The following is a 67,691-nucleotide window of genomic DNA, read 5'->3' on the forward strand; positions in this document are numbered from 1 at the left end:
CTTAACAAGTAAGCAAGCAGCACTAATGTAGTCCCCGGCCCTGTTTATCCATCAAGTAATCATATTTATATATTGATTGTGATTAAAAATTGTTGGTGTACCGTTTTCTCGTGCTTGGAGTATATCAATCTCGTTCACATAATGAAAATAAAAAATTTCGAATGATTCATTTTTTGTCTTTGCTAGTTTTGTGAACTCTTTGACTAAAACATAAAATTTCCACTCTCCTCATTTAATTAGCAGTTTTCACATCTTCCAATCTTCCATTATATGAAATCGACTTATAAACATCTTTATAAGCAATTTGTTTAATCTCCATTAAACTACAATAACCAAATTCAATTTCTTGAACTTGACTATTTCAATGAGAACACAAAATTCAATACTTGTGTGACGAACAAAACAACATTTGTTCATATTCAAGTTTACCCTAATTAGCTTATTATTTTCATCAACCCTAGATCAAAAACGTCAGAACTCAAGTCTGATTGCACCCATCGGATCATGGTAAGAGAGTCTAGTAGCATCTCCTGATGATCCCTTAGAAATCACTGATAATGCTTGCAAGAACCTTAAGTTGTGGTCAACGTACAGTACAATCTCTTCAACTCATATATCCCGATCAAATATGCAACTATTGGTATATCGAGAGTTGCAAATGAATTCTACAACGATGCGATTGTATCTTTGAGTCATAATAGTTATATGATATGTATAACTGAGGAAATATCTTTCCAAAATACACATGTCTTACTTTGACCAAAAATTTCTTGAGACCACATGAGATATCTTCACTCGTAGGTGAGCGGTGAATCACCTGATAACTTTTAATGAAGTCGATAAACGAATCAAAGTACATGCCACATTGTCCCGGGTCAAATGGCTAATGATGTAAAATCATAATCGCATACTATTCAACTCGATAAGTGATAACCACTTGTAAAGTCCGAGGAAGGATTGTTCAGTACATCATCAAATGATCATTTATCTATATGAATGGACATCTCTATGCTCTTATCAATAAAACATGATGTTTACATCACATATGCTAGTTTCAAACTCGAGCGACATTTATCCTTATTTTAGAGGGCTGAATCAACTAAGAACCAGTTTAGAATATACAGTACACTTCCTAATAAGTTTCATGATCTTACTTTGAGAGACAGATTTCATGATATATATGGTATATTTAAGGACTTTATCTATACAGCTTGCACGAATATACCGATAAAGTAAATGTCATAATTGAATAAAATCGTAAAATATTATTAAAATAAAGTGTTATTATATAAAAGTGAATAAAACTCTAACAATAATTTGGCTAGCTGGACACATTATCTAACAAAAATATCATGCAAGCAAGAGAGGCAAGAAGCTTGAAATTTAGAGGATATAGCCTAGCATCTGCACTTGGAAATTGCGTGGGAAGCGCACATTCCTCACCATTGAAGAACAACTTGGAAGGAAATCCATCACCATCTACAATCTCGATGCCACGTATTTGGGTCTTCGTAAATGTCAGTACTGATTGCTGCTTACCAGGTATCCTCGGATCCTTCAGAGGATCTGACCCATTTGTCTCCCCGATCAGATAGTTTGAGCCGGGCAGGCCTGTCAGGAAAATGGTGTTGTTCAAATCTTCAAGCAATGTTCCATTAAAAGAATATGCCTTTTGAAAACCAGGGCCCGATTCCTTCAACTGAACCGCCACAAACCAGTCCTCGAAATTCATTTCCATCCAATTGAATAATGTGATTCGGACCGACCATCCCTTCCTATAGTTGGTGGAAACATGCCAGTTTATGCTAACTCCGCAGTTGTCAGGGCAAGGCAATGGCCTAGGAACACGATTATGCTTGAGTGTTGCCCATCCTACTGCTTTTTCTGTTCTGTTTGCGAAAGGAACGAGAAGTGATTCCGGAGGAAGAAGCAGCGCTTGGGCATTTGAATGACATTTTACTGTATCTTCACAACCGCAGGCGCATGTGTTGCACGGAATTACAGAATCATTGTAATAAGCTGAGTAAGAAACGCAACACCGTGCCTGTCTGGTTTTGGGCCGGGTTATGTTACATACAATTTGCCAGCTTGCAATTGCAGCTGTTGTGGCCTGGAGCCCGCCTGGATCAGGGAACTCGGTGGCATCAACTCTTATTGCCTGCCCACACTTGTACTGTGGATTAAGCACGCCCTGGATTTTCCATTTTTCGGGAGGATACAGAGCCGTTAGGTTTGAATGAGGCGGAAGTTTATACACCTGAAGCTGGAAAACTGACACTGACTTGGTTTGATTCATTATTGTCGGCAACAAGCTACCATTTCTACAGCAATTTGGTAAATTGCCAACATCTTTGTCATTTTCCCTGTCTTGGGGAAGATCACCGATGATGGGCTTCTTCTCACAACACATAACTTTAGAAAAATCTAAATCTTGATAATACTGTCCTGCAGCACCATAGATGCAATCCAGATTGTCCTTCTTACGGGTATATGCCCCTCTCATCGAGTATATGAACTCCCCTCTCATCCACTCCCATGTTAAGTTCCAGTGATCTAGCCGCCCCAAAGGATTTTGGTTGTCGATTGTCACCTGAGCAAGATAATTATTACCGTAGGCTTGCAATACATCATAAGACATCGAGAGATCGCCTTTTTGACGTGGTAAGTACTTGGTTGCTGTGTTCTTGATCTTGAACTTTGGATCCCTCACACAGCAAACTAGCATAGTTGTTGCTGTTAAGTTACAGAAACAGGTTTAGTAGACAATAAACAAGCAAAAAATGCAAATATCTGAAAGGGATCGATGCAGTTTTTACAACGAGATTTCGGTGCAGGACATTTGTAACCATCATTTACAAGCTTGATAGTACGTGGCATTGGATATCCCGGTGGCCTAATCCCAAATTGAGTTCCAGTTAATTCAATCTGAGTCTGAATTTGGCTCAAATCTCCTGCTGTTTCGATTGAATTTTTCAAATCTGTCTGCGGATAACCAGCAAGTGTAGTTCCATTCCCCACAGAAGCAGGGAATCCATCTCCATCTTCAAGAATTGCGTTGCTAGCAGACACTAAAATCTCTCGATTCTGAAACCCAATGAATATTTTCCAGCCTTTGAGATCGTCCATGCCCGCATTCAGTATCGTTGCCATGGACTTGAAGGCCCAAGGTTGCGCACTCGCATTCTTTATGTAAGGATACTCCCTTGTTCGAGAAACGAAAGTGTACGTGAGAAAGATCCCGTTGCAGTTACTTTGTTCTGGAGGCGGTTTATTGTCATCATCGTAATCTTGAGCTCTGACGGCATATACTAGAAAGAAATTCAAGAAACTGTAAAAGAGTAGCAATCTCAAGATCATTTTAAAGATTATTTTTTCTCGTTCGAAGTCAGTCTGACTATAGTAGTTTGTTTGTCTGAGTTTGCTGCTTCAGAACATCTAAGCTTAATTTACTTGGATGAAAATGGAATATTTGATCTTTGTCGGAAAAAGAATGTAAATTATGTTTCATCTTATTTGTCAAAAAGGTAGAGAAAACAAAACTGAGATTTGGGGAGAGAGTTTTGGATTCAGTGAAGGAGACTTGGTCAGGTGAAATCTCCACCACTACTTAAACGAAATATTTGACGGGGTAGTTAAGTACCAACTACAAGGCCTGTCTTTCTGTTGGAGAAAAAATTACTGTAGTGCCCATGAAAAATTCAAAGATCTCATAATTCTCTATTATATTTCGGTTGCTTGAATTTTCATAGAATCTTAAATTCAAAGAACGTGATTTTTGAGGACGAGGAATCAAAAGTAAAAGAACATAAATAAAAGGGTAAAACAAACAGTTACTTCTAGTATTCCTCGCATCGTTCAAATACAGTAAGTCACACCAGCTACCTTCAAATCTTTACACCGAAAGAAAAGAAAACGAAAGGAAGAAAGAAATATTCAGCCTCTCAAATCACTCAAATATGAACATTAGATACAACTCATTTGCATTTTATCTCCACACCCTCTGAAGTCTGATCCCTTGCAGCAGCTGCATAGGATGTTCCAAGCATAAAAATATGACTTCCGAGAACTTTAAGGATCATTTGAATTCATACTTCTACTACGCCACTTCAATGTTAACCTGTTGTGAGCCTTCGACAAATTTGGATTTCGATTTTGCTACTCGGGAAGACCTTGATGACAAAGAAGAATTAGACTTAGGGGAGGAAGTTGACTTAGATTTCTTCCTTTTCTGCTTTTTCTTTACACTAGAAACATTCATGTCGGATCCTGATTGTTGCTGCATTGATTCTCCATAATCTATTCATGAAAAGGAGACATTATGAATAAGAAGCTACTAAGATCCTTCGTCACCTCAAAACATCTATTAAAGCAACAAGATGAGAACATGATAAGATAAAAATATGCCGGTGCACAGTTTTATTCATTCATAAAGTAGCAATATATTTCGATCCAATGACTAATCTATCCATTGTAAAGTTACCAAATAATTCTTGAGACAATAAGGAAAGTTAAATACATAGTTGGGTTATAGCCGATGGTTGCCAAAGTAACAATGCATTGATTCGATAATATGTTTAAATCTACATGACCTTTGGGCTACATTACAGATTCCCAGTGTTCTAGGAAACCAGTTCACGGTGCAGCTGCAAGTCTACGAGTACACATCAACCAAATTTATTGAAGTTCCTTTCGTTAGATGCATGCAATCCATTAACTCAAATGTTGAGACATATGAGCCAAAATTTTCCCTGACACGTGTCCAGGAATCTAATTGACATAAGCTCTCTTACAAATCATTAGAAAAATACAACACACATTATATTTTCTGAAAGATACATAGCATATGATATTACAATCATTAGACGAACCATCATTTCTTGAATTCCTTTATCAGCCACTGTCTGTAGGTCGTTCTAAGCATTCAGTTGGAGGTACTACAGGCTTATGCATTTATGATCAGCTATGGTGCCAACAAGAAAATAAGAACTGAGACTAAAATTCGGAGGAAAAAATAAAATTGGATTGAGATGCAGAACCAACCATGGGACGACCAAGGAGAAAGCGCGGAACCAGAATTACCAACAGACGTTGCTGTGAAATCAGCTGTTGTCCTAAATTCATTCATCTACATAAACACAAAACAAGAACGAATTCAGTATGTGGTTAAAGAGCTTTGAAGGAAATTAGGTTACCAAAATAAATTTAAAACTTGTACAAAATAAACATACCCAACTGGGGGCACTTCCGGAAGGGCCATCCCAACCAATGTGTGCCACATGCTTAACATCCGTTGGATTCCCAATCTCTATTTCACGCTCCTTTACAACTACAAGAATCAAGAATTTTGAATTTAACCCCAAAAATCAACACAAAACATGAAGGAAATCATACATACAGAAAATCTGCAGAAATATTAGAAAAGGGCAATTACCAAAGATTTGAGACAGCGTATATTTGAATCCTTTATAGATCCCTTTCATTTTCGTTCCCATTGCGGAAACTGTACGGGTCTAATCCAACTCCAGCTACCCTTTTCTAGGATATAGGAAGTACAATGTGGAAGAAAGCACCAGCAAATCGTAAAAAAAGTGTCGCTTTGCCTATCACAAGAGCGAAGGCATTATCATAGGATTAATATCACTCATTTAACAAATCTGTCATAAATTCTAAATCTAAAATGGCAAAAAGAAAAGAATTTCGGCATCAAAGAAGGTGCGTGTGTGACATAACTTTCTAAAATTGAAAGTCCATCTCACAAGAAAAGTATCTGAACAACCATTAGCCATGTAATTATACAATAAACAAAAGTAAAGATAACAAATGCGCATGAAACTGAACAAATTATAAACTTCTTGGCATCCGCATTAGCAAAAAAAGAGAAACGTGCATGAAATTATTCAAATTTATATCCTTTTGACATATGCATTTGCAGTAGAAGCAGCAATACCTTTTCTAAGCGTACAAAGCGAGGAAACAAGAAAAGGAAAAATAAAAGTATATACATACGTACCTTTTCGGTGAAGAACCTATATTACACAGAGAGAATGGAGATTCACAAGAGAAGCTTCATCTCCAGTCCCCCCGCCTCAAACCCCCACATAACTTCAAACGTCGTTGGCTTCCACGTGTTACAATAAGCAAAAATGCAGACCAAATCGGATATAGGGTTCTTCAGTAACGCGATGAAGAATAATGAATCCAACCATGAACATCAAAAAGAAAATGTGGGCACGAAATTGAAAAAAAAAAAAAGAAAGAAACAAGAAGAAGCTTCGGATGGTTGAATATTTTGAGTAATTAAAGTGGTACGGCCATTTTCAATTCAACGGCGCGGGGGGCATTTGGGGGTGACTTCGGGAATGTGTTTAAGAGGAGGGAGAAGAAACGGAAGAAGATTGAATAATTGGGTGCGAGAAGAAAAAAGATGGACAGCCAAGAAAATCTCCGAGACGAAGGTGTAGCAGATTTGGAGGACATGAGTAGATTAAAATATATTCACAAAAATTGAGTAACTCTGAAAATATATGCGCCTATAACATTCTCTTATCCACAGGATTTGTGAAGATAATGATAAACAATTGAGGTNTATATTTGTTCATCTAATGTTATATATAATGTAAAATGTATTCTGCATTGTGCCAGAATCTTTGTGCATGAGTTGTATCGATGCAAAAGTAGGCAATTTTGTTTAGAACAATGCAAGTGGAGATTTTACTTTAAAATCATGAGGTATGGCAGCATCAATCTTAATTTTATATTATTTAGAATGTATAATTGCCAGTTGTGCGATTTCTTTCCATTATTCCAAATTTGTTGTAAGTCGCAACCACGTTTTGATGAGTGATATTTTGTGAGCTTCTATCGAATTTCTCAGTCGTGGAAATTTAATATTTTTGGTTTTTTCTTACGACACTCTAATTACTCGTAGATTGGTCTATTGTATGGCCATATATTGAGAGGAGGGAGGTAACTGTTGATAAATAATGTAATATATATTTTTTGAAAAAAGAATTATAGCTTTAACGAAAACATATACTTTGTAATTTATGAGTACATTGGGTGCTATTTTTTACACTTATGTTATGTGTAATATTTATTTAATATATCTGTCTTGAATAATTTATTCTGTGATAATAGTATGCAAGTGCTAATTAAATTTGAAAACAGGAATATACAAATTTAAGGACGTGGATAAATTAAATTACAATGTCAAGGACGTGGACACAATCAAAATTTTATTTATTTCTGGAGACAACAACAGATCATATGAAATCATAACGTTTTTTGGCAAACATCTGCGAATCCATGGCATTGTCTTTCTTGGGTATGTTACTTTAGCATTACATTATTTCAGTAGTATATGGTTATTTTAAACTTCATAGTTTTTGGGAAATAGAAAAGTTGAATTTAGGATGGTAAAACAAAAAATATAGACATGTTTGGTTACCGACTCATACTTGCAGAGTTACTTGGCTAAATTCATCTTCAAGTCGTTTGCTCTGCAAGAGAATATTTCCAAATTTTTTTTATTTCAATATTAATATTTATATTTCTTAATAATTATTTATAGTTTGTTAATACGATTATAATTAAATCTTATAATTTATATATTAAAATTTAAATTAATTATTTCATATAATAAAATAATTATTTCATATATAGATAAATTTTTTATTCTCAATAGAAATATACTTTAAATAAAAACATAAATCATTGTAAGGAAAAAAACACGAACATTTTATAGTAAAAGAATAATATAACAAAACACAAAATTAAATATTTGAATTACTAATTGTTCCCATAAATGAACAACTAAAACATTAGAAATTTAATTTAGTTGTTAATTAATTTCGACTCAAAGTATTAAAATTTGTATAATTAATATTTAAAGTTTTTCAAGTAAATTAATTTAATATTTATTTAAAATTACAAAAAATAAAGAAAATTATAAAATTTATTATTTAATTAAACTATAAAATAATAAAATTAAACCAAACCATTTAAAAAATTAAAGAAAAAAATATATGTGACGCAGATACGGTGATGCACCACATGTTGAGCAACTCTTGGAGATGGTCTAAACCTTAAAGAATGCTCCTCTCCAAGCAGGTGCTAATTGCGTGCCGACATTGACCAAACGGCAGCTGATCAAGCTTCAGCAGATATATCAGAAACCCTCGTATCTTCTCCCCCTCAAAAGCGAGTATGGAAGTTGACTGATACAGTGAAACAAGCTCACTTTTGTTAAGATAGAAACAAGCTCACTTTTGTTAAGATAGAACAGGTAGTGATCAGCAAACGCTCTTCCCACCATCTCAACCTCTTCTTCCATATCTCCAATAGTATTATCAGAACGTAATTGATCGGTGATCTTGCTTTCAGAAATAATATCAGTAAACTAATGGGACAGGGTATCTTACACTGCTGCATGGTTTCGGGAACTAGTGAAAAGTGAATGGGAATTAATACATATTGACCGACATTATAAAGCAGGGTGAAATCTCAGCGACGCCATGTATGCCTTGGTGATGGACATAAGGCACGCTTTATAGATTTTCGCTTTGTTATTTTAAGAAATCATCTATCCATACCAGTCCATGCCAACTAATACATCCATTTCGTTGAAAGCCTAGTAAAGGAACAGGAAGGGAAGCAGAAAACAGCCCCTCAAGGCAAGTTATGTAATTCAAGTAGACTACTCAAGGTACGAGGCAACGTTGACAGTGAAACCAAAGAAAGCTAATTGAAAGACAAATCAATCACTACTATTGCAAACAAAGATATACCTACAGGCTACACCTCAATGTAGCACACCGCCGCACAAATAGACTATAAACAAATTGGCATAAAAGGTTGCCATAGATAACAATTACAAATATGCAATATATAGAGAACAGATAATTTACCACAACCTGAATGACATATAGAAACTCCATAACCAATCATGAACAGAACTTTGAGATGTGTCTTATGAGCCAGAAGGACTCCGAAGTCAGAACAATGTAGAATTAGTCGTACAAATTAGTATGGCTAACAATACTGATAGAACTAAAAATACCGCCTTAAGCTGTGTAAACATGACTGACCCTAAGCAAAAACAGTAGAAAATTACTTTTCATGTTGATGTTACTTGGGAAGATCGTGATTTGAAACATTTGAAAACTTACATTCGTTCAGTCAGAACATTCTTTGAGGACCTACGGTATCGGGGTGAACAATATTTTACAGAATCCAGGTCTTTTTATCAAAAATAGTCAATCATTGATTTCATGATACTCTATTGAATTGAACTAAGAAGTCAATCAAGTAAATTGAAACCAATTACGTATATAGTGTATATGAGTGAGTGAGTGAGTGTGAGTGTAGAATCTAAGAGTGGTGGTGTTAGACAACAACAATAGAAGCATAGTCCAGCTACACTACTACAGTATTAGATCCCATGCAAATTCATTTTAAAATAACAATATCCATAAATGAATAAACCGTATTATTATTAAGAATAAAACCTTACATACCATTTATATTGTTCCTATTTTCCTTCTGTACCTTTTCCTTTCTCATTTTTTAGCCCAAACAAAAGTCAACTTCATTTCATGAAGTTAATAGCAAACATCTCATCATCGTGTCTCTTACTATCGAAAATCATAGAAACTCATAACTTCCCATAGAATTCCTAATCCATTTGCCAAATTAATAACAATGTCGTTCACCGATCACCACAGCAGTCCATTTCTTGCTAATTTTGCTTTCCACATTTGACATCATATTACAGCAAGTAAAAACAGATTTCTTACCGAACACAAGTTCAAAGGACATTTCTTACCTGCTCATAAATGAACACAATAACAAACAAAAATTATGGCAGAACCACAGAAACACGAAGGCATTTAGAAATTGCAACTGGACAATAAAAAAGCATTCGGCATAACTAAATACAAAGTGTGGGACACGCACTAAAACACAACACCTCTTTATCAAATATGTTGGAATTTCTGTTAAGCATGTCTCAAGAAAAAGAGATATATCAATTGTCTAAATGATGAGAGAACTATCCGCTTAAGTAAAAAGCTCTTTAATGAGCTACATCTTTAAAGTCCCACGAATTCATAATAATGCAAAACTCTTACCTAAAGGCAGAAACACCCAGTATTCCCAGACCTTTTTATTGCACTCACCGCCAGCTAGAAGGCCAATAACCGTGAATACCATACCCCGTCTTCCAATTGTCCAAGAAAACCACCTTCTTCACCGCCCAGAAAGATGTAAACAACACCAAAATCATCAACACTCTCTGCACAGTTCTATTCCTCAGCCTAACCATGGCGTGAGTGACGAAAGCCAGCAAGAGACCCACGATTGTATATAAGAATCCAACAGCAAAGCCCTCGGCCCCTAGCTGCATCCCTGAGCCCTGGTAGAAGAAAACTAATTTCCCCGGATCCTGCCTGTCCATCATGAACATTGGCATCTTCCTTATTATGTTAAACATCGCTCCTGAAACGCTGAAAAAGTACACAAAAATGGCTCCAGCCATCCATATATTCTTATCATGCAAGAAAGTATTCCCGGAAATCAATTTCTTAAAGAAAAATGGAATCCAAACCAATACAACAGCGACTGCGAACAAGATTTGTTTTTTGGAAACTACAGGCGGCCGATTAATGGGACCAACTGAGAGCTTAGTCCTGGATTCAATGAACTCAGCCATGGATTCAGCCAATCTGGAAAAATCGGAGGCGTCCATTTGGATCGTATCTGCTTTTAAGTCAGTGGACGACGGAGGGACTAGACGGATGTGAGGAAGAGAGTTGATCCCGAATAGACCGAAAGAAGCCTGAGATTCTGAGAATTCGATTTCGAAGAAAAAGAGGGATTTCTGGTTAGGGTTATTGGATTGGAAAGTGGAGGAGACAAGGGAGAATTCGTTTTTAAGAGTTGGAAGAGAGAGCTCAGGCTTGGAGTGGAGATGTTTTGCGTCGAAGAAGATGATAAAGTGGAAGGGGCGAGGGGTGGGTAAGGCGAGGATGCGGCGGAGGAGTGGGTCGGTTAGGTGGATGACGCCGGTTGAGGACTGCGACTGGAGCGAAGACAGATCAGAAATAACGGAGTCTGATGGGGAGAGGGCATGGCATGTGAGAAGGCGGAGGAGGAGGAAGAAGGCGGCGGTGCAAGGGGTTAAAAAGATCGCCATTGGTGGCGAAACTAGTGTACTTTTTTCTCCGATTCACGTAGTTGGAGCAATAGAAACGAAGACTTTTGGGGGAAGGTCATGTTTGGATCTTGGTCAAATTAGATGCTGACTCGAATTTCTCCGCGACTGTCTTGTCCAATCACATTGTGACACTTCATTTTTGTGCAATTTTGAGTCTTTATTTTTCTTGGTTGCTTCTTCAATTCTTCTCTTTCGGTAGCGGTGCAAAAAATATATTGTACGTCGCTATTTTTAACATGCCCTTTCAATCCAGTGACGGAACCAAATTTTTTAATATTTTAAATTGATCTATCCGAACTAATATCAAATTAATTCAAAATTTACATATAATTTTTTAAAAAAAAAAATTGGACCACCCGAGCTTTGTCATATAAGGTGGCTCCACCACTACTTCAATCCTTCCGACTTATCATGCAACAAAATTGCCGAATCAAGTCGTCTGTCACAGCAATAGTGTTTCACAAAAGAGCCACAAGTGTTCGAATCAATCAAACACCCTTGATCCAAAATCAAATTCCAGAGCTCCTCTGCCTCCTGTTCAATCTTGTGTTTTGTTTACATTTCGTTTATACCATGCTTTGAAAATTTTAAAAAATAAAATAAAAAGGCATTTCGTGGATGGGCAGATGGCTAGAACAAAGGCATTTGTTTGTTTCATGCGTTGAACTTCTGATAAGGTTCCTTTATGAACTTTACGGTAGGCTTTTTATGTTTCTCCAATACGACACTATTAAATTTTGAAGGCGAGGAAAGACTTGGTATGTTATCAAGTCCTTGATGTTCTGGAGCAGATGCTCATTATGACATATGAAGAAACGATAGTCGAGAGATCGTTAATCATGGAAAAATAACGACCATAGATGTAGGTAATGGTCAGAAATTGGAAGGCATGTGCTGTAATAAAACTTATCTTTTATTATAAAATAGATGATGGAAAAATAACGTCGTTTGTCATCGTGGGATTTGTTGGGTTGGCAGATGGACACCATATGGACAAACGAAGTGCATTATCTGTAAGCAGCAAGTACATCAGGATGGCAAATATTGTCACACATGCGCATACAGTAAAGGTACTTTTCCTATTTGTACATTTGAAAAAAGCATTGGTATGTTGTGACTACATGGTTTTTTTTATATCTAGGGGTATGTGCAATGTGTGGGAAGCAAGCTATCGATACCAAGTGTTACAAGCAAAGCAATGTGTAGTGCATTGAATGAGCAGCATCGATTGTATGCACACCCTATGAACTACCCTTTTGCATGTACTTTTGACTCGTCTTTTTTTCTTTTTCTTTTTATCTAGACACGCAAACAAAATTTTCTTACGTTTTCCACACGAGCAAACACAAAAATATCTTTTACAAGAAGGTGAAAATACTAGGAAGGGGGACGCAATGGACGAGGGAGATGGACAGGTCTGCTATGGCAGGGGAATCTATACTATAGCACACCATATGTGTTTTTGTCCTATTGAATTGAGTGCTACCGTTTTTGCTTGGTATTTCTAGATCAATACAGCAACCACAATGGTTCAAAAAGAAAACAAACCTAACAAGGAAGAAGGGAGAAAAAAACAAAAACAAATACCCCAATGGGTCAAAAAGGGAAAAAATTGAGACCAATTTGTCATCAATATTGTTGTTGCATAGTATGGCTGGTAACCATGTCCACCGTAAAACAACTTGAATCGCTCAATTGCAACACTGATATTTGTGAGAATTTCCTACTAATGTTCTATAATTATTTGTTGTTCAGTTGACATGCAGACGATGAAAAAGTATTAGGGCCTCTCTTTTCTGGTATAGAAGTATGATTTTTCAAAATTTTTATAAAAAATCTCCACACCAACGAGTGTGAATAATACCATAAAGATGCAAGCAAGCGGCTTCTCTGATACTCGATTCTATAGACAATTCTTCTATCTTCTGCGCTTTGATTCTTTTCGCATCTCTGATAGGTAGCTTTGGAAGTTGGTTTTTTCCCACAGTCGTCTATGAACAAGATTTTCTCTGGTTGATTCATCTGAAATGCCCAAAAGCCAGGATCAGATGAAAAGTTCGGTTTGGCATTGAAATCTATGAGAAATTTACTCTAAAACAACTATAAAGTAGCGCACACACAGGATTGTAAAACTCTAACTGCTATTTTTCCCCATTGTTTCATTTCAGGAAGATTAGACACCAAAAAATAAAAACCATTCCTATTGGACGTAATATTTTTGTATGATTAGACCAATAAATTATTCAAAAATTTCAAACCATTATCAAGTTTCAAAAGACGAATGATGAAAAATTATCATATACCCATATATTTCCATGAGTCAAAAGGCACCCTTAGGGACCTTCTCGTTAAGTATGAAGCATCTTCCAAAGAATATGCTGCTCGTTTCACCTTGTACCTCCAGAACCAACTTCCATTCCATAATAGTAACTGTAGGTGAAAGTAACTGGTAGTTATTTGCTATCATATGTTCCAAATTCCAATAGCAGCTTCTGTGTAAATTAATATACTGAAGGGCAGTTTTTACAGAAATTTAGATCGACTAATTAAGTGATGGCTTTCAGATGGTTTGCCAACTACTCAGAAAATGCACCTATACTGACCTTCCCCAGAGTGTAAGGAAGTAAAATGAAACGAATGCCTAAAAGACCCCAAACAGTGGGTTTTTCAGCTCCCTTTATCTGCAGTTCTAGTTCCTTGCTAAGCTCTTCTTCCATGTTCCTGCCAAGAAAAATGCAACTCCAATCCATTATTATTTCCAATACTGACTGCAAAATCAGCTCGGCACCTGTTCAGATCAGCTTCAAACGACGAGAAATGCACGCATTTTTTTAATCCAATGTAAGAAAAAGTAGTAGGATGGCAATCCACTAAATGCATGTGAGAATATTAATATTGGACAGCCATTTATGATGAGTCATACTTGTCAATCTTATTGTTATTCTTCTTCTTCTTAGTCACCCCACCCATGCGTTCAAGTTCCAACGCCTTTAGCTTATTTTTGTAAGCTGGAGTTCTCTTGACCATATCAACAGCCTGAAATGAGAGAATAAGAGACGACTGGCCACTAAGAATGAAACGAAGAGGAAAGAACCAAGGTTTCATGAATAGTGGATTGCTCTTCTTTAAATTTACCGAGGAAAATGACAAATATAAAATTATTAAGCACGAGATAAGGGATAGAACAGAAGGCAAATTTCCTGTCTCCCAACTTTCATTTAGAACAAAAAAAATCATAAAAACTTCTATTTTACACTATAATTATATTGTTGCAGTTCAATTAGTGAAATCTTGCAAAACCAATGTCAAAATCATACTTAAATCTGGCTCTGGCTATTCATCAATTCAAAAAATAAGCAATTACATGAGAGTACCACCTCCATAGTTCCAAAAGAAAAAAATCCCATAAAACTGAACAGAAACTGACGCTTGAAAACTCATTATCATTAATAACCAAAAATAATTCCATTTTCCACCCAATTCTTGGAGAATGAATAGATGCTCATATTTTTTTAAGGATATTCAATTAACAAATCCTAACTCAAAAGAAGAAGAAGCTACATATATAAGTCTCCAACATGCAGCTTGTACAGGGAGAAGAGAGGACAGATTTGAAAAACAGCTTTGCAACTTACAGTTGGTGCGAGTAGTTTATGTGTTGGATGTAAAAAATAAAAGGACTTTGACAGTCAATGTTAGAAAAAGATGGTCTCAAATTGACAGAAGTCATTCATTCTTTCTAGTAGGATTTTGGTAATCAAATGATGAGCCGTGTGATGTTGTGAATTTCCAGTTACCTGCTTATACCTAGTCCACTGGTTTAGATACTGAAATCCCGAGAGCACCAAAAGAAGGCCCACAAGGACAGCACGTGTATCCTAGCAAACAAAAATTAGCACGCTCAACTAGGATGGGATGATGTGTCTTTTATACAACGAAGTGATTTAACACTTCGCAACTAATTGTATAAATTGCAGTTAGAAAAGTAACTATAATATGGAAAAGGAACTTACTGTCTTATGACCGTAGTAAGCATGGTAGTATCGAGCTGTATTGTAGAATACCTAATAGATGCAAGAAAGGGCCAGTACTTGATTAATACCAGAGCAAAGAACTGAAAATAAGATATATAAAACTTTAGTCATTCTTTTTGGATGAAAAAATGCTGAATAAACATCTAATTATCCTGCAGCCCGATTAGCATTTGCATGAGTAAAAATCATACGGTAATAATATATACGTGGAATGTAAATAATCTCTCTCAAAGTATCTGCAACTAATCAATTGGCCGTTTATAATTATTGGAATTTCAAAAGTTACAGCAATGGATGGCCAATGGACAACAAAACATGACATGATAATGACAGCACAAATAAACACGAGGCAACGTATTAGGAAAAAAGAAAGTGAATAAAACACCAGATTTTCAATGTGGTTAGCTGTCCAATGATCAGAGACATTGAACTTAAAGTGAATTATTCATTTAAATACATGAATTGATAGTGACAGAATGAAACAGGTCAAAACCAATTCAACGATGCCTAAGGATATTTGAAGCTGCAAGGACATGCTTGACTCTGTAAACATTTTTGTATTTGGGGGAGGAATAACTTCCCAACTTACAAGTTAAAACCAAAGGTAAATCTACGCTAAATCTAATACAAAAGAAATAATGCCCATTACTTAATAACAGGGAGTAAGATGTCATTCTAAATCGTCGGATCGGTAATTAGGAATATATACTTTACAATATCAGCAGAAACATCTACTAAACCAACCTCTTCTGGATGTGCGATTGCATAATCATACTGCTCCCTGGTGGTTTCATCTTTCAGAATCTACAAATGGAAGGGGCTACACATTATAAAATGAAACTGCGACACAACAGAAACCTGTTCTTTACCCAAAAAATAATTATCCAAACATACAAAAACACTCGATCCAGTGTCTGAAAAGAGACTACATGAGAACTCCAATACTTAAATTGCTCTATTACTTGACAATCATTTCGTGAAGTCTGATCACCGTTAGTCACATTTCGACTAAACAAATTAAATTATCATCAAAAGTTTGAAGCTTTACCAATTAACTTAACTGCTCTTTATGATCAATACTTGTACAGAATCTTGAGTAACATTTTGTTCAAAAATAGACGCTTAACACATAATAGACATCTAGAGCAGCTGGAAGAAATAAACCACACCATATGCTTATAATTTACATAAATCGAATCGATTGGAGAACAGGAGGAAAAAAGCTGCGAATATTACCTCATAAGCATTAGCAATTTTCACGAACAGCTTCCTCGAATCAGGATCAGAATTTTTATCCGGATGACTGCAGTAATATCACGAAAACGAATAAAATTTCGTAAAAATCAAAGTATAACCTAGCAATAAACTGGGCAATACATAAGAACCAAAAATTTGACTTACTACTTAAGAGAGAGCTTGTAGTAAGCTTTCTTGATCTCCGAAGAATTGGCATTTTGAGTGACACTTGAAAATTCAAACAAAGATGAATAAAAAAATAGTGAGGAAGGATAGAAATGGAGTTAAAAGACAGAAGAGAACCGTCGGGAAGGTCGGCATAGCAAGGTTCACCTACCCTAAGAGATCGTAGCAGTCATCCTCGTCACAGTAGATAGCGGTGGTGGGCTGAATGAAAAGGGATGCCGTTATTATCATTATCAGCGCACAGCAGTGGATAGCCGCCGCCGCCGCTGCGGGTGGCGCCATCTGCAGTGCAGTGGACGATTGGTAATTGGGGATCCAGAGAATTTTTATTTTTTTCAGCGTCGGAGGTAACAGAAACTACAAGTTTGATCTTCTCGAGTCATTTGGCCGCTAACATTTCTTTTTTACTATTTTCATCTTAAAAATTTAAAAATTATTTGCCAGTAAGGCAATAAATGCTCTAATATAAATTTAATTACAAAATATATATAGTTAGGTGTTGATTCGTTAAAACATTTACAATAAAATTGAGAAAAACTTGAGCGGAAAAAAAAATATAACAATAGATATTTCTTCTTGTATTTTCTCTTGATGATGTATGCGTCTCGTTAAAACCTTAATAAGAAAAACTCAACGAGACAAAAACTCGGTGAATGAAAAAGAGTACGACATCTCTTACTTTTTTTATAACCGTCTTATTTAAACCTTGTTATGAAAAATCGCTCGGGAAAATTCATAAACAACTCATAAATATATAGTATGCACTACTCCATCTATTGCAAGCATCGCTCGAAATATTCAAGTCATTGTCCGATCTTGCGTGCTACTTTCTCATAATTTAATATCGATAATGCTCTAATGAAAAGATCGATCACGTTATATTCAATTGATGCTTATATATAATACTTCATTACCAAAGATCTTTTGAGCATTATCAAATAACCATTAATGAATGTAACATATCTATATAAAAGTATTTTTTTTATTGTGTATTATGACCAATTAACATATCTTATTTCTGAAAATATCGAATTCTTATATTAAAAAAATTCATATTCTCCAAGTATTTCATATTACGCTTGTATTTTAATTATTTGACAATTTAGTAAACTCTACAGGAGTATCTATTAATGTGAATGAATCACACGTTTTTTATTACCTTAGTCTTCATAATGACTTTTGTCATTTTATTGAAAATATAATCTCGGAGATAGCTATAACCTAATTTCATGTTGTATTTCAAATTATTCATTGATTTTTCTGTGTGTATTACTGTTTGTCAACATATCCACGACAACTGAAAATATTTTCTCGTGATTGACTTCGGGTCTTTTTGAGAAGTTTTGGGTTGAGATTATCCCATTTTGTCATATGTCAATATTCAAATATCTACAGACTGTAGTTTTATATATTCATTATTTTTTATATTGACAAAATATACACTGAGATCAGAATAATTATCAATAATCATGTTACTTGGATATCATATTTTTGAAAAAAACAAATAATTTGTTGAAATCTCATTTATTACATATATTTGTTATTCTTCAGAAATAACACTATTTTGATTTATCAATCTATTTCACTGTATCCATTTCATTGTATCATCTAACATTACTTCTTCTAGAGTTTTTTAATACTTTCAGGTACTGTTTGGTTCAAGTACTTGTAAGTACTAATATAAATAGTCCTATCATATCAGTTGTTTTGTACAAGTATTATTTATCTCGATCAATCAAATTATTAATTATTTATTTCACATCAATCAAATTCGTAATAATTTATCTCACATCAATCAAATCAATAATATAAAATTACGATATTACCCTTAATAAATAATATTATTAATATTCTATTAATATTTTCAACAATGATAAAATGATAATATCATATTATCTCAAATTTAATCAATCAAATCAATTAAATCAAACACTATATTAACTATCATTTTCTATTTATTTTATTATTGCAAAATATTATTTATCGCCATATTATATATCTCATACCATGAACCAAATGTTACCTCAAGGTATAAAATCTTTTGAATTAATTGTCGACCATGATTATGGAGTATTTTACGTTTACTTTTAGGTAAAATACGATATGGTCTTGCTTGACATAAATTCATTTAAGATGTTTTAGATACTTAAACTTCTTATAGGATTTTACTATTATTTATAGCACGATCTTTTCAGGCGATCAAACTCCTTCATTTGACATCTGAATTATTCTATAATTTCATTTAAGGGGTTATTGTTTTTATATTTAAAAACCAAGTAGATTTATAGTGTTTCAGAAGAAAAAATATAAATTGTTTATCTAGAATAATTATAAGAACTAAACAATGTTTCTTATCTTAGTAACACATTATATCAAAAAATGTATTTAAAAACTGAATTTTGAAATTTGGGTTCACTTTATATTTCGTATAAATTGATTGAAAAAACAATATATCATCATTGATATATATTTAGCTTCTAAGTTTCTCCCATCAATGTTGGAAAGCATTGATTTACTAAAATAATAATTGATATTGTGTCATAAAAATCTTATTTTTATTATTTCAAGATACTTCAAAATTGATATATCTTAGATATTTGAACAATATGCTACATGATTATTGAAATATCTTATATTTTAGATTGATATTTTTCAGAAATAAATACAAATATTATGTTATAAGTCGAAATTCATCAAGAATTTTGACAAATATTGATATTACGTTAACGTTCATAAGGAATATTGATATATCTTGTATCTGATTTGCAAATTCATCATGAATATTGATGAATGTTTTATCTGAGATCATTATTCTTCGTGAAATTGATAATCTTAGATATTATATCAATATTTTTCAGAAATATTGATAGATCGATCTTAGAGCAATATTCTTCAAGAATATTGGTAGATCGATCTTAGATCTTCTATCTATCAATGTAAAATCGTGTTTTGTCATTTCAGGAGTATAAAAAAGTATAAAATTGTGTTACATCAAGAGCATCAATTGATATTACATTAAAAATATTTAATAATAAGTTGTGCTCTTTAGGAAAACAACTCAAAAGCAAAGTATTCATGCTGATAACGTGTTATAAATTTAATAAAAAAAGAGATGAGAGGAGAGAACTGTGAGTTCAGAGAATGACTCCAGACTGTTTTATTCGTAACTGAGAAGCCTTATTTATAGTACAATAGTAGAATACAAATATATAGATGGAAATATTGGGATGTCAATCTTAATAGAAAATCTATGTACATTCACAATCATATTATAACAAGTTCCAAATAATAAGACAGATTTGGTTTTTTTTTTAATCTTCAATTTTCAAGACATGTTTTAGGACATGAATTAGAGAAATTGAGTAAATAAATAATTTAATTTCCTCATTATTGGCATTCTCACAAAAAAAAAATTTCATATCATGTAAAACTATATTGAATTTTAAATTGAAAACTTAAAAGCGTGTATAAATCGTATTTATATTGAGATATAGTATAATAATCACAATCAATACAATCATGGCTTGAAATCATAGAACTTAAATTTAAAATATTATATTATGCAGGTGAAATTACTAATAAAATGAAATCTTGTTCGAGAGAAAAGAGTTGAAAACACCTAAAATGTTTCAGTTTGTCGATCAAAACATTTTCTGAAAAGAAGACAATAAATGATATTGTATAGTCTAAATAAGTTCTTAGCAATTGAAATATAATGAACCATGCTCCAGAACTCCAGATAGAGTAATGGGTTGGTATTAACATGAATGTTTTGCTTTCCAAGAATATATTTAAAATAAACCAAAGTTTGACATGAAATTTTTTATTGATGATATCGGAATCCGTAATCGGCTAATCGCTACTCTTTGGTGGGAAGAGGATAAACTCTCGGACTAATGAAGTATTTTGCAAACCATACTAGTAAGATAAACCGCATTGGGTAAACCATGTGCGGCAGGCAGGTTCACACGAAAAAATGTTGGTTAATCGAACTTATGAGTCATGACCATTTGTTAAATGTTCACTTACTCCATCAATTCAGATACCATGAAAAACATTCGACATGAATTTCTATTTGAGTGTGATGGTGAAGTCGATGATGTGAGGGCCAACGGAATATGAAAGCTAGGTATAACAATGGCCCGTCCCAATCTCAATTTTTTTTCTTCTAATAGGAGATTCCCCATTCAATTCATGTGTGTATTAAGTCCTCATTGAGTCCTCATACCCGGTTCAATCTAATCATCTTGACTCATCTCGACCTCGCGGACATTAATCATTCATCATAGTCCTCATCATCACTTCAAATAATCTAGAAATGATAACGAAGGGAGCCATATTTATCATCATCATCATCATCCCCGATTTGATGTGAATTAAATCACTATCTTTATCACCGCTTCAAATATCAGTTGAATTAACCAAAAAAATATTCAAATTCACTTAAAGAATATTGATACAATAATCCATTATATATATAAATATTAATATTATTCAAACAATGCGAACTTTTATAATGAAACCAGATAATTACCTTGAGGTGACGAGTTGAGTCATGAACAATATTTCAATGTTGTGAATTTACATTTATTTTTGTTAATTATTAGGACAATTCATTATTATTATTAGTATTAGTAATTATCGGGATATCAGATTATGTTCGAAGATGAGAATAATATTCGTATACCCGCTCCAACTCCTGATTAATTTAAGAATTCGAAAAATCTCCAAGCCCATCTCATCAAATCAGATTTCCCTGCAGTGCACCCCCCAAACAGAGGAAAGTAAATGGAATTGCCATGTCTTTGACTGATTAGGAAAGTCCGAATCTCGTTAGTGATTGACCTCCAAATCAACTGCACCCATGTTTATAAAAACTGCGATTTTGATTCATGCACCCAAATTTATGGTCCGACTGACACCTGATTGCAACCCTCGAGACAGACTAGCTCCTCCATCGTCAATCTCATTCCAATATTTATTTTCATTCGTTTATTTGTTATTATTATAATAAACATAATTAGAATTTATTTTAGAACTAAATTAGAACTACTCCCCAAAGTCACCCACCGTAAAAATCACGGGTAATTTGACGACAGAGACAATACAAGTGAGAAATTTTAGTCTCGTGCCATAGATATTTTTGTGGTAATATTGTGGTACCTTATTATTCCAAAATAAATAGTTCCGATAAAACTTTTGTCGGGTGTACATGCATGCATACCCCACGTTTGGGTTTTCTCTCTTATCCAGAATTAAATATGTTTCAATTCGACACTAAAAAGAAGACCTCCGCCACATGACATCACATCATGTGTACCCAAATTGTACACGGATCTCGGCCGAATTACACTGGCTGAATCACATTTTTTTTTTAACATTATTATTTAATAATAATGATTATCGGTTCTTTTGGGTCCCTTTATTAATTATTCTTAAGTTATATAATGTTGCAGATTTCGACTGTCCAGGAAATTAATTAAATGTCAGCTGACCCCATTTTATTCTGTTTATCATTTATATACTAGACTAGATATTTGTCATTTTGGATTTTTGGAAATCGTGGAAACTAGAGAGCCATATATATATGTGCTCTATAATGGAAGCTCATGGACGAGGAAGGTTATCTTTGAGTTATATGAATGTGAAGCAAGAAATGTTTTTTTTAGCAATGTTTGATTAACAAGTACTTGGGGGTGTTTTTGAAAATTTAATTTTGATTTTTAATAATTGTTAAAAAGATCAAATCTCGTGGTCTTAAAATTTTAATTATAATTATTTTTATTAATACGCCCAATGAATCGCACGTTTTAGTGTGAGTCAAAATTGCATATTTCATGTCATTGTTTTGGCCCACAACCCATGATTAGATCTGCCGCTTTTTAAATTATTCTAATGTTTGATTTGGAAATTTGAGCACATTGTGTGCGAAGATAATGATATAATTTAGGAATGCTGATGAATGACGCCGAGTCTATGAGTTTAACTTAAAGTTCTCAGGTGAATTTTTTTTTAATGATTTTTTACATAAGCTTGTCGGCACCATCGGTTAATAAATCTAAGCTAGTACCATATTATTCGTGTATGCAATAAATAATCTTACAAAACTACTATATCAAGTAACCTTTAAATTAAATATCTTCGATTGCACAAACGATCTACATTGTTACGCTGTAGAATGAAATAACATTAGTTAATCTATCACAGTAGCACTAATATTCAGCAAGTGAATTAACCTAGCATTATGTATGAAATGTGTTTAAGTTGGTAGAGTAGTTAAACATTTGACTATCGATCAAGAGTTAGATTTTCCTTATCAACGCATGGTTTGCTAGTGATGTTTATCTTATTAGTGTAGTTTATATGTTATTTTGTTAGTGTAGGAGTTTACCTAGTGTTTATCGGAAATACAACGGCTGTGGTAGTAAAAAAAAATTGATCCTAGCATTTCTGGAAACTGAATTTGTTACCGAAGAATAGGAGGGAAGGCTCGTACTTTGAAAACATAAAAAGGATAGGATAATATGGATGTTATTATGTCGGAATCGAGACAGGCTCAAAAGTTTGAAGAAGATGAAATCGGGATATCGAATTATGCTTAATTTGATCTAAAATATAAATCGATATGTTCATCGAATATTTTCGTGACTAAATTAAATTTGAACTTCAAAATTGTCTCTTGCCAGTCATTTTCTTGCTTCAAAAGTCTTGTTTAATTTTGTACTATTTGAAAGTAAAATGATCCAAGCGCCTTCCGCAATATCCCAACGTAAATTGGAGCTCTCATTTCATTTGGCTGTGCTTCTTCCAAGTCTCTGTTTTACCATCTCTCCAATGAATCTAGGAACAGTACACATTATTAGGTACTCTCGGACCCAACTGTAATAACGGCACACAGTCTATTGTTTATTATTATATGTCGGCATTCCCCAATATATATATATAAATATATAATCACTCAAATAATAAATTTTTCTAATAAAATTTTATTCAAATGTTCATGGCACTTAATATTATATCATAGAAATAATCTATGTATCGCCACACTATATCAAAGGATAAAACGTCTGTCGTATCCGTATGTCTCACATCGAGCTGAAGTAGTAAAACATTGTCGATGAACTTCATCCACCAAAATAATCAAAGGAACTACACCAATTGATTAACATTAAAAACAAGAATTCAGCCACGAGAAAAATTCGTCGGAGGGACATGTTTCTCAAGGCGAGGGATGGCTGGTTCTAGGGCTTTCGGGCTGACCAAAAAATTTTAAAATTAAGAGTGCATTAAGATTTTATAGTGTATATAGTGTATGTATTAATAGGTAAAAAAAAAAATTACTTTTCATAAAAATATTCCAAATCTGGTAGCCACAACATCTACTCGAATAAGAATTTCACTTTGGTTTGGTTTGGTGAGTCAAATATTTTTTTGTTGATCTGGTGCAGGCTGAGCAGAGCTTTGGTATAGATTTGCGTGAATGAACAAAAGTTAGAGGACGTCGAAAATATTGTCACCGTGACTTAAGATGTGCAATAATAATAATACTGAGTGACAGCAATGAACTATTTATAGAGTTCGGGTGGGCTCGGCTCAGGTTGAGATATGGACTCAGCTATTCAGGCCTTTCGAGTTAAGATTAGTTCGGATGACTCTTACTCCGGCTTAATTGCATAAAACATGGGCCCATCTTCTTTGTAAATAGGCTCAGATATTTGCCGGTTCGTATCTGATGATATATATTTACTGTGCGACACAAAAAGAGCGAGTTGGTTAAGTTAGTGATATCTGAAGAACCTCATGCTTTAATAATATCTGAAACCCTGCAACAGTGTCTTTTACCGAATACTTTATGTTAATTTTTGACTTGATTACTTTCGTAATTTCTTTCTTTGTTGCATTAACCTCCGAGAGATATAAAATGGTTGTGATATATAGTAAACTAAATCTTTGAGAATCCAAATAAATTAAATCCGATTCGAGTTTGATTTGAATTTTTTCCATTCCTTGTCATACCCAAGCTAGTCCCCATATGAAGCCTCCAATCCTCGATCCACTTGAACAAACAGCATCGATCCGATGCAATTATCTTTCTATTTTCACGGAGAAAAAAATGGAATCGAGTTTTAATACCTTAGAAGGTACAACACATTGTCGGATTAGTGAGTGGTTGTATTACAAGCTGCGTGTTCGTCTCTTTAACATAGATCATCAATCCTCAATTGTACCATATCCCTGTGAATGAAATATTTTCAATTCAAAATTATTGCATATGACCCCCTTTTCTCATATAAATATCTATCTATCCCACTCCAATCTTTTAGGACAAATAATTCCATCCTGCTTCCACCATTCCATATCTCTCTTTCCACCCTCCCTCCTATCCGCCCCGCCCCTCCCTAGCCCAAAAAGCCATTCCTCGTACCATTCCCCGCATCCCTTGTAACAAATTATTGATGTTCTTCGTGTTGTTACTCGACTAGCTAGAAATATCTCAGTGAGAGTGACCGGCAGGGATATATAGTCGCTTTGTTTCCACAGCACGTACGCGTCAAGTTTATGTTGAGTATTACATTTGCATTAGCATGTAACTACGGTTTCTGGATGTACATATGCACTAAATATCGCTCGCTTTCTTTCCACAACACGTACGCGTCAAGTTTATGTTGAGTATTACATTTGCATTAGCATGTAACTACGGTTTCTGGATGTACATATGCACTAAATATCGCAGCACCTGATCAGAATTCGAACATTCTCGATGAACGTAGTTATATATAAATATGTGGTGTGTGCACATCACCATGCAAATATTTAACCACATCCTCCTATGGGTTTGGTGCAAAACGTGGAGACCATGCATTGATTCTTTTTCTAATTAAGTTGCCATTATTGACTTTATGATTAATATTTGCAGGATCAAATTGTTCTTCTATAGAAGTGGGAAAAGAATCAACATGGTACTGTTGTCTTTGAACCAGCTGTCAAAATATCTCAACAACGTAAGTACACACATCTACCGATTGATCTTTTCTCATATACAATTAGCTTTTTGCGATTAAAAACTTTGATCAAAGATGAGTGAAGAAATTTGTATTTTCCAAGTTAGTTTCGCGTGTATTAAAGGCACACTCGGTAATGGGTCCTGCTTGCTATAAAGGTGAACATAATTTCAATTATTTCCCCAAAAAAAAAAACGCCCCTCTCCCCCAAACGTGTTAAATGACGGCGTTGACTGACCTTGTCTTCAAATTCATCAAAGGCGTGCAGATGGAGGGACATAACGCAACGTTTTCATCGAGGGCAAAACAAGAAACATAGTCAAAATATAATTTTTATTATCTTTCCCTTGTCTTTTGGAACCATCCACCACATGACCTCAAGTTTCTATGAAACAATGCTCTCGCCCGAGGCTCGCCTTGTTTTTAGTCCAATCTGCATACTCTAATCCTATACGTCCCGATCGTTATAGTCGAACCTCAGAGTACTCGAACTAATCGAATCGAAGCGCCTTGACAAATCTTTATTTTCCATTCCTCTGACGATTCTCTAAATTCCTGCTGATCAGCTTAGCTATTGTAGCATATATTATTATGTACATGTGCTGCTTACCGATCATTATTGCGTGTTTCAGCTTGTGAGAATGGAAGAATCACCTGATCCACCATTTGAGCAAACTTATGGGAATCTCTTCAAGAGCAACTTGAATGAGAAGAATATTCCTACCGATCCTCCGGTCGTGGGAGAATGCCAGCTGCCGTTAATCGACCTCAACCGGTTAAATCTTGGAGATTTTGAGAAGCAGGCATGCAAGAAAGACATATCTCGGGCGTCGAAAGAGTGGGGTTTTTTTCAAGTAATAAACCACGGGATTCCCGCGGAGATACTCGAAAGAATGAGACATGAACAAATCAAGCTTTTCAAGAAGCCATTCCATGAGAAAACAAACAGCAAAGATTTGAATTTCTCGACCGGAAGTTATCGGTGGGGGACGCCTTCCGCTACCTGCTTGAAACAGCTATCTTGGTCCGAGGCTTTTCATGTGTTATTGAGTGATATATTGGGTTCAGGTGGATACAACAATCTCAGGTAAAATATACCGAACCAGTCCGGCCCTTTCATTTGCAATTTGATATTTACTTGAAAAAGTTTATATACTCCATACATATCCTTTTGGGCCGCCTATCTATCTGTCTATCTCTTTTATATCTTCGTTCCTTTCGTTCCATCTAAATGCAAATCCTTGCCTCACAAATTATCGTGTATGATTCTTTTGACATGACAATACAATACAGTATTCATTCATGCTTCATTATTTAATTGAACTAGATATACTTATTTTTATTTTCCGGGATGAAATTTTTAGCTCAACGATGGAGCAATACGCGGCAATGGTGTCTGAACTAGCACAAGATTTGGTAGACATACTGGCCGAGGAATTGGGCTGCGAGTCTGATCATTTCAAAGAAACCTGTCTTCCCAGCAGTTGCTACCTTCGGTTGAACCGGTACCCGAGGTGCCCGAGTTACCCTCATATGTTCGGAATAATGCCACATACGGACAGCGATTTCCTCACCGTACTGCACCAGGATCACATCGGAGGTCTTCAGTTGGTAAAAGATGGAAAATGGATCGCCGTTAGACCAAATCCTGAGGCCCTAATAATCAACATCGGTGATTTGTTCCAGGTAAATATATATATAGTTGGTAAATTGTATTTCATTCGATATGTGCCCGATTGATAAAATAGGTAGATCTTATAAAAGCGTGTAATAATTTGCAGGCTTGGAGTAACAATGAGTACAAAAGCGTCGAACACAGAGTGGTGACGAATGCAGAAAAGGAGAGGTTTTCGACTGCCTACTTCTTCTGTCCGTCTTACGACACGCTCATAGAAAGTAACATAGAGCCTCGTGTTTACAGAAGTTTTAGGTTCGGGGAATATAGAGAACGGGTGCAAGAAGATGTTAAGCGTTTGGGTTACAAAATAGGACTTGCTAATTTTCTAGTAAACTGTGGAGCATAGCTAGTTTAAATTAAACTACTGCGTCTAGTTAATTTCTACGTAGACATATATACATCGATCATGAGGTATTTATATTTACTGAAATATTTTCCCACTTTATGTATATACATATTACACAATATGATAAAAGTGGAGATGATGCCAATGTTTGTATAAAGTTTAGTTATAGTTAATATTTATGGTTGGTTAGTCTTATTGTTTCAAGAATGGACATGTAAGTTATTGATTGTATTTGTACATATTATCTATTTTAATGTCAATTGTTGTTCATTAAGCAGATGTTAAATCCATAATGAGTGCATTTGACAAGACTTCTTGTAGACTAAAAATATAGTATTTTTTTGACTTTGCCTTATTATAGTAATATCATCACATATATTTTAACTTTTTTCTATATTATTTATTTGTGAATCTGATTGAAGTGTTATTATTATGATTTTGATGCATTGATTTTTCTTTATCAATAAAATTATTCAATACAAAAAAAATATTAATCAAGAATTGTTTCTGTACATGGATATCTTTTTTTTTTTTTTTTAAATCTAAATAGAATTATGAATGCCTCTTATCTACGCAATGAAGGGTGCTCTTGTAATCATAATAGTTCGCTGAGATTAAATAACAATTTTTAAAAAAAAAAAACAAATTGAAAATTTGAACGATGATTTCCTTATCAATCATCCAACGACACAGCCCCGCACCGGGCATCTCTTCTTCTAACCAATCGAAACCTATCCCATCTTCGCCGCTCGTCTCACAGCCTTCATCGCCTCGTGAGCCGAAGGCTGATAGAATCAAAACCAGTCCTCAGTTGAATCGATGGTCCAGGGCTCGGGCCATACGCTCAGGTCGCAAATTGGACCGTCCTATTCAGCAATTATCAGCTGAAGTTCGGAATTCTGCTAATTCAGCTTTGGGGATTATTGTTAAAGATGACAATACCGATGGAACTGAGTTCCAAACATCTTCTCCTAGTAAGGAAGGCGGGAGTAATGGAAGGTCTGTGACGGATGTGGCGGCGGGAGCGAAGGCCATTTATATGGTATCTGATGGGACTGGATGGACGGCGGAGCATTTAGTTCACGCGGCATTGGGGCAGTTCGATTATTGCTTAGTGGACCGGGTTTGCCCCGTCAATACCCACTTATTTTCCGGGGTACGTTGGTCGTTTCTCGTCGAAGTTCGTTCTTTTCCTAAATTGACGATGAATATTTTCATCTTTTCCAGTCGGAATATTCGTTTGCATCAATTATTAGTTAACGTGATGATGCATATAGAGTCAGGTATCCGTATTTCAGCAATCTCCACATGTTGTGATTAATATAGAAATTATGTGGTTTAGACTTTGTGCTTTTGCCCTCCCTGAGGATATGGTATTAATATGTAGTTGAACTTATTTTTTGTATTTATGTTTGTGATTTGTTGAGATTGATGATGTGGAACCCTTGATGGAAATCATCAAGCAAGCAGCCAAGGATGGCGCAATGCTTGTATACACTTTAGCTGATCCGTCAATTGCTGAAACAGCTAGACAGGCATGTGAGCTTTGGGGTGTAACGTGTACTGATGCACTTAGCCCTGTAACGGAGGCAATCGCATCCCATCTTGGTGTCTCGCCCTCTGGCCTTCCTCGCTGGGCTCCAGGCCGTGAGAACTCACTCAGTGAAGAGTATTTTCGAAGGATAGAGGCTATTGAGTTCACCATAAAGCAAGATGATGGAGCCTTGCCTCAAAATTTGACCAAGGCAGATATAATTCTTACTGGTGTATCTCGTACTGGGAAGACTCCACTGTCTATATATCTATCACAAAAAGGATACAAGGTGGCCAATGTGCCAATTGTAATGAATGTCAAATTGCCAAGGAGTCTTTTTGAGGTTGATCCAGAGAAGGTGTTTGCCCTGACTATTAATCCTGTCGTGCTGCAAACAATTAGGAAAGCAAGAGCGAAGAGCTTGGGCTTCGAGGATGACAACTGGAGCAGCTATTCTGAAATGGACCATGTTAAAGCCGAGCTGGAGTTTTCCAGAAATATTTTTCAACAAAATCCCATTTGGCCGGTTATTGGTAAGTACATATGATACTTTCAAGGTTCAACTAGTAACTGATATATATGAATCACCGTCAATGTGTTAAGGCCAAAGAGAAATGTGAATTTATAGTTCTGATATTCGTTGATTCAAATCTGTCTCTTGCTTTGATTCCAGAGGTTTCGGGAAAAGCAATAGAAGAAACAGCAGCGATTGTGCTGAGACTATACCATGACAGGAAAAATAGATGCTCAATGCCGAGGATTTCTAAGCGGTACTAAGATGTGAGAACTCTGTTCTGAAACAGGAGTGGATATGATTCTCATTTGGATAAAGAAATCGGTCTTTTACGTGCCATGATTTCTATTGAAGAAAAAGGTTGACAATATGCTTATTGTATGCTCAGCTGAATTTTTAAATAGACCTCGACCTAAATATTGTTGTCATGTAAGGGGTGTATCATATTGATCTATCTAAGAACGATGCCATGAAGCCGAATTTGCCAATTTGATCTCTTATGTATCTTCGTTTAGCATCAAGCATGGTTGAATACAGCACTTGGCAGTTCTTAATAATTTGGATCTTCTGGTCAAACATCGTTCCAGAACCTATGTTCCGGCCATCCGGGGCATTTGGTTCACTGATCTGGTCGAAACTGAAATTTCAAAAAATGACATTTATTTGACTAAAAACACATTATACTGTAGTATGCGTATTTTAACTAACAATTATCAATTCTTTACTTTTGATTTTGGTCATTAACTCAGTTTTTTCCTACGTTTGATGGCTGTGTGTTGCAGCAGGAGCAAACATAAATTAATTTGCGGGTAAAAAATAAAAAGTGGCAAAATGACAATTTTTCTTTGGATTTGTCCAGAACGCATCAAAGTCAGCGGTAGTGAGTTCCAATAAGGAAAAAAAAAAGATAGACTAAACAAATATAGAAAACGGTATACACCTCGTCTTTCTTTTTTTTCCCTTCCATCTTATACAAATTGAAAGATTCTTCATGCTTTATGCTAGTGCCTCTCGTTTAATGATTTGTTTATGAAAAAAGCTGTCTACGGAAAATATGGCCAAATCCAATGGAAGATCCAACTGATAATACCCCTCGATTCAACAAGTTTCTTTTTCTCTGCTTGATCTTTTTGTATTGCATCTCTTCCCGTCCCTCTTAGCAGATTAAGCCAGCTTTCTGGCACAAAAGAATCAGGAACATAACTAAGTTGAGTATGAAATCCTAAAATATGCAATGTTCGGTTATGCTCAATATTTCATCGATGTTATTAATTTAGAGCATTCTCATCCCCATTGATCTTGGTCATGGATAAGGTGAAATAGATCAATATTATAGTTCCGATGCTTGACCTGTAACAGATACCAGATAATTACATTTGATTAGCTGCCTGACGCATGCATGCAGAAATAGTAAGCAAAAATAATTTTGTTTTTAGTTTAAACTTACAGAGTTGCGAAGAGGAATAGTATCCTTCGGGGATCAACTGTCAATGAAGGTGGATAACGTCGGAAACTAAACCTTTTGCTCCCACATTTACTTTCCGCAGCTGTGTTGCTCACGCTGCCATTGATGGTAATCTGATGATGGGGTTGGGGAATGGTGGAGTGATCGGTGGCCCCCAATGCCACTACCACAGTTGGCTTTTCAGGCGTGCTGCTTCCGTGTAAAGTTGCTGCATGAAAAAGTTGTGCGGCTAAATTGTAGAATGTAGTACTAATGTTGTGTTTCTGGTACCCAATTTCAACATTCTTAAAATTGTGCAGGCAGAATGACTGTGTAGCGTTGATGCGTCTGATTTAAGAATGAAACATTCCTCAAAGTCTTCTCCATATTTTCTTGGCACATTGATTGAAAGTCACGAGAACTGCACGTTATAAATATTTATTTTTTTTATTATTTTTGTCATCTATGTTCTTAAATTTAAATCTTAATTCGATATTTTTTTTTTACAATTTTAATATTTTTACCTACGTGGTGCACTGGTGCTGTTGTAGAATCGACATGTTACTGATGTGTCAAGTGTCACATTATTACCAAAAATTAAAATATAGAATTGAGACCGTGATATGATCTTAATTTTTATAACTATTATATTACTTATATTTTTATTTAAACTACAAATTTTTTTTAATTCTACAACCTAATTACAAAAATTGATGAAACAAAATAAAACTAGTAACAAAATCATGATTGGACAAGCATATAACGCGTGCTCCAGAGTGGTAATATATATATAATGTTTATGCATACGCCCGCTGAAAATCGGGTTCCATGCCATCTCTTTGAAATATAAAAAAGAAAGTGAAATTGTACGGCTTGGTCTATGCTAGACTGTGGAGAATATTATTTTATATGTATTTTTATACAAGATGTCCATATGATTATGTAAATTAAAAATATATATACGTGGAACCAACAAGTTAATCATATGAATATCTTGTATTAAATCATATGAGTTGTAACACATCCAATATATCAGAGATGAAGCCAAACCAGCTTGACGAACTTGGAAACTCATGTTCTAATTGTATACTAGTTTCAAAAATTAAAGGTGATGTGAGTATTATTAAAATATATGACTTCAATCCTTACAAAATCGCACCAACAATTAAAAGTTGATATATTAAATCTCATCAGTTGGAAAAAAAGGTTCCCCACAAGACAAGTTTTAAATGGGCGACCAAATGTGTGTTAAGAATGGCATTTGGCCTCTAGCGATCGATTATGGACAAAAAAAACCCTCGAAACAAAAGTTTGCATGTGTACAAAATGAACTCAAAGACAAGCTGAGTAAATGCAGAAAAAAATGTGGCCTTTTAAAGATACTCATATATTGGCAGCATAGGAGGCTAGAAACATCAAGTTCGTTTTATATTATCAAATCAATTTTCAAATATTTGTTTTGACTAACTTTGCACGCTTTTTAGGAATATGTCTCTTGTGAGACGGTCTCACGAATCTTTATTTGTGAGACTGTCTCATGAATCTTTATTTGTGAGACGGGTCAATCCTACCGATATTCACAATAAAAAGTAGTACTCTTAAAATAAAAGGTAATAATTTTTCATGAATGACCCAAATAAGAGATCGGTCTCATAAAATACGATCCGTGAGACCGTCTCACACAAGTTTTTGACGTTTTTTTTAGAGGGGGTGTTGACTCAACTTATAAGTTACTTGAGAGCTTATAAACTCTCAAAATTTTGCTAAATTTTTTTTTAAAAGAGGTTATTCACTATTAAATTCATTTTATATTTACTCAAAAGAATTATCTTATGGTACGTTTATTACCAATTTTTAGTTACCACGTTGATGACCTAACGTGAAGTGTAATTTTTTTTTAAAAAAAAGGAAAAACCCATATATATCATTCTTCTGCAAAATTTACGAGAACAAAATGTAATCATTGTTTAAAGTTAAAAAAAGGAAAAACTAAACATACCTCTAGGTGAAGTTGACAGCATGCAAGCGTCTCTCTCGTTAGCTCCAAGAATCGAATTAGTTTTCTTCTCTCCACATTTTCCGGATCCTTTTCTTGAAAGGTTTCTCTGCAACTTTAATCGCATCCACCAAGGATTTATATATATATATATAATTATGTATGTATAATTATATATAATCAAACCACTTTTTCTTTGAAAACAAGAAGATAAAGTAAAGTATCAATCAAACTTATTGTCACGCCTGATAATCCATATTTTACATCATTTAATTAAGAGCTTTCGAAAAGTCGGAACAAATAATAGATAATTATTTAATCAAGAAGCAGAACACTTTCTTGAGATCGGAGCAGATAATATTTATATACATAATAAATATAAAAGTGAAAAACTTACCGTAATTCTTGAATTTCCGTTGATGTCTTTCTCAGTGGGAAGACAGAATCTGTCCACCTCCACCACAAAGCTATCGGACTTCATATTGCTCGAGCCTGTTTGCGATCCACCAGAAACAGATGAAGATTTTCGACCTCCGTCGATTCCGAATTCGAATTCTCCGGGCCTAACCGAGCTCTGGTTTTCTGAACTCATCTCCGGCCACCTGAAAACAATAATAAGGAGCTAGCGATGAATTTTATGCAGCTTATACAAATATATGTATTTGTAAGTACTGACAAATAACAAAAATGTCAATTTCGGTAAGAACAATGAAACAGTAATATATGTAATCTATTCTCATAAAAAGCAATCGGGAATAAGCAATAATTTAAGCTTACCAGCATCAGATTTTCTTGATTTCGCCAAAAATCAAGAAAATTAAACCAGGGAATTATTCCACTGATCTAATAATACCAAATTAATTAATCTTGCAGGGTAACTGGGTCAACTTTTGTTTGCCCAAACACATGAAAAGAAATCACGAGTTTGGTTTATTGTAGTAAGCCTCTCGTGAATGATAAGGTAGACAGAAGCTTCATTTGCACAAGAAAATTGAACCAACTGCTACCAAATTAATCACAAGAATTAATATCTAATTAACGAAAATTCCGAAGAATTCTAACCTTGATTAAATCTTCTGAGTTAGCGTGATAAACTCACCGACTGTTCTTTATTATTTCGTCTTCTCTAGCATTTACAACTCAAATACTGTTAATATACATATCTGGACAGAGATCGAAGAGAGAGTTGGCAAGGAGTACATTTCAAGAATGATTGGAAATGATACATCTTTATATAACTGATATGGATAATTAGTCAATTGTTGTTTAGTATAAATGAATTCAATTATTCATGTTTATTTGACTAAATCATTCATTAGTTAACAACAAAATTTCTTAGCATCCATATATTTTATATATCTACACTGTCTGTACTATTATATTAAGCATAGACTCTTTTGCTAACCAAAATTTATATGATTTTGTGACACAGAAGTAAATTTATATATAAACATCAACTGTATTGTTTCATTGATTTTATTTTCCTAGAGTAACTTCTATTTTAAATGTTTCAATCTGTAATTAAGTAGATAAGATAAGTAATTATTTTTAAAATTATATTTTTAAATAATTTATTATTTTTTAAATTAATTTTAATTTCTTTTTATTTATGTTTGTTTGTGTTTTCACACAGAGTAAGTGTTTAGATAATTAAATTTTATACAAAAAAAATTCTATTTTACCCTTATTAATTCAATGAATATTTTAATAGGATAAAAAAAAATTATACAAGTAGTTAATGATATTAATTTAATATGGGTANTGTGAATGGGTGTAGCGTAAAAATGTTGAAATAATTGGCTCAAGATTAGGTATAAATCCTTTATTTGTCTTAGGCAAGGTGTATGTGAATGGGTGTAGCGTAAAAATGTTGAAATAANCATACCTCTAGGTGAAGTTGACAGCATGCAAGCGTCTCTCTCGTTAGCTCCAAGAATCGAATTAGTTTTCTTCTCTCCACATTTTCCGGATCCTTTTCTTGAAAGGTTTCTCTGCAACTTTAATCGCATCCACCAAGGATTTATATATATATATATAATTATGTATGTATAATTATATATAATCAAACCACTTTTTCTTTGAAAACAAGAAGATAAAGTAAAGTATCAATCAAACTTATTGTCACGCCTGATAATCCATATTTTACATCATTTAATTAAGAGCTTTCGAAAAGTCGGAACAAATAATAGATAATTATTTAATCAAGAAGCAGAACACTTTCTTGAGATCGGAGCAGATAATATTTATATACATAATAAATATAAAAGTGAAAAACTTACCGTAATTCTTGAATTTCCGTTGATGTCTTTCTCAGTGGGAAGACAGAATCTGTCCACCTCCACCACAAAGCTATCGGACTTCATATTGCTCGAGCCTGTTTGCGATCCACCAGAAACAGATGAAGATTTTCGACCTCCGTCGATTCCGAATTCGAATTCTCCGGGCCTAACCGAGCTCTGGTTTTCTGAACTCATCTCCGGCCACCTGAAAACAATAATAAGGAGCTAGCGATGAATTTTATGCAGCTTATACAAATATATGTATTTGTAAGTACTGACAAATAACAAAAATGTCAATTTCGGTAAGAACAATGAAACAGTAATATATGTAATCTATTCTCATAAAAAGCAATCGGGAATAAGCAATAATTTAAGCTTACCAGCATCAGATTTTCTTGATTTCGCCAAAAATCAAGAAAATTAAACCAGGGAATTATTCCACTGATCTAATAATACCAAATTAATTAATCTTGCAGGGTAACTGGGTCAACTTTTGTTTGCCCAAACACATGAAAAGAAATCACGAGTTTGGTTTATTGTAGTAAGCCTCTCGTGAATGATAAGGTAGACAGAAGCTTCATTTGCACAAGAAAATTGAACCAACTGCTACCAAATTAATCACAAGAATTAATATCTAATTAACGAAAATTCCGAAGAATTCTAACCTTGATTAAATCTTCTGAGTTAGCGTGATAAACTCACCGACTGTTCTTTATTATTTCGTCTTCTCTAGCATTTACAACTCAAATACTGTTAATATACATATCTGGACAGAGATCGAAGAGAGAGTTGGCAAGGAGTACATTTCAAGAATGATTGGAAATGATACATCTTTATATAACTGATATGGATAATTAGTCAATTGTTGTTTAGTATAAATGAATTCAATTATTCATGTTTATTTGACTAAATCATTCATTAGTTAACAACAAAATTTCTTAGCATCCATATATTTTATATATCTACACTGTCTGTACTATTATATTAAGCATAGACTCTTTTGCTAACCAAAATTTATATGATTTTGTGACACAGAAGTAAATTTATATATAAACATCAACTGTATTGTTTCATTGATTTTATTTTCCTAGAGTAACTTCTATTTTAAATGTTTCAATCTGTAATTAAGTAGATAAGATAAGTAATTATTTTTAAAATTATATTTTTAAATAATTTATTATTTTTTAAATTAATTTTAATTTCTTTTTATTTATGTTTGTTTGTGTTTTCACACAGAGTAAGTGTTTAGATAATTAAATTTTATACAAAAAAAATTCTATTTTACCCTTATTAATTCAATGAATATTTTAATAGGATAAAAAAAAATTATACAAGTAGTTAATGATATTAATTTAATATGGGTAAATCGGTAAAAGAGTAGGAAAAATAACACTAAATATGTAAACTGGATTTATTAAAATTAAACCCCAATTTACTAACTAATTTTAGTATGACAGTGAAGCTTTTTAATAATTCTCAAGGCACCATTTAACCATCCAATAACATATACCATAATTTTCTTTATATTTTATTTTCTNATTGGCTCAAGATTAGGTATAAATCCTTTATTTGTCTTAGGCAAGGCGCACATGCATGTACACCTATTCTAGTTAATCTCGGCATTCCTAACCTACATGATATTATTTTATGTTAAGTAAATGTTTTATGTGAAGAATATTCGGGAAATTGGCCTTCAATCTCCAGCCGTCAATTTTTTTTGTGTTCAGTCACTGGGTACTTTTTTAGTACCACATTTCCACATGAATTGTACCACATTTTGTATGACATAGTACCACAATTTTGTGGGTAGGGAGTAAACCCAAAGAAATATTTTTATTGGGGATTTTTCACCAACTTCCCCAAGAATATTACTTATACAAGATTAATTTCCTCGCCAAATCGAAAATAAGTAGACCTTTTTTTAAGGTGATTTTGCAAACAAACTGAAAGCAACATCACTCATCAAATAATTATTACCACAACAAATCTTCATGTCAATGATAACTACATGCTTATCAAAACATTATCAGACGAACTTGTCACGTATGCTTGTCCAATGTGATTTATTTTTATATTTTAATTTTATAAACTATTATCATTATTTTTTGGGTGTGGTGACAATAACGCTCCACTCCTGAAGTTTAGTTCCCGGCAGGGGGAAAAAACAGTTCTAGAAAGGAAGGAACTTCCAAGAAAATATATGTGATCGGGCAATGGCAAAAATATAAATTTCTTCTTTATTATTATATAATTATAATTTTTTTTGGTAAATAAATAAAAAAAAGTAGAGTGATCCGAGGCAAAATGAAATAATTTGTGATGTTAAGTTGAAAGAATCGATAGGAGAATTTGTAGATAGGAACGAGTTAATTTTCCTTGGTATATATTTGAGGCAAAAGAAGAAGAAGAATAGTAATAATAATATAAAAAAATACAAAATTTGAGCATGTCTTGGATATGGACCACGGGTCCGGACCACTTCTCTTCCACGCCTCCAGTAGCCCGGGTATCTTGCTGAATCGCCACAGAATAATTTTATGTATTTAGTATCTTTATTTAATTAAATATTCTTGAGTTCATATAAATTTGAGTTTTCTATCGTTAAATTATGTCCTTTTCATCGTACCGCCAATTTTTATTTGTTGCATCACATTTTTTCAATATATATATGTAAATTTTAGTAAGATTAAAAATCTTCCAGAACGGTTCCATAACCTGATTTATATTGTATCTCAAATTTGACAAAATAAATGTAAGTTAAAAAAAATATTAAAGAAATTTAGGGCGAAAAATGTCTTATTTTCTGGCATTTCGAACGACAATAACTCCAGGAAAATCAAGCATCCAAAAAATTGTTTAAAACTATGTTAAGAAAGTGAGGGAGCTAACTACACAGACGCTCAAATCATAACTAATTAGGATCATAAAAAGACGTGTAAAAATTATAGTAGTTCACGTAAGTAATGGTATATGATCATAAATATGAATCAATTAAATTTTTTTTGAAAATCCACTATTTATAGGTCTAGAATCTCAAGAAATATTAAATTTATGATACATCAGTCGATAAAATACATCCCTGTCCCAAAAATATTAGGATATAGAATTTTCTAAATTAAAATTAAAATTAAAATAAATGGGTTAGCTGTCGTCACAAGAATTTTCAGTTTATTTTAAAAACCATATTTATTATTATACAAAAACAAAGATAATTCCCCCTCATGTCATCAAATTCTCTAGGTCTCCCTCCTATTTCTCATATACAGGGGGTGCAAATATATATATAACGAAAGTTCATGTGAGATCCGTGTTATATGTCAATTTTGTGAGACAATTTTTTGATCCGATATATCTCATAAAAAATATTATTTTTTATGTCAAAAGTATTATTATTTTTTTTGAATACAAATATTTCCATAACTCAAATAACCGACAAGTCTAGGGTTACAATATTAATGGGCCACGACGGAAGAATGCCATCGGTCCATTCAAATAACAAAGAAAACACTAGAGCTCGTTGAGCTAGAGCATGAGCGACGTTGTTAGTCGTACGTCTCATATGTTGTATCGAAAGGAATGACTCATCCTCAAGCATCGCTCTAACTTCGGAAGCCACTCCGCCGCTGTGACTTAGATCGAAATTCTCTTCCCTCACCGCCTTAACCGTTACCAGAGAGTCAGAAAATATGCACACATTGTCCAGCCCAAACGCCAAGCAGAAGTCCATTCCCATCCTTATAGCCAGAAGTTCTGCACAAACCACACTTCCAGGAAACTGAATCGGACAAGCTTTCGTCCCACGGACTCTCCCCTGCGCATCCCTCACCACCATCCTCACACTATATTTATCTCTGATAGAATCAAATCCCGCATCGACATCGAGTCTATGCTGGGAGTTCAGTGGAGGTTNTAGCAATGCATATATATTAAATATTTGGCAATTTTACAATATCAAATTAAAATTTTGTTTTTGGGCTAGTGGCCAAGTCTAATGGTTGACTTTTTACTTATAATATATGCTAAAAGATTATCCCACATGCAACCGAAAACCGAAGTCAACTCATTGCACATGCCGTGTCAATTAATATCTTTCCCAAAAAAGAAATCGTGTCAATTTCGTTAAGTTTATTTTATTTTTTTTTAATTTTATGAGTGTTTTCGGGAATAACTCCTCGAATTGATGGGTACGTATAAATATTGTAGAATATTGAATTGAAGTCGAGGGCTGGGCTTATATTTATATCTGTATTTATTAAAAGACGGTCTGTATGTTTAAACGGCGGAATATCATGAGGCAGAAGAATGAATAATCAATACTTTTTGAGTTGTTACATACTGTAATATATATCATTTAGGTTAATGAATTTGAAATCCCTAATAACAAAACTATTTGTTTGTTTGAGCGAATCTACTTGACAAATAATTTTAAAATATCAATTAATTATTTTGTATTACTGTGGTGGTTTTCAAATTTTCACTTCAAATCCAAATATTTCAATCCAAACACATCTTTATATTATCCAGAATGATGTGATATAACGGAGTTTTATTTCGAAGTTTGCGTGTATTCATTTAAGTTTTGTGTATTTTCTTTTTGTAAAAAACATTATATTACCAATTTGATTAGTAGACGGTATATATTGTGTCTAGTCCAACATTACGAAGGCCCATTAATTGTGCCGATTAAGATAACCTGTATAAACCCAAAATCTGCAAAAGTAATTGTGACTGTATATATGTGTAAAAGATATATTTCTAGTACAATAAAAATAAAACTACTGTAAAAGATAAGCTTATCGAAAATCCTTGGCTTACGCGGAATCTCTATGATATATATATATATATCAGAATTCAGAAGGCACATGTCTTTCCATCTTCTTTCTGCATCCCTCTTCTATATCCCTTTATCTCTCGGTCAAATTTCTTCGTATTTCGTTTCATCAAAAAATTTAATTAAGGACTCTACATACCGATGTTTTTCCGGATAGTCGACGACGATCGTTTCCGGCTCTATTGCTTTTTACTCTGTGTCTTTTCTGTGCTAAGTGTGGCCTGTCTGCTTTCATGGCTAAGCCTGACACCGAAAAATCCACGTTTCCAGATTTCAGATACGCGGGTTCTTGCTTTTGATTCCAACAACAATCAGTCGGCCTATCGTACTGACAAGTACTTGATGTTTAACCTCAAAATCTTGAATCCAAACAAGCGTATGGGGATCTTTTACAGCGGCATCACGTTAAATTTGTACGAGCCCGGATGTTGTATTATTGGGACAAACTCTACACCAGCTTTCTACCAGGGGTACAAGAACACTACTTCACTCGACATTCTGATCCATCCCGCTCAAGAAGGATCGAAAGCACAGACCAACGGAGGAAATATAAACTATATAGTTGGGGTGCAAACATATGTCAGGTTTCGGATAATGAAATGGAAGACCAAGTTGCATCAGATAGACCACAAATCAATTTTGCATGTTGAGGCCGAGCATGAGTCCGGGGAAGCACAGGCGCCCGCTCCAGCCGGCGTCGAAATAAAAGCATCTTCAGATAATCTAACGTTTTAGTCAGAATACAATTGCGTACGTAATTCAAGTTTTCGTTTCGATGTTATCCATTGTGTACATAGATAATACAACCATATTCAGACATATCTCAGAGAAGAAAATTGCACGATATCAATTGAGATGCATTATATTCCCACATGATTGTAATTTGTAGCGTGTTTCCGTATAACTCGTCAAAGCAAACATAATACATGTGATAAGTCTCCGACTACAATTCGAGTCAAATTCTGATTAAAAAATTTAAACTCTAATTTTAGTCCTATTTGAAATATAACTAATCGAAGATGAATTTTAACACAAAACTAATTTACTAGCGCCGAAGTTGAGCGACGCAGCTTTTATAGGCAACAGATTCAAATTTTTTTGGTTAATTTTTTTTTAATTAATGTTTATAATTCCCCAAAATGACAAATTTCAGATTCATAATTTTTTTAAAAAATTACTTCTTTGAAATTTTTTTTTTACTCGAGACAAGTTTTAAATTCATCATTTCATAAATCTGGTGTACTAATATTTGTAGGCTTTGTTTTTATATATTAATGGATTTGGTTTTTAAAAAAATATAAGAATTTGTTGTCATAGCTCTACTACTACTTGAAGTAACTAAAAACTAATTCAATTCCATAAATTCGAAATTTCAAAAAATAATGTGAAATGAATTTTGTAAATGATTTGAAATTCTCTACTCCCAATATATCTTCTCCATTCATTTGCAATGAATTTGAAATAAACAATATATTAGTTTCATATTTGCAAACCAAAAACTGAATTGTTTTTCAAATTAAATTCGTCCACTTAAATTAACTTAATCCACAGTAACACAAAATAAATAAATTGTATCAATCATTTTCTTCGATTAGCGTATTCAAATACACTTATGAGGGTTAATTTTTTTTAGAAGAAGTTTGATTAAAGTTATTTTACTAACTATTCTATTATGAGTGTTTTTTTTTTTTTTGGAGAAAGCAATAAACTAAAAGCACTTTTTTTAAAAATAAAGTTTTTTCTTTTTAAAATATATTGTCCGGTCACATGCAAAAATTGTTCTAAAAAAATACTCATCTAAGTATTTGTTTAGAAGTTAGAATTTTTGGTTTCTACTTCTATTAAAAATAAAAACAAAAGGACATTTTAACATTTATCCAAACTTCATGAAAACACTTTTGTTTTTTCTTTAATAAAACTTTAAAAATCTTGACTTATTTAAGTGCTTTTTTAAGTTCCCATTTATGTACCCAAACTCGCAATTTGGAAGCAATTTCTATATAATTTGGTATATATGAATTATTTAATGATTCACTTATAGTTTGCATTAAAAAAGAAATAAATAAATACAGATTTGCATGGTAATTAACAAAAAATGCTATATAAACTACCCGTGAAAAAAATCAATATCTTTTTAATGAAAATAGTTTTGTGATTGATAAGAAAAAAATATAAACTAAAGTGTTGATGTAGCATTACTCTTCACTGGCTGCATCCCTCTCAAAGATACCAGCGTCGACCTATTAATGAAGAATAATTTTTTCCCCGGAGGGGCCGATGCTTTATATTTGACGCTAGCAGATTTAATACTGTAAAATATAGCATGTTCTGTTTTTAGAAGGAAAAGCAATATATCATCTGTAATTGCACGAATGTAAGGATCCTCGTCCAAATCTGGAAATTCTTTCAAGAAATTTAAGGGTATATCTATTTTGTTCTTACTCCATTTATTCTTCCTGTAGTCTTCCAATTTCAAGACATGAAGTCTTTGTTTCACGATGTTAACAACCGATAACGTTGTGCGGTCCCACCTTATAGGGCAGATTGTGTCCCAATCCGATAACAAGTTGGGTGGGATGTTGACTTGTACAAATTGTTCTGTCTCCATTTCTATGCAAATTAACGTTGAGTCACCGTATTCAGAATCCTTCATTATGTAGAAAACCCCATCGATGAGTATGCAGTCTCTCAGTTTGTAAATATTTGGTTCATACGATGTATCAGGGATGTCAATGGATCGCCATGAAGAATCGGCCCCAATCGTTAGAACTTCGCAGCCTAACCGGTCATGCGTGAGTTCATCAAGATACAGATACACCAACTTGTATTCTTGGCTGGTTGATATGAAACACATTGTCATGATTAAGACAAAATCCTTCGGACTAGGTAGAATAAGAACCTGTTTTGTTGATGGGTTCTTTATGCTGTATGTATGAGTCGAGTTGCATTTTTCCAACTGTAATCCATGGAGGAAACATAAAGTGGTGGATGATTCTGCAGCTGCATCCGTATCTGGAGTAGGTGTTTCATCACCGTGACAGGCGATAGCAAGGCAAGTCTGCATCTTCCTGTGTTTCTCTATGAATATTGGATCTCGAATTATCTCGCGCCACAATTTGCACACGGCTTTGAATCTCAGCAACGATATAACAGGTAAATAACTCAAGATTTCGAAGATTAATTCATGTGGTAGGCATAGTTTTTTCATGTCTTCTGCTGAGTCTGCCCTTCTTCTCCTCTTTGAATTTGCTGAGTTTGTCGCCGCTCTTTGCCTCTTTGATTTCATTCGTCTGCAATAATTCTCAAGCATAAACGAGATAGACTAGCTAAAATAAAGTACAGAATATCAAAACCAAGCCTGTGCGGCGGCACACCGCCCAGGGCCGGCCTTGATGAAAACCATCTTGTCAAAAGTTAATATCCCAACAAAAACATATAATTTTTTAAGTACGAAACAAAAACAAAAACGTAATTAAATCAAACACTCACTCAAACTAAGTTTCGGCAAAAAAATCTAGTTGAACACGTACAAAGGAGTTGTCTGAAAGTAGGGGTTGATGATTCCTGTTGTACGGCCGCGAGGGTGAACAATTTATACACACTTTGTGTGAGCGCCCAACCCATGTTCCAAGCCCAGCCCATTTTAGTAAGTTAAAAATAATAATAATAATAATAATAATAGTAATTTACCTTCCTCATCCGTATCTTACTATAATCGTCTTAAAAAAAACTTCAATAAACTTTGAAGCTTCGTCCATGTGGCCGCTTCGATTACCCAAAATTTAATTAAATATATATTTGGGAAGCTATCGATATCAGCTTTCTATTGATACTTTTTTTGCTATGAAAACTCGCGACTTCCGGAAAACCCGTCAGAGACCGCCGTCAACTTTCACCGGAAAATCGGGAGGAAACCTGGATTTAGGTTGTTTGAAACTTGAATTCGAAGTTTAGAAAATGATTCGAAACTTAGAACAAGTTTATGTTACTAAATAATACCAACATATGCTCGTACGTCAACACGTACTTGCTACTCGATTATATATAAATCTGGCTATTTTTTTGATCCCAAGTCTTGTAATGTATCTAAATAATTCAACAACAATTATCATATCATTATCATCGCATCAACACAATTATAAAATGATCTAGAATTGAAATCGCTTCGTCGATTAAATAAACTGATAAGTGATAAAATCGAAAAAAAATAAATCGAAACTCTGTTTCTCTCTCCTATGTAAGCATACTGTAATTCATCTATAGAAGTTTCAACTTTATCTTTTTTTAAAATATTATATTATATTAATAAAATAATATAATATATAATATTTAATATTTTTAATATTGAAATATTCGTTTGGACCAGTTAAACAATTAAAATTTTTAAAACTCAAAATTCTATATTTTTGAATTTTTAACGTCATATCCAATTATCAAATTATTTGAGCTTCATATGACAAAGATATGTCATATTTTATTTTTTAAAATCGCTAATTGTTTAATAATATCATATTATTAAATCACTATTTAAAAACTTAAAAAATTTTAGGTCAGATATTTAATTCAATAAATGAATTTGAAAATTATAAGTATTTAACCATTGATTTTAATGAAAAAGTGGTCTAGAAAATAAGATGTTTGAACCTTTTCTTTTTTTGCGAATCCAATGAGCATTGGTTTAAGATATTTGAAAAGTTTGGGTTAAATGACTTAATTTGCTTCTTTTTTAGGTTATATTTTTAAAAATTATACCATGTATATTTTGCAACTGAAGTCATTTTTTTCTGACATTTTTTTTTATTTCAAAACAATTTCTTATAAGTCTAACTGTAGAAATAGAAATATCTAATTTCACTTTTGTTTTTAATACATCACTTACTATAATTTCATAATATCAATCTTTATAGTTATTTTTAATTTTTTTTAAACAACAGTTATTTTTAATTTTTTTCAAGAAAAAATAGCACTTACTTCAATATTAAAACAAATTAAATATATTCAAATACTATAAAATATATGTAATAATAATAATAATATTAGAATATTACATTATTACTTGCAATTATTTGTCGAATTTCAGGAACAGAGTAGAATTCTAGAAACCGCTCCAAACTTCTTCCCACCGAGAGTAGAATCCCAAAAAAGTTGACTTGATTTCGCTTTATATATACCATTAATTCAGCTGCCTTTGCTCATCTGGAAATTGATCTCGCATTTTATAGATTTGATTTGATGTAATTTCCGTTATCATCCTTGATTCTCTGTCTGCGAACGTGAAGAAAGGAAGAAATGGCGGGGTACCGGTGGAAGACCTTCTTTGAGGAGGAGGACCGTCCGGAGAAGCCACGGAGATATGGTGTCACCGAAATGAGAGGACCCCATTTCTCCCTCTTTTCTCAAAACTTGCTCCAGGTACTATTTTTCCAATCCCCGTGTAATTGAATCGTGCTATTGTTTTTTGTAATTTATAAATCGAGTAAATTTGGACTTGGAAGGGGAATACGACCGTAATTAAAGGATTAAAAAAATTCCGTTCGTCCTGGTTTGTTTTCAGGCTTCAGAGGAGGAAAATACAGATCAGCGTGTTCTTTAGTTTATTTTTTCATTGAGCCATGTGTGGAATTAGTTTCAAGGAAACTGAACGGGCGGTTGATCATAAACGTTCAGGAAATAAATATATTGTATGAGAAGTTGATGTTGTCTCAGGCCAAAAATTCACTAGAGAAAGAAGTAACTCGTTTACACAAAACAATACTAGCCTCAAATAACAAAATCAAATTCTTTGACACTCTAAAAAATTAAAATACATCAAACTAAACTAATACTAAAAATTATATGCATAAACCGAAATTGTTTAACATTAAATTAAATAATACTATTAGATCAACACTCTGCTTCAGTGTTGTTCTTCAAGTGTGTTCAATCACAATCAGTAACACGGTGATTATGTGAATCAATTACACAAAGTTTTCAACATGAAAATTATCTTCAACTCTGAACGTTGGGTACGTTCAAAGAAAAACTCTAGAAGCCGTGTCAAAATACTCTCCCCACAAAAAATAGTCTCGTTTTTCTCTCAATATTCTATATGTATATATCTTCATATCTTGACCTAATTATCTAGAATAAAATACTACAAACATGGAAATAAGAGTTTATTAAGAATAAGACGCTATTCAAATATAAGATTTTATATCTTAGAGATAATTAGATAAATACAAAAATTAGATTAGGTCAACTAAGTCTAAGATTAAATCTTATTATTAGATCAAGTCAAATTAATCAAAAAATACAAAACTCTTATTTTTCAATTTAAATATAGGACAAAAATTAATTTGGAATAAAATATTTTTTTTCAGAAACTGATAAATAAAATCCGTCATGATGGGCATTAAGCTGATTTGATGTACCAAGAATATCTGAAATGTTGAATCCGTAGCTTGTTTGGATTTAATCTGTGTTTTTTTGGTAGACTCATTCGGTCATTTAAGTTGTCGTTCCTTAGTATGCAACCGTAAGTCGTGTGATTAAATTACATGCTACAAATATATAACAGTCTGCTTCCAAAATTGTTTTTGATGATCGTAATATCTTGATGGTGCCCCCAGTTGGTTTGCTGGAAGCATTGTTCATATGAATTCTGGTAACACAAATTTTTTGTTTGCAGGATATTTTCGAGTCTTCCGGACAATTTGTCGATGGTTTGAAGTTTGCAGGAGGATCTCATAGTTTGATGTCAAGAAGTTACATTAAAGAAGTCATAAACATGGCACGTAAACACAACGTATATGTAAGCACTGGTGACTGGGCAGACCATCTACGGCGGAAAGGTCCATCTGCTTTTAAAGAATATATTAATGTAAGCTAAATGATTGATTTTTCCTTGTGCAATTCATTTTTCTAATTTTAAATTCTGCTATTGTCCTAGGGAGTATTATTATTCTTGAGGTTTTTGTTAGGAATGCAAGCAATTGGGCTTTGATACCATTGAAATTGATTCTGGATCACTTGGAGTACCTGAAGAGACTCTCTTGAGATATGTGAGGTTGGTTAAGAGTGGTGGACTTAGAGCTAAGCCTCTGTTTTCTGTGAAGTTTAGCAAGTCTGATATCCCCACGAACACCGATAGAGCATTTGGTTCTTATTTGATCCCAGCACCTCGAACATCAGGTAGGGAATCAATTCAACAGGACTTGTAATTAATTACTCACTTGCTTTAATGCTGGAAAGGTGGAGGGCTTATTTTTGTTGAGTCCTTCGGCTATACTTTTGTTGCTGGGATCCAATTTTAGTCCTTTGCATATTTATCTGAATTTATAGATTGAGTTCGCAGAACAGACCTTCTTAGATGGGAAGAAAGGAAAAAATATTTGATATTCAGCTTCTAAAAGCTTGGAGAAGGAAGGAAGATATATTCTACCTTATCGAGGAATCCACCAATTCCTTGCATCCTCATTTCAACTCTGATGAGAAAAAAGTCTCATCATCATCCTTGGCACTTAAAATTTGTTTTCTCAAAGAAAATTTTTTTTTTCACCATTTTGGAGCCAAAAGTTGAAATAATTTTTTATTCGGTCTCCCTTTTAAAGAATGTTCTGCCACTCTCTTCGAATCTTCAATCACTGGAAAAGTATATATGTAAGGGCATTGTGAGCAATGGTGGCTTGTATTTATTATACAAGGCAAAAGCATACTGCAAAAACGTATATCCCCTCTTCTTTGCTAACTTTATTTCCATGCCCTTCAGAACTTGTTGAGGATGTTAATCTTTTGATTAGAAGGGCAGAGAGATGCCTTGAAGCTGGAGCAGACATGATAATGATAGATGCAGATGATGTCTGTAGACAAGCTGATTCATTGAGGGCTGACATCATAGCAAAAATCATCGGCCGGTTAGGGCTTGAGAAGACAATGTTTGAAACATCGGATTTCAAGACAGCAGAGTGGTTCATTAAGCTATATGGTCCAAGGGTACGTTTCCGATTTTCTGTAAAAATCATCAATTTTCAGTGATGTCTGTTTTTTTTATCAGGAATTAACCTCTCCTTTTGTTACGGTGATTGCAGGTAAATCTTTTTGTGGATCATTCTCAAGTAATGGATCTGGAGTGCCTTCGCGGTCGTAACCTGGGTAAAGATCACACATCTGTTCTTGGTTCCTCATACTTTCTGTTCTAGCCCGTGTTTTAGGAAAGTCTTCTTCTGAGTTGGAAAATAAAGTTTAGTATGAATTAATTATGTCTCGTTGGATCATGTTTTTGCAATAAATGTATGTTGTGGGTGAAGTCCGACTTTTTCCCTTGACTGGGGTGCATTTGTGTACAACTGAAACGATGGATGTATGACTGATATTTTTCTTATCCTGATACTTGTTCACGAGTTTTAGAGAATAGCAATGTTTGGAAAAATTTCCACCCTTTGTACTTGAATCTTGATGATAAATTCTGTCAGGAATATATCAGTATCTCAATTTGAGTTGGGGTCATAGAGATGACGATGCTTGAAAATATCAGTAGTAACTTCTCACCTACCTTACGCACTGTAGATGTACGAGTGCAGGGTCATGATTATTGTTTTATTGTATTGGGTGTATGGCTTGAAAAAGAAAAAGAAAAAGAAAAAGAAAAATTCATGTGACAAAGGAGTCATAATTCTAGGTTGTTCTCGTCATACCACCACCTTAGTTGAGAGGCTTCTTTCAGTGCACTGGGATGTATCTGAAATGCATCAGGTGGAAATGAATCCCAAGTATGTTGAATTCGACAACACTGGTTTCGGACTAAAAGGTACTTTGGTATGGAATTGGAGTATTTACTGATTCTACTAGCAATAACTGATACAAATCCATTTGATAATAATCCATCCCAAGAAGGCCTTAATAAATGAGGTTTTGATTCATAGACGACCAGAGAATGCACCAGAAGTTGATCAGTCTGGTTTGATTTCATAGAAAAGTTGGCTTGTATGGAAGAGCTGTATCTACCCAATTCCAGGGCTGCTCTTCTCCTTGTTTTGCAGTAATTTACATAACTTAGAAGAATGGACCAATTGAATAATACGGAATTACAGTTTCACTTCGAAAATATTTACTTCAACGAACTCACTACTTAGTCCGTGTTGAACACCTTTCTTTAGTGTACAACATGGCAATTTGATATCCTTGAATATTACGTTTTGAAGATGTTTTCGAAACATCTTCCCAATTTGTAGATAAAGATATCATTTACTTGAAATTTTTATAATAAACAATTTAATTAAAATTTTCAAGTATAAGATTAAAATGAACTTCTGAAACGTCTCTATCTCATCGAGTTATATGTTTGAATGGCTTAATTATTTTGTAGGACCAACGATAAGCCCGATCATTCTATCCAAAAACCTATGACTCCACTGGCCGCTGAAGCTACTAATTTTTGCATATTTTGAACTGAGTTGGCCCGTTGGTGTATTTAAAAAAAAAAAAAAAAAAAACCAAGGGTGGTAACTTTTAGTAATAAAAAAAATATATATGTGTGTTGAAGACTCTAATTAAATCTGAGTCTGCCAGCCCAAACATTATAGCTGTTTCCTTCTCAAACAGGGTGTTTTGTTTTTTTTTTTTAAATAACCTCCAAACAGTTAGATTTCAATATTTCCATCCATCTTATCAATGTTTTTGTCGTATGCCTTGTCAAATTGTATGCTCAAAATTTTCTTCGAATTTCAAGGTTTAGGGTTGTCAAAAACAGTGTGTGTAGATTTTGGTATTCATTGATTCCATATTTTTTCATTTTCACGTAATTCGAGATGGTAAATTGATCCCTCAACATCAACAAACTTCTTTTCTACTAGTTCAGGTACTCAGTTGAATGATTTTATAAAATTAAAGAAAAAAGATAAAATTAATTATCATATGTATTGAGTCAATTACACTACTACTCGACCTTCTGAATAAACTATTTAGTTTGAGTACTGTTTTCAAGATATTAGCATTCGATTAATATATAGTTTAATACTAAAATTAGGCATGATAGCTTTTTGTTAATTTATTATATATTCCATATTTTTTGACCGACTTCGTCGAAAAATCTCCCCACGCCAGCAACTTCAAGATTGACTTCGACCCACAATTCCACATGGTTCAAAAATTATAATCACAGACAAAGCTGCAAAATCATAAACCAAGAACACAATAAAAATCTAAGAACAAATTCTTTGTTCTCCCAAATTTTGTAGTTAGTCTCCTATAAGTTTCTACATTAGATTAGGAGAATCGAATCAAACAACATTAAAGGAGCCATGTCGCATTAGATATCAAGAAAACAGCATTTTCATTTCTGCATTTGAACCCCGAAGTCCTTCCTCGGAATCTTCTCCATCAACTCACCTGCATTGCCAATAAAAAATAATCAAGTTCAGAGTTCTTTCCCCAATCATCAACATAAAATATTCTCACAAACCTTGAGGATCGCACGCTGGAGGATCTTCAAACAGAGAAAGAGACATCTGTTTATGCGCAACTCCAATGTCAAACAAAATAATCCCAGATGAAGGATCATAAACAATGATATCCTTCACTGGCAACCATAGAAACAGCTCTTCTTGAGAGAGACCCTCCACTCCGATGAGCCCGCCGTAGCTGAGATTAGCTCTGACAACACTTTCGAACGAAACCCTGGTCTCAAATTTGGCAACGCAGGGCCTGTCAAAATACACTTGCAGAAGCCCGTCTTCACCGAGCTCGTAGGATTTCACGCCGTTCTTGGGGAAAAGCCCTGCGGGCAAACCTTTGCTTTTGAGCAAGTCGTGGATGCTGCTTGAAGCCGATGCTAAAGAGAAGAGAAAGAAGTAAACGAGAATAGCAATGTGCGGGGCAGCCATTGATAGCCGAGCTTGCTTGTTGGTATTGGCTTGGGCAGAAGAAGAGTGGATTAAAAAGGATGTGTTCTGGTGTGAACTGTGGGGGCTACGTATTAATTATCATATCCTTATTTCCCAAATTAGCCTCATTTTTTTATTACATATTTTTTAAACCTTTTTTTTCCTGATGTTATGGTGAAGGTCATTCATTGGTTAAATTAAAAGAAAATTGGTTTTCAGTGTTCGGCCGTCGATTTTTTTTTTGGCTCAGTCCTTGAGTACTTTTTTAATACCACATTTACACATGAAGTGTACCACATTTCCGCATGAAGTGTACCACATTTTGTATGACATAGTACCACAATTTTGTGGGTAGGGAGTGAACCCAAAGAAATATTTTGATTGGGGATTTTTCACAAACTTCCCCTTAAATTAATCTATTTATTTAGTAAACTCACCTAAAATTTTAATTGAACCGTAGTTGATGTTTTGTTGTAGCCATTTCAAAATAGAGTATGTTTCTTGTGAGACCGTCTCACGAATCTTTATCTGTGAGACGGGTCAATCCTACCGATATTCACAATAAAAAGTAATACTCGTAGCATAAAAAATAATATTTTTTTATGGATGACCCAAATAACAGATTCGACCCACGAAATTGATCCGTGAGACCGTCTCACAAAAGTTTTTGTATTCAAAATATTATATTTTTAGATAAGTAATTAAATATATTAAAAATAAATTTGGAAATTAGATTGTTTGATAAATAAGTTAATTATTTTTATAATAGATAAATAAGTGATTTTAATATTAATTTTTTAATAAGATATTATATAAGATTAAGAAATAAACGAAATAAAATATATTTGTGTTTGATAATTAAAAAAAAAAAGATTGAGAAGTAAAGGGTAGTGTTGGTAAAATCTTTTAAGTGAACTAAACGGCAGACAATTGGCTTAAGGCTAAAGGTTTGGGCGACAAATGAAATGATGCTAAAAGGAATCATTTATGTGAACAAACTTCACATTTCTTTTCATCCAATACGACGACGGAAAATACGAGGTTCAACCACCTTTTCATCGTTCTCCTTCACCTATCTCATTTCTTTTCCATTTCATTAACTTTCACCTCTCTTTTTATATTTATGTCATGTAAACTTACATGAAATCGTCTCACCGATTAATTTTTAACAGTGATTTTCAAATGAAAAAAATATTATTTTTCAAGTCAAAATAATAATTTCCATTATAAATATATATTAGGTCAATGAGTGTTACAAATATATTAGATATATGAGACCGTTCATAAGATATATATTATCTGATTTTATAATTCACATTAGTGTCCCATTGAATGTGTATAATTTCAAGAAAATGCGGTTGGATCTTTCTAAAAATCTTAAACATATATCAAAACAGCAACATATTACACCATATTAATGGAAAAAATTCGATACGGATTTATATAGTAAACTATAACACTCGCCATTGTCCCTTTCTATAATCGTTCTCTAACAAAATTAATATTCAAATGACAATGAACAGATCGACTCACTTGTTTATGATTATTAAATTTCATAAAATAGCTAAATAATTGCTTGTTAGTTAGAATGCAAAATATTAAAAGTTAAAACCATGGAATAGATGATACCTTTTGTCCTTTGCAAGAGATTCTTAATGTCAAAAATTGCATACCAACATTTCAGACAGAGGCATACGTTAGTTGTAAATCGGACAAAAAAATGCGGTTTTTAGACCAATTTTAAAAGTATGGGCAAGCAAATCACTTTGATTAAGGGATATTAGTCAGCATATTTATATTTCGTAGAAGCACTTACTTTCACTTTAAGACTTTTTGAGCTTTTTGTTTCCATTTTCGTACGTTGCTTTGTTTCTAAATGTTTTTTTGCCTGTTCTATGTTTGACCTCTTACTGTTCATTTCCATTTACGAATCAAGTTGAAGTCTGCTGGAACTATTAAAATTAAACTTATCACACAAATTTGAGCTCAATTTAGTTAGTACTGGTCGGGAGAGAGGCCAGGGGTTCCGACCTCCCCTAATTTGTAATTTAAAATAATAATTAAAAATACCAGAAGAAAGTATTGCCTCTGTATAGACATATGTATGCAAGAACGGAGAAAAAACAATATATCTACACTATTAATAAAGCAAGACAGTTGAATACCCAACAATTTTTTGTGAAACTTTTTGCTTAATTCAGAATTGCTCTTTCACGCATTATCATACTTTAATACATATATAATTTTGCATAATATACTCAGATTTTAATATTTTATAATTGTGAAAAACATCTTCTTATCAAATATCATGTCATATTTAATTTAGTTGAACGTTATAAATACAACTGAAACTTTCAAAACAAAATATATACATACACATACATATAATGTCACACAACATATGTGCTTGGCCGCTTGAAGTTGACAATTTATAGGCATTTTGATGATATATGGGCATTCGATCATGCATATTATTTTCCAGACAACGCGCCTTACTTAAACTTGGTTGAATCAATAGATTCAAATAATAACATGCCAGAGTTGTGATAGAAAGTAAGCAGAGCACTGATTCTTGTTCCTCGTACAACAGCAGACCAGGCCATACAACTGCTAACTAATACATCTCATTCTCTAGACCTCGCTTGACATATACAAACAACAATTTCCGACCTAGATACACCTTCTGACTTTAAAAATGTTATGAGTAAATCCATAAAGTGCATCAATAATATCCAAACCTGCAAGAATAATGTGTGCCACATTATCAGATGTAACAAATTAAAAACCCTTGTCGCTGTTCTTGAAGGGCTGGATTCAGGAGTCAGATTCCTGTCTTGGCTTTCTCCGTTCAGTAGGAGGGCCGTCTCTCTGTCTTACGTAGGCTTTGCTCTTGTATTTTGAGGTTCTAGACTGCTTTGGTTGATAAGTAGGGTACTGACATGGAATAATTTCTCCGTTAATATACTTATCTCCTACAGAAAGACAAAATTAAGAGAAAGAAAAAATGAATATACGGATTTGAATGAAATCCACTTTCAAACTCAGGATTCACAACTTATATTATGATCTATCACCTCCATAATCCTTGTTCTTAACATCTATGTATGAATCTGGAAGGACCCACAAAACACCAGGGAGACCTGCAAGCAAGAGGGAAATTTTTTTTATCGAGCCTTGATACATGACAACTAACCAAAGGAATCATATGAAATATGGCAATAATTGGTAAAAGAAAGATTTAAGCTTTCGACGGAGTGCACATACCCTTAAATTTTTCTGAGATTTCTTCTGATATGGTGCACTGAAACCCAGTGTATGTAGTGGTACTAAATGCATACATGTTCTTCTTTGCTTCTTCCATGCTGGTCCATATATTTTATAGCAAAGGAGATGTAAGATATCGAATTCTTATATAATGTTCTCTCAGAAAAAGTTCACTCTACCATACACAAATATCAAGTATTCCTAGACTCGACCTTGCAAGAATATTATTCTATTCAAAGCTACTCGCTTCTATAAAACACAGTGATCAGCACTGAATGCACAAACAATAAAAGTAACAATTACCAGAAAATATGCCTTTAACAAACATACCTATATAAGTATCAATAAAACTAAAGGAGGCAAAAAAAGAAAAAAATTTGCACGACCAAAATTCACCAGATCGCGTAGAAACCATTACAGTATCCTCTTTTCCAAACAGTGCTGGAAAAATTTTGATCTAGTAATCTATTAGGAATACATGTAACAAAATGAAAATGAACAACTGTGCATCGTAATAACTACGGAAAGATAAACTGAACCAGCGTGTATAATGTAGAAATATTTCGAATTTCAGCCCCAATTGACCTAGTGAAAATTTTAAGCCAGCGGCTAAACAGAGGATATACAGAAAAATGAAAGACGATAATCCAATAATAATCTTAAAATAAACGAAACAAAGTTATAAAGAATCGAAAAACCTGCCAAGGACGGTGGCAAGAGTGTCGAGATACGTGTCAATCATCTGCTCTCTGGTGGGGGCGGGGTCTTTTGGAAACTCCATGACAATAAGCCAGTGATTGTAGTCACAGCCCGGTAACATTATCGTCTCCCTCTCCTCACCGCCACTGCTTCTTCTGGTAGAGTATTCCCCATCCTTCAAGGCTCTCACCGCCGGGAAAGCGGCACTTCTCGACTGAATTCGGGCCGGATAGCGTGGAACAAATGACAGGTTGGGAGTGGAGGGAATCGAAAAAAAATGGATCTGGGTTCTCGGATTTGGAGCTAGGGTTTTATGAGGGAGGCAGAGTTTTAGACTCGCCATTTCTACGGTGACTGTAGTGAAGGAGGTGAGCAGATAAAGCGGAAAAATCTGCGTACAAATGTTGGGCTTCCCAAGAAGGGGCTTGAAATGGCCCAGTTGTTCGAGATTAAAGGCCCATTACTTGGTATTAATATCAGAATTAGAAAAAGACTACAATTTGAACAGTAGGGCCCAATTCAGCTCATAAGAAGCTCGACACAAAAGCTTCTTTAATAAAAGATTTGAGGGCCTTTTTTACTTAACTAAGACAATAATAGAGATTAGGTGAAAACTAAGAGAAGGATAATTAACATATATGAGATGTTATTTGACTTGCACCAAACGTGTAAACTACTCTTTCTAAAAGTCATGAATAATTTTCCTTTTTTTAAAAATTTAGACACGAGATCATCAGTAGTTCAACAGAACTGTTGCCAACAAAAAATAATGGTTTGAGCAAAAATACAGCCGATTCTATATCTCGTTTGGATTAGAGGATTTGATTTGAGGAGGAGTGTAACGATGAATTTAAAATGATACCTAATATGATATTTCGCATTCTCTACGTATATAAATCAGCAAAAGATGAATTTATAAGTCATCAAAACTATCAAATGAATTTCAAATCTTTATAAGCACAACATTAAACGGCCATCGATTAATACAAGTATTTTCCAATAGTCTTATNTATAAAAGGGGCATGTGTATTTCGTTAGCGAAAATATCATGATGATAAATTAGAAAAAGGCAGCAAAATTGAGTAAAGTGTTGTGTAATGAGTATTGGATATATTATTTTCAAAATTTTAGTAAAAAAATAATAATTAGAGTTGAAGATAATGTGGGTAGGCCTAGGTAATGGTAAGTTTCTACCCTAAATGTATGGAAATGTGATACGAAGGTGCAAGAAAATTGAGTAATTGGACAAATATTCCGTTAGCAATGATGAAATGACGCGAAAAAGAATAAAAGAGTAGGTCCAACTCATCTCTCAACTCCATCATATTCCACACTCCAACCTAAAACACAAAAACAAATTAAAATTCAAGTCCAAAATCCTATTTCACCTTTTTTTCTCACATATATATATATATCAAAAATATTTATATAAAAATACTTTTGTAGATATTATATCATTCACAAACACAAATATAGATACATAAACGTATGTATGTATGACAAAATTAGCATATATATATATATGTGTGTGTGTGTGACTATTTATATTTTATATATAAAAAAACAATTTATTTGGAGTCAACTTTTAAGGTCAACTGAATTGGTATAAACATCAAGTGCACACGTCAACGAAGTCTTATTAGTAAATGATTTAATATTTTACAAAAAGAGTTTCTTTTTAGGTGGAAATCTAGCTAGGTCTGGTCGTTTAAGTCAATGAAAAGAGAGATTGCAGAAACACGATATTGGGTGGTATTGCACAAAATATTAAACCTTAAACCAACCGACGAGTGTGAATTACACATGGCCTATCTTAATTTATTACACGAAAACGCCATTTCATTAGTTTAATTAATACATTATATTGCTCCTTTTTTAATAATTGCATGAAAAATTACTGTGATTATGGGTTAATATTATTGATGTTTTGTTGGAAATCATCTAAAATAAAATATCATAGACATTCCAAACTTTATGACTTAAATTTTTTTTATGAAGGAAAGAAAAGTTTGCGGTCGGTAAAAAAATCTGGTATCTTGCATCATGTACAACGTTACAAGAGGTTGGTTCTATAAATAATGAGTACGTCTTTTGTGAGACGGTCCCACGAATCTTTATCTGTGAGAGAGGTCAACTCTACCGATATTCACAATAAAAAATAATATTCTTAGCATAAAAAGTAATATTTTTTCATGGATGTCTTAAATAAGAGATATGTCTCATAAAATACGACAAGTGAGATCGTCTCACACAAGTTTTTGCCTAAAATAATATAGACCTAATATTTAATATTTATGGAAATACAACTACAATAATCTAATATTTTTTATTCGAAAAATATTTTTAGAACTATTAACGTACAACAAAATAAATTTGTGGTCGCCAGTTAACGTGGGAACGTATCTTGAAAAATAATTGGTGGATCGACTTTGGAGTGGAGATGGGGGGCAGCTGCGGGCTGTGGCCATTGCTTTATTTTAATTTCGAGAGTATATTTTTATGCAAAGTTTTTTTTTTATCTTTCTTCTTCTTCGATAATAATTAGTACCATATTATTTTACTATCGCAATCATTCTTTGGAGGGCATATTGTCATTCCCCACGCGACTTCCACGTGACATTTTGGCATCCCGATTGGCAAATTTTATTTGTACACCTTAACGTGACGTCATGTTAATATTACCTTTTAAAAGAAAAATCATGCAGGAATTAATGAGTTAGATATTATAAAAATAATGTTAAAAATACCACAAAAATATTGCTAATTAATGATATTTATAATAACTATATCGTGAGATTTTAAATTCAATAGAGGGAGATATTTTGACAAACTGTGTTGGGCTTTGGAATGCTAACAGTCTTGATTTTGATGACAACAAAATTTGTTATTATGTTTTAACATATTTATTCAATTGTATAATTGTTTGTTCAAGCCGGAAGTTTTGGATGCAGAAGTCCACAAATCAGCAAATTTGAAATCTGGAGAGAAAATGTTTTTTTAATGATATATCATAGCTCGTTGATTCAAATGACAAGCCGTTAAAAAGGTCAAACAACCAACTCAAAAGGTTGCAAATCATATTCAGAAATCAAGGTTTGAATCAGAGTCTAAGAGGACAAAAATCTCATTGAATTTACTGGTTCTGCACTCAAATTAAGTAAAGCCGAATCTCTGGTACAAGTTAGTTTTCGAGCATAACTCTCTTGTACGATCTCTAAATTGAGTGATTCTTGATTATATGGAAAGATAAGAAAAAGGGCTATAACTTTCATGTTCAGCATTTTGCCCAGAAAGCAACAAATCAAGAGTTATAAGTAAGAAACATGGCTACTGAAATCATGAGTGTTGAAATTGTGAGTGCTGAAAAGCAGTAGTCCTCGGAATGTAGCAAATCCCAAACCAGTAGAGATGGCTAGTGAAACCAGTAGTTACTGCAATCAGTAGACAACCAGTAGTTGCTGCAATCAGTAGAGCCCAAAATTAGCATATTGAATTCAACACAGAAAAATTTAGCAGTTGTCAAATTCAGCAAATAGCCAGCAACGCGAATATGATTGTTTCAATATCAGAAATAGTACAGAAATTTTCCAACGATCATATTCTTGTTTCAAATATTCATATAATTGTTGAAGGCTATAAATACAACAACTTGAAGATTAAATACAAGTTTTTGAAGAAGAGTCAAAGCATAAGCAGCCTACATTAAGAAATTAGCTAGAAAGAGAGTAAGCCAAGCGTGGGGATACATTTGAGATATATATACATTTTAAAGTATTAAACAATCATCCACACAAATACATGAGTGTTGAGCTTCAAAATTTAGATAAGCGAGTCTTCAAACAAATACATTAAAGATTGTGTTTATGGTATTGGAATAATATACGTTAAATATTATATTGATTGTAAGGTTGCGACATACAATAGAGCGTGCTAGGAGTTTCAATTAGGCAAGAGATACGTTCTAAGTTGAAATAAGTATACAAGATTTGTATAAATCAAAGTATTCTAGTGATACCTTTCTAGATGGAAGAAATGGTGACATAAGTGTTTTTATTCTCTGAACATCTATAAACAAATTTGTGAATCTTTATTTTATTGCATTTACTTATTGCTACTGTTTTTAGATGCATAGTTGAAGTACTTTATGCGTTCTTCAAATATATATTGCATACAAATGTTTGATAAAATACTTCAACCAAAAAGTTTTTGCACATTTAACTTGCTTATCTTTTAAATATTTTTCAAAATGTTTAATCGGGTTTTATGATGGATAATTTTGAGTGTCTTCTGCTCAGTTTGAAGAGCAAACTCGATTTAATTTCTTGGTGTTCAATATTTCAAGAACTAAGCTATTGTAGCTCAACGATTATTCCCCAATCGGTCCTATCAATAGAATTTTTTGTATGATGTACAAATATTGATGTACATGTAGCATAACTCTAATTATAATTCTTGTAGAGTACAATAATTTCAAGGTGAAAAACTTGAAAAACAAAGCCGCTGTGCTTCAATAGACTATGTGTATACTAGCAAATCAATAGATTGTATGTATACCAGCAGGTGCGTAACCAGAAATTTTTAGTCAGGTGAGAAAATTTGTTTTGAAATACATTTATGAATAATTTAGATTACTTCATATTTTATCATCTGGAAAAAATATTTTAAAAAATCATTCAATTTTTCATTGTATTCAAAATAGAATTCCATTGAATTAAACGAAAAATTTGCATGACAATTGCAATATTTTATATTTTAATAAATCAAATTCAATATAAAAATCATAATCAAAATATCCGTTATATATTGATAACAATATTTCTCAATAGATTTCAAAAATTATAACAAATTCAAACATGATTAAATGATTCTAGTGAAAAATACATTTCAAGACCATTTGTTAGCCACAATAACACTCAAATTTTAGATATCTTGTAAACATGAGATAGCTTAATTTAAATAGTTGTTAATGAATAAAATTTGGTATGATGTCTTTGAAAAATTTTAAGTTGATGTGGCATTTTACTTCTTTTTCATCAACTGAAAAGATTAACTGTTTCTCTACCTCTAGTATAATTCTACACTTTTTTAATAAACAATAACAAACAACCTCAAGTTTAAAAATGTTGGTCTGGATTTCCACCAATGTCTTGATTCTAACCTATTGGATATACAGTTGATATTTTCATCACGTTCAGTAGATAAATGTCACTTCATTGGTGGACATGATTGTTGTACAGAATAACAAAATTATTATATCAATTTTGTTATGTTGTCCACTAACCGTGCTCATCTTTATGTCCACCAACGAGACACTCACCTATCTTATTATCCAAAAATAGTTAATATTTAATTTCGAGTGTGGATGAACCACGATTTATCTCATAACCAACCTGAACCAATGACATCATATCGCATACTACGAATGCAACCTGTAGTCACGGGGTATATTCATGTTATTATGTTGACCTACAGCTTAAATCATATTACAAAGAAATTTGTATGAACTACGTAAAATTAATGTATTTTATGTCTACATTAATATTAGAGGAGTTAAAAAGATATAATATATCTTGAAGAAATTATTAATTTTTGTTGTACGAATGTGGTGGTCAATAAATTTCTATTTTGACAATAAAAGACTAAAACATTCTAGGACAAAAAGAAAATACATGGAGTGGATGACTGTGACCTAATTCCTCCTCGCAACAATCCAAATTGACCATGTCTTTTTGTTTTTTAACACATATATTAGGATGGAATATCTGACTCTCCAAGGGTCAATTTAGCTATTATTTAACTAATGATTTGGTTAATAAGAAAGTCATCGAGTATTAAATATGATTTAACAAGTTACATAATCACATTGGCTATTACGAATCCGACACAAAAATGAGGCTTTTGGGTTAGAGATCAATCTGCTTTCTACATTTCTTTCACAATGACATGGCTTTCAGCTGCTGATTTTTTTTAATTTTATTATTATTATTATTATAAATCACGATTTCGATTTCGATTCTTTGAATTGTTTTGTCCCTTCTTCTTCTTTCTTTTTTTCGATTTTATTGGTCAGGAAGAAGTAAGAGTACGATTTGTATGACAATTGAATTAAAAAATATTTATTATACATTATGACGAACATTCAATAAAAAATTTGAGAAACCGTCTCCCATCTTAATATCATCGACATGGGTGGACTGTTGGAACCACAATGAGGGTCCAAATTGTAGACAATGCTGCGAATGCACTAGTGTGGGCCGTGGGGCCAGTTCTTTGAACTACACGGGTCGGTCCTAATTACGAATCAACCCGAATGACAACCACCTCAATGTCTTAGGTGCACGCGAGTCTACTCGAGTATTATATGATATTAACTCGATTTAAATTTTTTAAATTTGATTTTGACTCGTAAAAATACCATGTTACTTAATTTTGTGCATGAAAATATTAAAAATACTTTTATCATAATTTTATGGTTTGAATTATGTATTTATATGGACAAAAATATATTCAAATTATATATGCTCTAATATATATATTTATTTATACGCGAAATATTCAAACATAAATAATTAAATATCGAATTCGACTCGACTCGAGTGAATAGTCGAGCTACTCAAACTCGATTCGAGCTCGGTCAACTCAAGCTCGATTATAGTTTTGGCTGAGCATCAAACTATTGAATTTGAACTCGGATAGGAATCGAGGCATGATGGATCTGCTGAGTGCAATGTCCTGTCCAACAAGATTTTATTTTGAGTTTATCCTACAAATTATTCAGATATTTTCCGCTGTAGTTTTTAAGTAAAGATTCATCATAATTTCAACTTTGATTATAATTACCTTAAGATTATTTTTTTTACTAGTATAAGATAAATATATTTATGATATGTATGTAATACGTGCGCATGATCCGGTAACCTTACCGATTCACGAAACATTGAATTTAATCTTTCCATCTGAGATATTTAAATATTTAATGAATTAAATTTTAGTTCTTATATAATTATCTAATTTATTTTATATAAAAAATTAAATATAATTTTAAAAAATTATAAACTAAATGAGAATAACACTTAAGCGTGGCTTATCAAAAAAATAAATTATTTGCTCAAATTTTAGACCATGGAATTGAATGTCCAAATTCATTATAGGCAAGGATAAAATATAGCGATTATTCAATTTTCACCTACCAGAATTACCGCCCCTTTCTCACGTTTTGTCTACCATATATATATCTTTTATAATAACTAGCAAGATGTGTCAAAAGTGATGTGTGGTCAGGAAAAAAAAAAAAAGAAGAATGAAGATGAAAAGAGAAACTTGAAATATTAAATTAGATGAATATGATACTGTTGGAGAGATAAAAAAAAAAAAAAATTCACCACCATGCCAAAAATTTGTTATTCTTGAAATTTATCTTTAATAAATAATATAGTAGATAATTAGATCCGAATGTTAATATATAGAAGTAAATTATGCACATATGTTATGTGTGTAAAATTATAATAGAAATTTATGTAAGATTTTTTAAATATTATTAAATGCTTAATTTTATATTTAATTTAATAATAATTGACGTAAATTAGTGAGAGGTCATAGTGCAATTTGAAGAAGTGATATTGAAAATAAGTTGTCCTGACAATATTGAGAAAAATATTTGAGTAAAGATAATTTTGGAAACAAAATTAAAGATGATGTAATATAGACGACAGATTGTTTGTAATCGTTATATTTGTCTAATCCAAGTTAATATATATTCTTAAAATGTTAGCAAATTTCCGGTGGCTCGGTAACCCAATCATGTACACTAGTATAAGTACAGCATCTGCCAAATGAATCCACTTTAATATGAACCCATCTCACCAGACGTCAGATTTCAGGTTTATTACTAGCTAAATACATCAAATTCATCGACAAAGGAAATCGCAGACACAAGTTTTCAAGAAATGGCAGAAGAATTATTTGATCACGGCGGAGTTTGTGGCGGAAACTGGTGGAATTCGTCGAGAAATCTCTTTAGTTCCTCTCCTTGTTCATCCGCAACCAACGAAACAGGAAGCTTCGGGTGGCGGAGTAGCCATGAACTGAATATGGACGTGAACACAACAAGGTCAAGCGAGAACTCGGCCGGTTCAGTTTCCGATGGAAGTCCTACAATACTTCGTGATGTACAAAAATTTCAGCAGCAGCCCACTGCTGGTAATTGGAATCAGGACTTTCAGTAAGTTTCTTGTAATATGATATCCATGTATTGAGTTCTTTGAATTTTTTTTTTTCATTTTTTTGTTTGATCAAGATCGAGTCGAGTTGCTTGTGATTATTGGACTTCTTTTGTCCCATTGACCAGCTTACTTCTGGTCCAAAACCAAAGTAATATCCCCACAAAAAAGCTGAGTTTTTTGGTCTTGTTTTCGTTGTAATAATATGAAAAAGTATATCAATCATCTAAGATGCTTATTTTTTCTTCTTGTCATCTTGCAGCCTTGATACTGGAAGATCAGAAGAAAATTATTCTCAAATCGTACAAGCATCTGGAGCCCTGAATTCAAGCATGAATTATCGGCACCAAACAAGGGGGGTCGACTGCAATGAAATCGACAACTGGAATTCCAAGATTAATTTCTGCGGAGATTTTTCTGTCAACGCATTCAAACGAGACAACCAGATCAGTTTTTCTTTACAGCAACAGTCATTAGCTTCCATTACCGAATGCAATGAAACTTGTCAAGGGCTATCGACCAATTTTCCACTGAATTCAGCTTCATATGGCTACACTTCGTCCTTGTTGCGAACGTTGTTCGACACTGATTCTGATCATCCCCAGCAAGCTTTGTTTGATCATCAAGAAATGGGTTATTCATCGGCCACAAATTTTTCAAATGAATTAATTTCTGGTTTTCCTAAAGCTACTCCCATGGAAATTAAGCCCTCTGTAGCAAAGCAACATCCTGCTAATCGTTTGCAGTTCAGCAATAACACACTCTTTTGGGACGCCACGGCTCGGCCAGATTTTGTCCCATCAACACCCTCCCAGTACCTTACATCAGGTCTTAATAATTTGCCCACCGCAAGTGATCAAAAGGTAGTATGTATAAAGATTCGAACTTCATGTTTGCTTATATTGCATGTAGGTTTCTTGAGATTTGTCTTTAACTTAGAGAAATATTTGAAAATTTTCAGCGTCGTAAGGAAGAATCCAAGAACGTAGCCTCAGTGGCAAAGAAATCAAGCAGCAACGAACCTGCACTCAAGCATCCACGATTAGAAACTCCATCACCATTACCAACCTTTAAGGTACAATAAATAGAGTACTTGATTTTAATCGAATTCAGCTTTTTGACAAAGTTTTAAAGAGAACTTTGGCCCGTTCTCTTTTGTAAGTAAAGATCATGTTTTTTTTCAAGAAAATGGAATCTTACATCTTTCATATGTAATTTTTTTCCCAGGTCCGAAAAGAGAAACTTGGAGATCGAATAACTGCCCTCCAACAGTTGGTTTCACCTTTCGGAAAGGTAAAAAAAATTGGATTTTTCCTCTCAGTTTTTAGGAAATCAGTACTCTTAATCTGTGTTTAACTGAGAATTTTATTGTTCTTACAGACTGATACTGCATCTGTTCTACATGAAGCAATTGAATATATCAAGTTTCTCCACGATCAAGTCAATGTATATATGTTCATAATTACAATATTATATTATTACCATAACTGATACGTAATTGTAATGTTTTATTATATGTTTTTTTTGGTTTCAGGTATTAAGTACTCCATATTTGCAAAATGGGTCTCCGCCATTGCAACGCCAACAGGTAGGAGTCGCTGGTAGATTAACCTTAACAAGATTATTTGATTTCCTCTTACGTTTCCACTCAGCTTCTCGGCATCATATACAAAAACAACAAAATGCTTGAAATAGTTGACTTCTCCAACTTTTGAATATCCCACCTCGTTTAAATTCTCAAAATCAGTTGATACATATATATAACCAAGACTATTCCCTAAGCTAGCGCTATGAGGCTTAACAAGGAATCTGCCCAGCAGTGAGACTGCCATTTTTCACCGCAAAACGAGTAACTTTTTTTGTTCATTATAGGAGGATGCATTAAATTTGTGAGTTTTTGGAACAAGCGGTTTTAACATGGTATCAGAGCTGGAGAATGAAAAAATATAATTTGCACTCATGCATCTTGGATAGTATTGCATTGCTAAATAATTTATAACATTGATATATATTTCTCATAATTTGTAGATATAATATTATATGCAGGACCAAGAAGACCTAAAGAAAGATTTAAGCAGCAGAGGTCTTTCCCTTGTGCCGATTTCAAGCACCTTCCCTGTTGCTGCTGAGAATACTTCAGATTTCTGGACTCCAAGTTTTGGAAGAAGCTTCAGGTAGCTAATTACACTTAGGCTTTAATTAATAAAAAGTACTCGAAATAATTGGGTGGGGGAACAACTGATAACTACCACTAGCAAAATTTGATCTATCCGAAAGAAAGCTGGATAGAAATAAGATATTGCGAAAATAGAAGCCAAGTTGTTGGGGTTGCAAGAATTCAGGAAAGGTAGACATAGAAAAAGAGATCGAAGGGAACTAATAAAGACAGCCAGTCCTGGCCCTTATATATAACGAACGATTAAGGAACAGATTATATATTAAACCAATAATTCTGATAAATATGTTGCAAATTATGTGTTTAAATTGGAGGGGTGCATGGTTAAGGAACAGGAACAAGTGCTAAATTTAGCTTTAGTTTGATTAGTTTTGATGATGCGATCGATGTGCATTATCGGTTTGATCAGCTGAATTTAGCAGAATACATGAAAAGCAGAATTGTTCCTGTTTCTATATATTTTATGTAATGGATTTAGTTTGCAAATCAGACATCATATCGTTTCTCTAGCTAATTCGAGCATGCTTAGTTTTAGGGTTTCTTATTCTTCATATGGGTACGTAGGGTAGGTTGTGTATGTGCATGCGTCCATTTACCAATTAACAATTACATATTCTCGGCAATTGGCAGGGTTAATTTCACATATAATTTTTTAATATATTTATATAACTTTTTATCTAAAATATTTCTAGGACAAAATAAAATTCCATCGGAAATTTTTTTTTAATAATATTGATGATACCAACAAACATGCATCACTTTTAAAAAATTAATAAAACATTTCCAGCATCAACAAAAAGGAAATTATTATTATTATTATTCAATGGCCATGNTCTTTTTTTTTTTTTTTTTTTTTGTAGCAATATTAATTCCCCAGCCTCTGAGATCTATTGTTGAATGAATCTTATCCTTAAAGAACATTTCCTATTTTACTCCATGCATGTGTCGTTGTATTTACTTTTGATTATATTTTCTTGAAAATAACTCGTAATAATAAAATAAATTACGGACTCGGAGATGATCCTAAGTTCGTCGTAAGTACAGTTTAAGTACATGAGCCAACGAATTGTATAATATATTAAATATTCTCGTATGCAATATAATAATTAGAAAGCGTAAATTGGCAGACCCAAATGCAAACGAACATGATGCTGAATGCTTTACAAAGTAACTGGCGAAGCCTCAGAATCATAATATTTCACACACTGGCATTTCTAGTTCTAAAGCGACTAGCTTGCAAGAAATTCAATACTTCGATCATTTTCCCTTAGCTTGACAAGGTTGCATTCGAGGTCGATATATAATTTATTATGTCCTTTCAACCAGTTATCACGATCATATCTCGGCAGAATGACATATAATTTATGTGTTTGAGCTATATATGCCACTCTTGAATTCTTCCTTGTTTAAACAATATTGCCCAGACACGGTACTATTTGCAATTCAATTCTCCTCAATTCAACTTTCAAGGTATAACGACTAATGTTTTTGACACAATCCTAACAATTCATCCCCTAAAATATAACTCCAACTGTGTCTAAAAAGTGTAGACGACCCTCGGTAACATCTTCTATGTATTGATAATTGTTCATCTTTAAAGTATCGATCATCTGAGGGTGCATTCTTATATTGATTTATATTGTACTCCGAGTTGCTCTAGTAAACTCGGTAAGCATTTTTAGTTTAACTATCACTCTTTATGTATTAAATTCCATTCACTAGCTAATCATTTTGATAAATTAAGCTGACAATATAGATTACATTTATCTAAAGACTGTTTCGATAAAATAATCTATTAACTTTTTACTCAAATTTCAAACCCATTGCTGAATCAATCCCACATAAGAATGAAATAGCATATATAAACAGTGCTTCTAACAGAAAAACTCTATCAAAAAGTTGTTTCGAGAGTGTCTAAAAAATACTTATTATATTCTAGTCAGATAGATTGTGAAAACCAACTTCTACTACAACTTCTATAATTTTTAGCCAAAATCTAGAGACAACGAGTGATGCTTTTTCTGTTTCCGTTTTTTTGTTAATGGTTTAAAGTTACAATTTGACATTTTGAATCCTTAAAAAATTTATCATATTTTAAAATTATTCTTAATTTTTTAAAATATTTTTGGAGATTTTTTAAAACACTAAATTTTATTTATATATGATTTTTACGAATTTCGAA

The 67,691-nt window shown here is 33.4% G+C and overlaps 12 protein-coding genes and 1 long non-coding RNA gene across 22 annotated transcripts; 5 read left to right on the forward strand and 8 right to left on the reverse strand.

Moving 5' to 3' along the window:
• Positions 1–1,321: 1,321 nt before the first annotated feature.
• On the reverse strand, positions 1,322–3,500 carry LOC140988513 (COBRA-like protein 10). The gene is made up of 2 exons (XM_073457514.1): positions 2,817–3,500; positions 1,322–2,733 (listed from the first exon to the last, which is right to left on the reverse strand). Exons 1-2 carry the CDS (start codon positions 3,355–3,357, stop codon positions 1,322–1,324), a joined length of 1,953 nt encoding a protein of 650 aa, XP_073313615.1. The 5' UTR covers positions 3,358–3,500.
• Positions 3,501–3,810: 310 nt separating this feature from the next.
• LOC140987173 (uncharacterized) lies at positions 3,811–6,528 on the reverse strand. The gene is made up of 5 exons (XM_073455583.1): positions 6,011–6,528; positions 5,432–5,600; positions 5,229–5,326; positions 5,041–5,125; positions 3,811–4,296 (listed from the first exon to the last, which is right to left on the reverse strand). The coding sequence occupies exons 2-5, from the start codon at positions 5,490–5,492 to the stop codon at positions 4,097–4,099; spliced, it is 444 nt and encodes a 147-aa protein (XP_073311684.1). The 5' UTR covers positions 5,493–5,600; positions 6,011–6,528; the 3' UTR covers positions 3,811–4,096.
• A 1,670-nt stretch (positions 6,529–8,198) lies between these two features.
• Positions 8,199–11,271, reverse strand: LOC140987905 (probable dolichyl-diphosphooligosaccharide--protein glycosyltransferase subunit 3B). 5 transcript variants are annotated; one of them, XM_073456648.1, is made up of 2 exons: positions 10,128–11,271; positions 8,199–8,216 (listed from the first exon to the last, which is right to left on the reverse strand). In XM_073456648.1, exon 1 carries the CDS (start codon positions 11,189–11,191, stop codon positions 10,172–10,174), a length of 1,020 nt encoding a protein of 339 aa, XP_073312749.1. In that variant the 5' UTR covers positions 11,192–11,271; the 3' UTR covers positions 8,199–8,216; positions 10,128–10,171. The 5 variants fall into 5 exon arrangements, with proteins under 5 accessions (XP_073312749.1, XP_073312748.1, XP_073312747.1 ...); XM_073456647.1 differs by lacking the exon at positions 8,199–8,216 and adding an exon at positions 8,253–8,371; XM_073456646.1 differs by lacking the exon at positions 8,199–8,216 and adding an exon at positions 8,407–8,424.
• Positions 11,272–12,818: 1,547 nt separating this feature from the next.
• On the reverse strand, positions 12,819–17,050 carry LOC140988825 (chaperone protein dnaJ 50). 2 transcript variants are annotated; one of them, XM_073457899.1, is made up of 10 exons: positions 16,820–17,050; positions 16,648–16,710; positions 16,483–16,549; positions 15,991–16,050; positions 15,226–15,276; positions 15,010–15,090; positions 14,136–14,248; positions 13,816–13,933; positions 13,516–13,642; positions 12,819–13,234 (listed from the first exon to the last, which is right to left on the reverse strand). In XM_073457899.1, exons 1-10 carry the CDS (start codon positions 16,948–16,950, stop codon positions 13,131–13,133), a joined length of 915 nt encoding a protein of 304 aa, XP_073314000.1. In that variant the 5' UTR covers positions 16,951–17,050; the 3' UTR covers positions 12,819–13,130. The 2 variants fall into 2 exon arrangements, with proteins under 2 accessions (XP_073314000.1, XP_073313999.1); XM_073457898.1 differs by lacking the exon at positions 13,516–13,642.
• Positions 17,051–24,920: 7,870 nt separating this feature from the next.
• Positions 24,921–27,804, forward strand: LOC140987376 (gibberellin 2-beta-dioxygenase 8-like). Of its 2 annotated transcripts, XM_073455850.1 has the most exons (5): positions 24,921–25,234; positions 25,586–25,670; positions 26,303–26,757; positions 27,035–27,356; positions 27,452–27,804. In XM_073455850.1, exons 2-5 carry the CDS (start codon positions 25,626–25,628, stop codon positions 27,692–27,694), a joined length of 1,065 nt encoding a protein of 354 aa, XP_073311951.1. In that variant the 5' UTR covers positions 24,921–25,234; positions 25,586–25,625; the 3' UTR covers positions 27,695–27,804. The 2 variants fall into 2 exon arrangements, with proteins under 2 accessions (XP_073311951.1, XP_073311950.1); XM_073455849.1 differs by lacking the exon at positions 24,921–25,234 and having other exon boundaries at positions 25,316–25,670.
• A 519-nt stretch (positions 27,805–28,323) lies between these two features.
• LOC140988692 (pyruvate, phosphate dikinase regulatory protein 1, chloroplastic-like) lies at positions 28,324–30,242 on the forward strand. Its single transcript, XM_073457737.1, has 3 exons — positions 28,324–28,850; positions 29,122–29,761; positions 29,902–30,242. Exons 1-3 carry the CDS (start codon positions 28,356–28,358, stop codon positions 30,003–30,005), a joined length of 1,239 nt encoding a protein of 412 aa, XP_073313838.1. The 5' UTR covers positions 28,324–28,355; the 3' UTR covers positions 30,006–30,242.
• Positions 30,243–30,570: 328 nt separating this feature from the next.
• On the reverse strand, positions 30,571–34,391 carry LOC140988277 (uncharacterized). 3 transcript variants are annotated; one of them, XM_073457301.1, is made up of 5 exons: positions 34,245–34,391; positions 33,580–33,784; positions 33,186–33,291; positions 31,190–31,415; positions 30,571–31,092 (listed from the first exon to the last, which is right to left on the reverse strand). In XM_073457301.1, the coding sequence occupies exons 2-5, from the start codon at positions 33,772–33,774 to the stop codon at positions 31,011–31,013; spliced, it is 609 nt and encodes a 202-aa protein (XP_073313402.1). In that variant the 5' UTR covers positions 33,775–33,784; positions 34,245–34,391; the 3' UTR covers positions 30,571–31,010. The 3 variants fall into 3 exon arrangements, with proteins under 3 accessions (XP_073313402.1, XP_073313400.1, XP_073313401.1); XM_073457299.1 differs by having other exon boundaries at positions 33,186–33,297; XM_073457300.1 differs by lacking the exon at positions 34,245–34,391 and adding an exon at positions 33,960–34,195 and having other exon boundaries at positions 33,186–33,297.
• A 675-nt stretch (positions 34,392–35,066) lies between these two features.
• On the reverse strand, positions 35,067–36,274 carry LOC140989025 (uncharacterized). 2 transcript variants are annotated; one of them, XR_012177407.1, is made up of 3 exons: positions 36,127–36,274; positions 35,462–35,666; positions 35,067–35,179 (listed from the first exon to the last, which is right to left on the reverse strand). It is a non-coding gene; the product is annotated as an uncharacterized lncRNA (long non-coding RNA). The 2 variants fall into 2 exon arrangements; XR_012177408.1 differs by lacking the exon at positions 36,127–36,274 and adding an exon at positions 35,842–36,100.
• A 4,159-nt stretch (positions 36,275–40,433) lies between these two features.
• LOC140988514 (NDR1/HIN1-like protein 10) lies at positions 40,434–41,027 on the forward strand. Its single transcript, XM_073457515.1, has one exon. It carries the CDS (start codon positions 40,434–40,436, stop codon positions 41,025–41,027), a length of 594 nt encoding a protein of 197 aa, XP_073313616.1.
• A 4,335-nt stretch (positions 41,028–45,362) lies between these two features.
• On the forward strand, positions 45,363–48,782 carry LOC140988802 (protein HEAT-STRESS-ASSOCIATED 32). The gene is made up of 5 exons (XM_073457872.1): positions 45,363–45,704; positions 46,960–47,151; positions 47,252–47,462; positions 48,040–48,263; positions 48,359–48,782. Exons 1-5 carry the CDS (start codon positions 45,582–45,584, stop codon positions 48,467–48,469), a joined length of 861 nt encoding a protein of 286 aa, XP_073313973.1. The 5' UTR covers positions 45,363–45,581; the 3' UTR covers positions 48,470–48,782.
• A 1,707-nt stretch (positions 48,783–50,489) lies between these two features.
• On the reverse strand, positions 50,490–51,195 carry LOC140988908 (uncharacterized). Its single transcript, XM_073457996.1, has 2 exons — positions 50,731–51,195; positions 50,490–50,657 (listed from the first exon to the last, which is right to left on the reverse strand). Exons 1-2 carry the CDS (start codon positions 51,149–51,151, stop codon positions 50,602–50,604), a joined length of 477 nt encoding a protein of 158 aa, XP_073314097.1. The 5' UTR covers positions 51,152–51,195; the 3' UTR covers positions 50,490–50,601.
• Positions 51,196–53,646: 2,451 nt separating this feature from the next.
• LOC140987202 (DAG protein, chloroplastic-like) lies at positions 53,647–55,498 on the reverse strand. The gene is made up of 4 exons (XM_073455622.1): positions 55,114–55,498; positions 54,416–54,513; positions 54,226–54,291; positions 53,647–54,123 (listed from the first exon to the last, which is right to left on the reverse strand). Exons 1-4 carry the CDS (start codon positions 55,455–55,457, stop codon positions 53,966–53,968), a joined length of 666 nt encoding a protein of 221 aa, XP_073311723.1. The 5' UTR covers positions 55,458–55,498; the 3' UTR covers positions 53,647–53,965.
• Positions 55,499–62,853: 7,355 nt separating this feature from the next.
• Positions 62,854–66,071, forward strand: LOC140989003 (transcription factor bHLH112-like). The gene is made up of 7 exons (XM_073458155.1): positions 62,854–63,335; positions 63,596–64,196; positions 64,295–64,408; positions 64,561–64,626; positions 64,714–64,779; positions 64,868–64,921; positions 65,380–66,071. The coding sequence occupies exons 1-7, from the start codon at positions 63,061–63,063 to the stop codon at positions 65,509–65,511; spliced, it is 1,308 nt and encodes a 435-aa protein (XP_073314256.1). The 5' UTR covers positions 62,854–63,060; the 3' UTR covers positions 65,512–66,071.
• Positions 66,072–67,691: the final 1,620 nt, after the last annotated feature.

Source organism: Primulina huaijiensis, chromosome 11 (assembly GCF_012295235.1).
Source record: "Primulina huaijiensis isolate GDHJ02 chromosome 11, ASM1229523v2, whole genome shotgun sequence".
Classification (NCBI taxonomy): Eukaryota; Viridiplantae; Streptophyta; class Magnoliopsida; order Lamiales; family Gesneriaceae; genus Primulina; species Primulina huaijiensis.

What these genes read in the sequence shown, in the direction of transcription:
- LOC140988513 (XM_073457514.1), bottom strand. Translation starts at nt 3,357, where the DNA reads ATGATCTTGAGATTGCTACTCTTTTACAGTTTCTTGAATTTCTTTCTA. An exon ending in TCCTGCACCGAAATCTCGTT is followed by an intron (nt 2,734 to 2,816) that starts GTAAAAACTGCA and finishes GTAACTTAACAG; the next exon opens with CAACAACTATGCTAGTTTGC.
- LOC140987173 (XM_073455583.1), bottom strand. Translation starts at nt 5,492, where the DNA reads ATGGGAACGAAAATGAAAGGGATCTATAAAGGATTCAAATATACGCTG. An exon ending in TACGCTGTCTCAAATCTTTG is followed by an intron (nt 5,327 to 5,431) that starts GTAATTGCCCTT and finishes TGATTCTTGTAG; the next exon opens with TTGTAAAGGAGCGTGAAATA. An exon ending in CCGGAAGTGCCCCCAGTTGG is followed by an intron (nt 5,126 to 5,228) that starts GTATGTTTATTT and finishes GTGTTTATGTAG; the next exon opens with ATGAATGAATTTAGGACAAC.
- LOC140987905 (XM_073456648.1), bottom strand. Translation starts at nt 11,191, where the DNA reads ATGGCGATCTTTTTAACCCCTTGCACCGCCGCCTTCTTCCTCCTCCTC.
- LOC140988825 (XM_073457898.1), bottom strand. Translation starts at nt 16,950, where the DNA reads ATGGCGCCACCCGCAGCGGCGGCGGCGGCTATCCACTGCTGTGCGCTG. An exon ending in TACAAGCTCTCTCTTAAGTA is followed by an intron (nt 16,550 to 16,647) that starts GTAAGTCAAATT and finishes ATATTACTGCAG; the next exon opens with TCATCCGGATAAAAATTCTG. An exon ending in AAATTGCTAATGCTTATGAG is followed by an intron (nt 16,051 to 16,482) that starts GTAATATTCGCA and finishes TTCCATTTGTAG; the next exon opens with ATTCTGAAAGATGAAACCAC.
- LOC140987376 (XM_073455849.1), top strand. Translation starts at nt 25,569, where the DNA reads ATGATTAATATTTGCAGGATCAAATTGTTCTTCTATAGAAGTGGGAAA. An exon ending in TGTCAAAATATCTCAACAAC is followed by an intron (nt 25,671 to 26,302) that starts GTAAGTACACAC and finishes TGCGTGTTTCAG; the next exon opens with CTTGTGAGAATGGAAGAATC. An exon ending in GGTGGATACAACAATCTCAG is followed by an intron (nt 26,758 to 27,034) that starts GTAAAATATACC and finishes TGAAATTTTTAG; the next exon opens with CTCAACGATGGAGCAATACG.
- LOC140988692 (XM_073457737.1), top strand. Translation starts at nt 28,356, where the DNA reads ATGATTTCCTTATCAATCATCCAACGACACAGCCCCGCACCGGGCATC. An exon ending in ATACCCACTTATTTTCCGGG is followed by an intron (nt 28,851 to 29,121) that starts GTACGTTGGTCG and finishes TGATTTGTTGAG; the next exon opens with ATTGATGATGTGGAACCCTT. An exon ending in TCCCATTTGGCCGGTTATTG is followed by an intron (nt 29,762 to 29,901) that starts GTAAGTACATAT and finishes CTTTGATTCCAG; the next exon opens with AGGTTTCGGGAAAAGCAATA.
- LOC140988277 (XM_073457299.1), bottom strand. Translation starts at nt 33,774, where the DNA reads ATGAGTTCAGAAAACCAGAGCTCGGTTAGGCCCGGAGAATTCGAATTC. An exon ending in ACGGAAATTCAAGAATTACG is followed by an intron (nt 33,298 to 33,579) that starts GTAAGTTTTTCA and finishes ATGCGATTAAAG; the next exon opens with TTGCAGAGAAACCTTTCAAG. An exon ending in CTATTCCTCTTCGCAACTCT is followed by an intron (nt 31,093 to 31,189) that starts GTAAGTTTAAAC and finishes TATCTGTTACAG; the next exon opens with GTCAAGCATCGGAACTATAA.
- LOC140988514 (XM_073457515.1), top strand. Translation starts at nt 40,434, where the DNA reads ATGTTTTTCCGGATAGTCGACGACGATCGTTTCCGGCTCTATTGCTTT.
- LOC140988802 (XM_073457872.1), top strand. Translation starts at nt 45,582, where the DNA reads ATGGCGGGGTACCGGTGGAAGACCTTCTTTGAGGAGGAGGACCGTCCG. An exon ending in TTTCTCAAAACTTGCTCCAG is followed by an intron (nt 45,705 to 46,959) that starts GTACTATTTTTC and finishes TTTTGTTTGCAG; the next exon opens with GATATTTTCGAGTCTTCCGG. An exon ending in CCCAGCACCTCGAACATCAG is followed by an intron (nt 47,463 to 48,039) that starts GTAGGGAATCAA and finishes CATGCCCTTCAG; the next exon opens with AACTTGTTGAGGATGTTAAT.
- LOC140988908 (XM_073457996.1), bottom strand. Translation starts at nt 51,151, where the DNA reads ATGGCTGCCCCGCACATTGCTATTCTCGTTTACTTCTTTCTCTTCTCT. An exon ending in TCCAGCGTGCGATCCTCAAG is followed by an intron (nt 50,658 to 50,730) that starts GTTTGTGAGAAT and finishes TTGGCAATGCAG; the next exon opens with GTGAGTTGATGGAGAAGATT.
- LOC140987202 (XM_073455622.1), bottom strand. Translation starts at nt 55,457, where the DNA reads ATGGCGAGTCTAAAACTCTGCCTCCCTCATAAAACCCTAGCTCCAAAT. An exon ending in CTTGCCACCGTCCTTGGCAG is followed by an intron (nt 54,514 to 55,113) that starts GTTTTTCGATTC and finishes TATATGGACCAG; the next exon opens with CATGGAAGAAGCAAAGAAGA. An exon ending in TAAGAACAAGGATTATGGAG is followed by an intron (nt 54,124 to 54,225) that starts GTGATAGATCAT and finishes GTCTTTCTGTAG; the next exon opens with GAGATAAGTATATTAACGGA.
- LOC140989003 (XM_073458155.1), top strand. Translation starts at nt 63,061, where the DNA reads ATGGCAGAAGAATTATTTGATCACGGCGGAGTTTGTGGCGGAAACTGG. An exon ending in CCACCGCAAGTGATCAAAAG is followed by an intron (nt 64,197 to 64,294) that starts GTAGTATGTATA and finishes GAAAATTTTCAG; the next exon opens with CGTCGTAAGGAAGAATCCAA. An exon ending in CGCCATTGCAACGCCAACAG is followed by an intron (nt 64,922 to 65,379) that starts GTAGGAGTCGCT and finishes TATTATATGCAG; the next exon opens with GACCAAGAAGACCTAAAGAA.